The sequence below is a fragment of the Humulus lupulus genome, chromosome 6 (genome assembly GCF_963169125.1).
Source record: "Humulus lupulus chromosome 6, drHumLupu1.1, whole genome shotgun sequence".
Lineage (NCBI taxonomy): Eukaryota > Viridiplantae > Streptophyta > Magnoliopsida > Rosales > Cannabaceae > Humulus > Humulus lupulus.
Genome location: NC_084798.1, coordinates 5482886 through 5554974, shown reverse-complemented (window position 1 = coordinate 5554974; position 72089 = coordinate 5482886). Strand labels below are relative to the sequence as shown.

Genomic DNA, 72089 nt, shown 5'->3' with positions numbered 1-72089 from the left:
GTATTATCTTTACGTATGTATTGTTTCCTTTTTTTTAGCGTAGAACTCTTTCATAAATTTTTGAAAGAGCTCCACGCTTAAAAAAGAAACAGAACATATGTATAGCGGGGATGTTAATAAGAATCATAATTTTCCGAGCCAATCCTAATAGGGACTCGAAGCGGGGTTGTTACTCGTTATAATATAGGTTTTTGTATGAGTAAATCAAATTTTTGTCATTTTTCTAAAAGCATATTAAAATGAGTCTTTTTCAAATATGGGCCGAAAAAGTGCTTACAAACCTATTCCCAAATCACCATCTATGGAATATATTGCCAAGAAATAGAATCCAAATTGGATTGGTTTTTAAGGGCAAAATAGATACAAAGATGACGTGTGATGACATGGACAGCATCACGTGCACAAGTCTCTATCACGTGTCAAACAAATAAATTAATTAAATAAGAAATATTTAAAAAAAATTAAAATAATAATAAAAATCCCAAACCCCAACACAACACCCACCCAAGGCTTCCAAACCCAAGCAGTAGTCCTAGTCCAACCAAAGAGCACCAAAGTCATTCAGTTGGAGGGAAACTCCATCTGACCGTCTATTTTTGATCCAACGGTGGAGATTGTCCCAACAACGAATGAGAAATCCAAAGGTGAAAAGGAGAGAGAGAGAGAGAGAGAGAGATGTATATATACAAAATACTGAAAAACAGAGTCTTCTGGTGAAGATAACAGAGAAAGAAAGAACCCTCTCAGACACAACCACTCTCTCTCTCTCACAACCTCTTTTCCACGAAATTGCTCATCTGGGTTTCCTTCATTTTCCCGGAAAACTCATCTGAACTTTCTCATCTTTGGAGGGAAAGTTTGCTCTTTTTATCTCAGAAGAGTTTGTTTGAGGTTGTGGTGGTGGTGGCTCTGCTACTGCCGCCATATAATGCAACTTTTTATCAACTTGTAAATCACCGCATCCTTGTTTTCTGGTTTTGTTCAACTTTTGGTGTTTGTTTCCCGGGAAAAAGATAAAAGAAAACGATAACTTGGATGATGTTTATGTGAAGAAGATCAAATAAAGAGAGGAGCTTTTGTATTATCTACTGATCTTGCTTTCTGGGTCATTACTAATTCATTCATATGCATCATAATCTGAGAGAAAATTGAATAGTTTTCACTCTTATATCTATAGATCTTAAAGGTCAGTTACTCTTTTTTCATTTCTGTGTGAAATAAATTTTCTGGCTTTTCTTTCTTCTCTGTTGTTTTCCCGGGAAAATCTCAAATGGGTTTTGTTGTTGTTGTTGTTGTTGATAGAGATGGAGAAGGAGGTGAAGAGCCAAAAAGGGTGTGCGGCGGCGACTGTCTCGGCAACGGCGACGGCGGCGGAGACTGACTTTGTGTTGCAGTGGGGTAATCGAAAGAGGCTTAGATGCGTGAAAGTGAAGAAAGACCAAAACTTGAATGGGAAATCATCTCCAGATTGTTTGGATAGAAAGAAAATCACTTCTCGTCTTATATCATCAGCTAAAGATTCTTCACCATTACAGCAACGTCTCAACAAGTAATTATAACCCTTTTTCTCTAACTCAAATAGATTAAATCTAAAGTTCGTTCTTTTTTTTTTTTTTTTTTTGATTTTCAGTGTTTTATTGTTTTGATGTACAAAGCTTAGGAGTCTAGAAGGAGATTGAAAAGAAAAGAAAACCAGGTCTGAATTATTTAGTTATTTTTTTCAAAATTTGCTATGAAGGAGAGAGAAACCCATGTTTGGTTGCTGAGAAAGTTTAAGAAAATGGAAAGCTTTGACTCCGATTTATGTGGAAATTCTTCTATTCTGGTGGTTATTGTTATTAGATAAGTTACTTGTTTATTTTTTTAAATTTTTTTTTCATTGTAGTTGAAAAGATAAACCCTTGATTGGTTACTAAGAAACTACAGGAAAGAAAGTATGAAAAAGCTTGATTTTTCTTAGCCCTTGTGTTGTTTGTAAGCAGAAGGCAAACTAAAGATTCAAACTTTTGATTGCAGTAGGAGCTTGAATTCTCCAATGAACAACCGAAAATCGGTGACATCGCCGGAGAAGGAAGATCGGTACTACACGACGAGGGGATCATTGGGATTAGATGAGAATGGAAAGATGTTGGGATTGGAACATCATCCTCATCATCTTCATCATTTTGGTCAGACAGGAGAGAACAAAGCTAAGATTGTTTGGCCGAAACTGTTTGTTTCGTTGTCAAGTAAAGAGAAAGAAGAGGATTTCATGGCTATGAAAGGGTGTAAGCTTCCTCAAAGGCCTAAGAAAAGAGCCAAGTTTCTTCAAAAAAGCTTACTTGTAAGGTTTTTTTTGTTTTTTTTGGTTTTTTGCTCAAATTTTGATCTTGTTTGATTGATTGATTACTCCAAATTTTGACATTTGAATTGTGTTTGTGTGTTTATAGTTAGTTATGCCAGGTACATGGCTAACAGATTTGTGTCAAGAAAGGTATGAAGTTAGGGAAAAGAAGGCTTCAAAGAAGGTACTTTTTTTTTTCTTCTATGCAAGTGGACTTGTTTGGTTTCTGAGAAAATGGTTGATGGAAAATGATTTTGATGGGTTTGGTTTGGTTTTGTCATTGTGATGATGCAGAGACCTAGAGGATTGAAGGCCATGGGGAGTATGGAAAGTGATTCAGAATGAGAAGTTGGGAGTTGAAGATGTCTAAAGCTTTGGTTTTTAATTTTTTTTTTATTAGAAGATATCAAAACATGAGAGGAAAAAAGAAAAAGAATGAAAAAAAGGATGGAAGATAGAAAGAGATTATAAATGTAGCCAAAATCTCTCCTCTACTTAGGAGCATTTTGAGGTTTGAGAAATAATATTTGGAAAAAGAAAAAAAAAATTGTAATTTTCTTCTCCTATTTTTGATGTGTAATATGATGATACACTCTTCTCTCTTTATTTTATTCTTTAATTTTCTGTTATAATGTTCAATCTTAGCTCTTCATTATGGTTTTCATTTCACTCAATTATCTAATCAAATATAAGTTTGAGGTGTATATATGCACACATATTCTTTATGTGGAAAATTTTAACCTTGTTGGAAATTTCAATTTTTTTTTTTCTTTCCTTTATTGGAGATCCCTGCATTTATTAAAAAAATAGGGATATAAAAACAAACTTTGGATATTGAAATAGTAATCGAATCATTATTTGTGTGATGAAAAAAATGCCCAAGTGATTTATATTAGCCGTTAATGCTATTGTGATATTTTTTAAGGAGTCAAGTATGAATAACAATTATTATGTATTTAAGGAAATTTAGATTGGCAGATACCAAAACAAACAAACAAAATATTAGAACCCCTAAACCTATAAATATATCAAGGGTTTATGTCTTAATTTTTTTTTGATTCATTACTTGTTTATAGATTTTGTATTTTGATAAATTATTTTTTAGACTCTATATTTTTTAAAATAGTTCAAATAAATCTTTAAACTTGATTTTGATCAATTTTTTAAACTAAAATCATATATAATTCATCAAACTAACAACTGTGTTGTTATATTCAATTTTTTGTTTATCGAAATCAAGTTTAGAGATTTATTGGAACCATTTTACAAAACAAAGGGTTAATAAAATAATTTGTCAAAATACAAAGTACAAACAAGTAATGAGACAAATCACAAGATCTAAAAATGTAAAAAACCATATATCAATAAACTTACCCTTGTGAAAATACTGAAAATCTCATTTCATATTTAAAGAACTGTCAACCACTAAATTCCCCCAAAAAAAAACATTAAATTGTTGAAAGTCAAGAGAATCACATAGCTAAAGAGTGAATTTTTCACTGATTATTCAATTCAGTCTTACTCATTTCAATTAATTTTATACTTCTAGGCAGTCTTGACCAAAAATTGAGAGAAAGAATAACAATAATCTAGATCACTGGGGATGAAAAATCAAGAGGAAAAACCAAAGATGAAAAGGGGGATAAGAATAGTTTTACATTGAAGAAAATATGAAACATTTCTATTTGTACAGATGGTTATAATGATTCCAGAAGCACCTCAAAACCGCAGCTGAACCAAGAAACCACTACAGCTGCACTATCCCTCTTTTTACCTAAGAATTACAAATTATTCTCTATAGCTTTTTTTTTTTTTTGGCTCTCATTTACACAGTTACACCTATATTCATACAAAACCAATCTATATACAGTTACAAAGCCGCCAAGAACCCGATCCTTAGTCCAGCGAAAGCAAAGGATGATGTCGACATGATTGAGCGAGCTAGAGATACAGAACCATGAAGCCTGTAGTTTTCACAATCTGGAATTTGATGAAATCAACTTTGCCTAAAATTTAAGGCATTTGTGCTCGTTCGGTTTGGTACCGTTGTAGTTTGCCTAGAGTTTCAGCAGCAGATGAGTGGCAAACTCACCGGTCATTGTTGCCAATCCTTGCAGCTCGAGAGAATCGTTGTGGTAGTATACAGCCTGAGGAGGGAAGCACTAATTAGTTTATTGAATGGCACAGATAACAATATACACATTTTTTTCTTCAGAAATCAGATACCCCAAAGACAGAATTTTGATTTCGAACATCTAAAGCAAATCTGGCAGATAAAGGGTAGGGAGAACAAATATGCGTTGATCATCGAAAATCAGCTTCCTATACACTAATTATAAGGCTAAATACATGTCTAACTCAACGAAAATCTAAACCAAATCTGGCAGATAAAGGGTACTAGAGGGAGAACAAATTTGCGTTGATCAACGAAAATCAGCTTCCTATACACTAATTATAAGGCTAAATACATGTCTAACTCAACGAAAATCTAAACCAAATCTGGCAGATAAAGGGTACTAGAGGGAGAACAAATTTGCGTTGATCAACAAAAATCAGCTTCCTACACACTAATTATAAGGCTAAATACAAGTCTAACTCCATGAAAATCTAACGCAAATCTGGCAGATAAAGGGTGAGTTGATCAACGAAAATCAGCTTCCTAGACACTAATTGTGTGATGCATGGTGGTTTGTGTGTGTCAGATAAGAGGCAGAAAGTTGGTAAGTATTTTCATTATGAAAATTGCAAGAAAAATTTATACAGCTTATACAAGAAAGAATACTATGTTCAGAGGAAAAAAGATTACCTGATCATTAGGTGTATAAAATTTGCTGACTTTTTCGAAAAGTCTAACCATTCATTCCCTAGTGTGGCCAATCCAATGTAACGGGTCCCCGAGCGTTTATGGTCCATGAACAGCCCAAGCAATTCAAAGTTCGAGAGTGTACTCTCAGCACAAAGAAGAAAAACTGAAGAGCAATCCGCTCTATAAACTACAAGGGTTCCAGAGTTACTGATGCTTTGGTGAAAACAGAGAGAACAAATGGTGCTTCTTCTCCAGGATGTATAGTAGTAGGGACTATCGTGTAACCTTTAGGATCAGGCTCTAATACCATTTCGCAAGATATTTCTCGAGAGTTAACATAATCTGTGCCACCAACTGATTCGTGTAAGTAGATATTATAAGCAGCCCGACGACCACGCGTTTTGAGTATCCTCATTCCAATGTAAAACATCATTGAATCGTGACTGGATTGATAGTTTCTGAAACCGGCCACTGTCCTCGAGAAACTCACGCCCTAAACATATTATATCAAAAAGTTAAAAAAAATGAGTAGACAAATAAGAAAGTTATAAAAACAAAGGTTACTGACGAAGAATACCTGAGTCAACGTAATGAAAACATGAATTGGAAATGAAGCATCTGCACCAGTAGCCCGTAAACGAAACTGTGGATTTTGATGCCATGTATCATAATCCTGGCAGCCACCTGCACTATAACCTCGCCATTGACCATGAACGGAGTACCGCATCTCTGGTGGGTACACTCGACAGACATATATTGATCTAAAGTGAATCTGAAAATCTTGCCAAGACATCCAGAATATGCCATCTTTTGACTGTTTTAACAAAGTATGAAGTCAGGAACAAGAAATCAAATCAAATCTCATTGAAATGTAATATCAAGGATAACTACAAGTAACATGAAAATGCATTTCTTTTCTGGGAAAAGGGTCTGAAAACAACCTGTGGAACATGCTTAAGCTTATGCTTCATCCTATCAGTCCATTCTGGTGATGAGTCAGACCAAGGGCCATTCCATTCAACTTCATTTGCCCATGGATTTCGTATCTGAATAAGCTTGTGGCCATCCACCTCTTTTACCTGTACAACAAAAATGAACCTTTGTTCATAAATTTACAAGTAATAATAATCTTTTTGAAAAAAAAAAGCATTCTAACTCCAACTCACCTGGAGGAGAGAGTATGCATGCCCTTGCACAATGCCACTGGATGAGATATGCACGTCCGAACCTGTTGGACTACCAGCACCAAGTAGAAATCCTTCTTGTTTGAAACGCAACAATTGAGACCACAGTCTACCACTGGCAAGATCAATTTGGGCCTGTGCACTCCTCATGTCAATCTCCTCACCAGCACCCCCAGTAAGATCCACAAGAGCATCCTGAACTAGCCCACCTTCTAGAGCTTCATAGGAGCCATGCAATTTCGCATACGCCTTCTCCAGTAAGGAGACCCATAGTTCGTTTCCCTTCCTGCTAGTGGCAAATGCTGGCTTACCCGGCGATTCACATGGAATCCAATCATCAACAACAACAGGAACCCACTCGCCCTGAATACAGAAACGAACAGTGTAGATCCCTTCATCGTTGTACTCTGGAGTAATAATTACTTCTGATATTCGTGAAACTTCTGTTAAAACAGCAACAGCACTCAGAAACCAGCAATCACCCAATCGACCCTGTTTCAAACACAAATAAACCTATTATAGAAGAAGTTAAGCAAAGAAAAACTTCAGTGTCAAGTTGTAAAACAATCTGGACCTGACAAACATCAGAAGGATTGGCAACCCCATTAAATAAGCATGGCCGAGCATCAAGCCGGCTCTCCTTTGCTATATCAGCAGGCCTCATCCAATCAGAAACAACCTAGATAGCAAGCAAATACAAAAATTAGAGATTAAGAAAATAGATTCAAAGTACCAAAAAAGAAAAAGGAATATTTTTCATAAACATACCTGTAACTTTTGAGGGGGGTTGTCTGGATCTACAAATAATGATTGATCACTTGGAGGGAACTCCTGATCAGTAAAGTGCCTTTCGCCTCTTGCAGTAAGGGCCTCTTTGACAGCCAATTCAACTGAAAGCATGCGCTGATTGATCTCTTCTTGTGTTTCCATTCTAGGCTTCCTAAACCTTCTCGCAAAGGAATCTGGATGGACCATGTCAATCATCACACACTCACGATCAGACCTCCGTTTCCTCCCACTTGAATATTGTCCATCCCAATCAACATCATCCCTGTCATATAGGTCTACATCGGCCGGATCACTATCCCAGTCATCAACCTACATAAAACAAATCAAAATGAAGTTCAGTTACCCCCAACATTTCCACATAATCATGTTTATAGTCACGAAGATGTACGGACATAACAGGAGGGGTCGTACCCGAACCGGAGAATCGGCCCACTGCCAATTATCTTCTGGATAATCAGCCATACTGTATTCATCTGAACCTATGGCACCATGAAGAGCAGCAATCTCGTCTTCTGTTAAACACCTTCCCCATAAGAACACATCCATTATATGCATCTTAGACTCGGCTCCTTCACTATCTGACCTACCAAATGCATCCATATCGATAGGTGGTCTGACACCAATCCAAACTTCTGTCCCTTGTTCCCAAATACTATCACCAACATGTAATGGTAAAGCAGTTTGGTAGCCATCGAAACCGCCATCTAAATAGCAAGTCGCCTCCCCTGAATCTGCATCAATTGTCATTGTTACCATATGCCACCTGCAATGTATATTAATATAGCCTGGTTAGTGAACAAGAACTAGTATAGAGTGTGAAAGCATTATAGGTAGATGATTTCTCCGCAATAATGGCGATCTAAAAAGTAGAGCACAAACACCAGGTAACGAAAGAAAGAATACTCATGAATAACTGGACAAATTGGTTAAAATGGTTCTTAAGAAAGAAAAATGTAAGAACCTTCCATCCGCAATACTTGTTGCACTAATGCTCCATTCCTTAGCAACTGTGGTTTGTCTATCACCTTTGGTGATCAATCGAAGCCCAACTTGTCCAGCTTCAATACCTTGCTCAGAACCAGCCACCAAGATTTCCCAACAAATTTTCTGCTGAAATTCAGTGCCTAGAAGGCAAACAGGTCCAGACTCGGGTTGAATCATCACAGCAATTGAAAAACTAACTTTTTTAGTTTGACATATGCTGGGATCAATCGGACCGTAATGTCTCCCACTTATAGTTGGTTCATCATCAAGAACACAAACAGCATCCGCAATACCCGTCTGTCAATAAATACAATAACTTTTAGTGATTACCATTAACGTGGCCGAAAAAATACATAAAAAAAAAGATATAAACAAATAGACAATAAAAAGAGTTGCACACTATTGAAGAAACAGCATCGGGTCCACTTATCTATTCTTATCCTAGATGGAGGCAACATAAATACCACATACAAAATGAAAGGTAAGAGTGGAGATTATCATGCTCTTAGGGCCAAAAAAAATTGTTGGAGCTTATTTGTTCAGGTCAGTATTGAGATGGCTAATTAAGATTCAAACCCCATTGGACAGTATGTGGATGCGAGAAAGAAATAATGAGCTTTAATGCAACCACACCTTGTTTGATTTAAAACATGAAAATTTAAGCAATAGCACGCTAGAGAGGCTGATGTATAACTTACTAATTACAGAGTCTCAAGTGTCTAACACAGCTTAAACACTTTTATATAGTGATAATAATAATAAGCAAACCTGAAGGGCTCGACGAGCTAACTGAGTTGAACGTATCCTGCGAGCAATGCTAGAAACTCTCTCTCGAGCAAAAGAATCATCAAGAACAGAATCACCTCCTACAGCACGAACAGCAGCTGCCATGGCTGCTGCTTCCCTGCTTCCAGCATTAGGAATAGAGGATATGAGAGAAGCTTCTATCTCCTTCCATTTACGTTCTTCCTTCTCCAAGAGAGCCTTTCGTCTTTCTTTACCTCTACCCTCCTCTTCACGTCTTTGCATTAATAGTTCCTCTTCCATCTCTTTCTCTCTTATGTAACTGCAAATTGGTACATACAAGAGTATTTAGAAACTTACACAAGACACTGCACGGTCTCATACATCGTAAAAGAACGAGAATGAAGCAGAATTCAACCTCTCTTGAATAATCTCAAACTGCCTACGGTCCTCAGGCATCCATTTTTTTATTTTCTTGGCACTTAGGTCAGAAGACCCAATGCTTTCAAGGAAAAGTCTTAAGCGGACCTCATCCTGTAACAGATAATCACATAACCTGTTAACAAGAACACAACACTCCGCAACTTGGAACACAAGTGACGATAATTGCTAGTTACCTGCACTCGCTCTGCCTTTGCAGTCAAACCAAGTAAAAGAAGCAAATAGCCACCAAACTTATCCCACATATACACCCATTCAGTATCAATTGCTTCTTCCAAAGCCAAAATTCGTGCATGAGCACACATTTGTCTTCTGTGATCCACATCACTTAAGGGCTCAAAACGGAACCTCCTCCCAGATCTCATTTTGCAAAAGAATGACCCTGCAACTAATTCTTCGTTTCTCAACCGATCCCTCAATTTCATGACATCAGCTCTGGGAAGAACAAAATTCCCTGCCCTATCACGCGTAATAGTAGGGTCACCAACTAGGAGAGCAGCTGAGCTAGCCGACCTCTGGGGAGCTGAATATGTTCCGGATAAAGCATTTCTGGTCTGGATGGATAACAATGAAGTTTTCGTGTAAAATTCCAAACACAGCAAAACAGCACTATATCATACAAGCTACATTTTCCTTTTATGAGCATTTAAAGGTAAGTAAAAATATATACACATATTTACTTGCACATTAGAAAAGTTGAATGCTTGAATTCAAGTGTCAAAACTCAACATGTTCACATATATTCTGATGCATTCAGAATCAAGAAAATTTCTCCTGCCGTCGGGATATATGCTGTAATTCCATATCAAAATTCCATCTCACGCAAGTAAAAGGAAAAATACAAGAAAGATATGGATCTTGACAACGGTATTAGATACAATTCTTAACTGATGAAGACACTCTTATCCATCCTTTGGAAACATTAGCATCAAAATACCATAATTATAAAATTAAGGACCTTGAACTAAAGTTATGTGCACCACAACAAAATGCAAAGTAAGCGTGCACACACACAAGCACGAGAGAATAGTTTCTTCAACATGCAAGCTGGAGTATCTCACAACAGTATTCGTACCTTCGTGGCAGATCTAGCAATAGCTTGAATAACAGTTTCCTTGCTGAGAAAGTGAACGGCATCTTCCATCATCTAAAAATATAAAATAAAATGACATTTATTTTAACAAAGTTATTGAATTGTATAATATTTTTTTTACTAATAAAGGTGAACAACTGGTAATACATCCCACTTGATGAAATATTGAGCTTTGCAGATTGAGAATGATGTGAACAAACCTTGAGAGTCAAGCAGGGACGGGAAACAGCAAAACCAAAGGAAACAACAAGGGTAACTGCTGATACCGCAGCACCAGCAAATGGAGGATAAATTTTCAAACTGGCAACAACACCCCAGCCTTCGGTTGCCAATGCAATCCCATAGAGCATCAGAAATGCAACACTAAAAAGGAATTCAAGTGAGAACACATCAATAACTAATAATGTCACAGCATGTGTTGTCTATGGTGATATGATCAATCAGTAAGACAGCAATTACACTGGCTATCATCAAGACTAACCTGACATTCTTTCCGCAATCTGCATGAGAATCATAAACATATACAGGGAGAACTCGGGGAGAGTAAACTACAATAGGTGGTGAAAGAAGAACCTGCAAAGAAACAAAGAAAAGGGAGCAAAAAGAAATAAGAAATGAACCCAAAGTAATGACATTTAAAACATTATATAAAAATACAAAAGCAGCTTACAGTCAATGCTCTCCCAGCAAGAAGAAACAAGAAAGAAAAGTAACCAACAGACGCTCCCACAAATGGTCTCTCTGAAACGACAGCGATATCAGCATGTTTAGCAAAAACAAGCAAAATGTAATTTATGCAATATCCTTGCAAAACCCAGCAAACAAAAATAGATGACAAAACTAGTTTTTACCTCCAAACCATCCGACAATGAGTGCTGCCAGAGCCAAAAGGAAAGCAAGGAAACAAACAAAGAATGTCTGAGTCCTTGTCAAATAGAAATTGTTTGATGCCCAATGGTGGATAGCACTAATTGCTAGAACAATCATCAGAAGAACCAAAAGAAATGCCACACCAATCTGTTGCAAAATCAAAAAGGACGTCTTTAAAAAGGTAAACACCAGAAACCAAGGAAAATAAGGAGGGTCTGTAAGTTATTTCTCACCGTCCAAGGTTTAACTACTACTGTAACAGCCGATATTGCACCAAGTAGAAGAAGAAGACCAAGAGTAACAAATATATATACCACTCGAGAGAGTCTCCAATTATCATCTTTCCTAAAAGCAGATTAAAACAGTTTCCATGGAAAAATAATTATTTTCATAATGTCAAATGTCTAAAAGCAGCAAAATTTAACTGAAAACTACAGATACAAAAGGCAGAACAAGTTTGCTAACCATTTGTAAAATCCACAAGAAAGAGACAGTAGAGCTGGAATGCAGATCAAAGGAAGCAAAGCAGCAAGGAAATCAACCTTTGTTGGAACTTCATCATATCTAGACTTTATAACCTCCAAATAGGATACACCAGAAAATGCCACAAGTACAACTACAACGAAACCGGAAGTTAATAGCATACTTCAAAAATGCAATTAAAAATAAATATATATAAAAACCTCAAGAACTTGGCTTATAGCACATTTTATTTTAAAGGAAATGAATCGATATGATATCAAATTATATATTTACCTGTGAATATTCCAACACACACTGCAGAAGACAAGGAAAATCTGTATGTTGCAAACCACGAAACAATTGGCAGTACACCGGTAACCACCAAAGCAACTGCGGAAGCCATAGCCCAGCCAATATAAATAGATGATGCATACGGAGAGCTAAAGCCTTTCTGCTCACCAGTCAATCCCTTGTATGACAAATCATCTAAAGGCTTTGCTGAGACAATTCCACCAAGAGCAAATACAGATCCAGTGAACAGCACCATACACACAAAAAGAACAATACCCTGACAGAGACAAAAATGCATTTACCATTACAAGAAAAGTTGGATACCAAACACAAAGTTGATTGAAAAACAAAAGAAAAGAGGACACTTTATGAAGAAGTAAACACTCTTTTCGGCTTTGCATATACACATGCTTAAAACTCAATTGAAACATGGAAGTGGGAATACGAAATACTCACCTCTTTTGTTCCAGGGGATTGAGGGTTTCCTTCAGGATTGGCCCATCGTAATCGGGGAAACCAGAGCTGGTAGCCATTATGGATCCATATAGGAAAAGCAACAGAAAGGCATGCCACCATGAGAGGAACAGTCAAAGATAATCCAAGAAGAACTGATGATTTGCTGCCAAACAAGGACAAAGGTGTTTGTTCAATACCAGGTAAGTAAGCCACTATCATTGTGATGTCACACACTAAAATGGACCAAATATTTTTTTTACAAAATACATTTACAAGGACTTGAACTACACACCCAACAGCTTGAGCTAGCCTCAAAAGGCAAAAAAAAAACTGAGACGTTCAACTACATATTGGAAAATCACAGTGAAAATCCTTGTACAATGTCAAAAACTACACTTACACTCAATATTCCTCTCCACTTTCGACACCAGTTCATGAGAGAGTAAATAAAAACAATGATGACAGGAACAGGAAAAAAAGGCGCAATATAAAATTTAATTTTAGAATTTCAACATTCATGTCTATGAGTTATATTAGTTAATGAATACTGAAACACAGCTTAACAAACCTTTCTCTTTTAAGTAACCAGTTTATCCATAAAAATTAAAATATACAGCAACGAAACTAGTAAACAAGATGTGTCCACAGGCAGTGTAAACGAAGCACAACAATAACGAAATCTCCCCGCTATCCCTAAAGACTATACAAACAGAGATCTGAAGCATCATCCATGCAGCTTGGGTCAGGTGCACCCAACTAGATTATCTAACTCTATCCCTAAGTAAGACTCTTCTTCACAAGGATCTACGAAAATTCTCTTGTTTCTTTCTAGCCAAATCACCTCAACTATAACTGAACCCTGCATTCCACATAATCCTACTTTCCCACTTAAAAAAATATCGAATCCACTGTACAATGCAAAAATAGATGAGCAGAATTTCTCTGCTGTTTAGGAATTTTGAAAGGTAAATTTTACTTATTAAATGAAAATGAAAAAATCAGAAATAAATATTCTACTGGTTTAAATAGGAGAATAGTCAGCCTAATTTACCCATTTAAGTGACCTCAATACGTTAAGCAACAAAAAAAAGTGACCTCGGTATAAAGTACAATTTAATGATAAGTGAAGGGTACATACCTCAAAAACGAAAGCAGCAATCCAACACAGGTGCTAAGCAGCCAAGCAAGAAAGCCATACTGCAGAAACACAGAATTTTTGGAGTGCATGACAAAAAGCACAGTCAACTAAACGATTATGGAAGTCAATATTTCTACACAGAAAATTGAAAGAATAGAAAATTTTGAGTGCATAAATAGAATAAACAATAAGAAGATACAACCACCCCAGGTGTTGTAGCCAAACAATTTGAAATGAATGGCAAATTTATATACAATACGGAAGAACGATTTGAACGTTCTAGCCGAAGAACCAGTACACAAAGAGAAGAAAAAAGAAATGGTAGAAATGAATGGCAAGTTAGTCTAAAAATTCAGAAAAATATAGTTGTTTTCATGTTATTCTTTCACTTTTATTTTCCATATGAATATTTTTTTGAAAAAGAGAGGAAGACCACATGTACATGAGTGGTCTACTCACAATTTATTAATAACCTCACTTGTGGCAGAGGAATACCATGATTACAAAAACCAAAACATCACAAAACCGAAATAAAAAGAAAGTCCAAATACAATATGAATAACTCTTCAGAAACCTACTGAAGTTGGGGAATCCATTCATGATTGTCCCCCAGCGAAGATTGTGGAAAACTTAAGCTCCACCAAAAGTAAGTTTGTTTGATTGTTATCATTGGGGTGTCTAAACATTCATGATTTGCTTTAAAGGAGAAAACCCAAGCTGATCGGGTGGTGAGTAGTAATGGATAATATGAAGTTTTTCTCTTAATTTATGGAACAGAGTTTTGAGAGAATTTGAACTAGTGTGAGCTCTGCAAGAATGTTGCACCAAGCTCATGGGAATGGGACTAGAGTTTCCTTTCAATAAGAAGAGTCAAACTCTGGAACATAGCTAAGAGGGCATTATGCTGGTCTATATGGTTAATGACCAGAAAGAAATAAGAGAAAATTTAAAGATGTTGAAGACAATGTGGACTGTTTATGCCAAAATAAATTTAGACTGGCTCTTTGGCTAAGTGATGTAAAAGATTCTGTGAAGGATAGGAGCTTTTTTTTTTTTTTTTGTAACTTTATTTTTATTTTCTTATAGTCAGATTTCCTTTTCCACAATTGTTTATTTGTATTATTATCACTACTCATTAATACTATTTTCATTTTTATTAAAAACTAATGATTATATATTAAAATAATTATACATACAGGAACCTACTAAAAATAAGTGCCCAACTCTTTTAAAAAAAAAAGGAAGTGTCCAACAAAATATTCTAGACATTTTCTTTGGCTGTGTATTAAATTTTATTTAATCAAACTTATTTCATCCACTTCTGATTGATTTATTTAATTGTTCATTGTGTAGTTATTTTCAACTCAGAACCAACTTTTGAAATATTAGGGGTTTTTATTTTGTTAGCTTATTGGAGTAACTTTGTGTTGTCTGCATGCATAGTTATGTTTGTTGCAAATTAAATGCCCAAAACGGATATTCATTTAGCAAATTCAAGCCTAGAAGAGAAGCATACCTTGCGGGATTTCGAGGTCATAGCCATTTCTTCAGCTTGAAGTGAACGTAGAAAAGCCATTATTGAACAAACAACGAGAGACAGCAGTAGCACTGCAATCCCAAATTCAAACTACATACAACAAATTATGTAGATGAGCACACATGACAGACTGAGATCATATTTAAATCTGCTTATCCTATATGACTGAAGTACGCATAAAATCCACCAATGTCATTGCCACCTCATAAACAGTCATTAACAGAAATATAAATTACTTACCTGTTGGTGGGTGGCACTTATTATTTGGATCATCTTTGGGCGGAAAATTGCCACAAATACCGTTTCTAGGACAAACACAAAACTAAACAGAACCCATGCTCGCTCTGGAGTTCCTGCTACATGGTGCAAAACAAGCCTGGATAACTGAAGCCATTTTTCAAGCCCATGAAGCCTCAGCTCTTCTGACAGAGAAATTTGATTTGGTAATGCATTCTCAACACTATTGGAGTCAACGATTGTAATGTCAGTATTGTCACGATGATCTCTATCAGCGTCCAAACTACTCCTCTGAAGTAAAGCAAGAATAGTTGGATCCAAGCTCTTCTCCTTCAACATCATAACAAAGTTAGGATCCAAACCCTTATCCTGCAGTAGGTTAGCCAGTTCACGATCACCTTGTCTTGCTCTTCGCTTCAACATAGATGTGATCCTAGGGTCATTCAACCTTTCTTGCAAAGCCATAGCTAAATTTAAATCTAATGTTTGTTGGTTTGCGGAATTAGAAGTGCTAGATTCACAGCCTTGGCTTTCAAGACCACTGCTGGAACAAACCACCAAGGAATTATTGTGATCAAAGTTTTTTTCAGCAGAATATGTTCCTACTTCTGCTTCTTGAATTACCGAACGGCAAGAACTGCTACGCAATGCTAAACTTGGCCTTCCACTATCTATGCTCTTATCGCTATTAATGCCTTCACGGGAACTTGCAGTTCGACATAGAACATTCCAGTTGTTAGCATCTTGTGTTGTAGTCCTGTTGCTAGCTTCAATAACATTACCAAGAGGACCAGCTTCGACACTACTACTGCGTTTCATGCTAGAGCCACAACCTTCAGATGAGCTTGATGAACTGTTCTGTTCCTTCCTACGAAACCCCTCTCGAAGGCGAATAACAGTGCTCTGTAAGGCATCTCTCCTTGCAGCTAATGGGTTTGAAACTGAAAAATGACGAGAAACAGCAGCCCCCAATAGCACAGAAGCTACAACTGCGTAGCTAATGCAATGCCCCAAGTACCTAGCAAGAAAGAAAATCGGAAACAGCTTACAAAAAGTAAACCAAAACCAAGAGAGCATTTATTTGGAAAAATCTAACAGGCAATTACAAACCAGTAATGGACTCCAAAGCAAATGAGAAAAACACGTGAAGTGCCAGCAACAAATAGCGCCACAACACGACTTTGAAGAAGCTGGAAACCATACAAGCATGCTCCCATGTTCCAATCTGTAAAATTAACCTTATACGTAAGAATTTGGGTATGACTCTATGAACATCCTCACTTTTTTCTAACTCTTAATATTAGTGTTATGAAAAGTAAAAACAACTAGATAAAAAGTGAAAGCAATCCAACAAACCAAGAATAATAACAGCAGCTGATGTGGTAGCACCAAGCCAACGTGCTTCCTTCGCAGTCAGACCATATAAGATGGAATATACCAGAAGTACTACAAGTGAGCCAAGGTATAGCAGCCCAAGATGTGAAGCCCTAAACATCCATCACAAATTTAGGGAAGAAGATAAGAAACAAAGTTCCAAGAAAATCTTAGCCCAATAACAAAATGAATATCCAACTGTTTTTATAAGATACATTTACGAGGACTTGAACCCTGCATTGCTCACACTTACCCACCCAACCACTTGGACTAATCACACACACACACAGCAATTAGATCTTGAGCCACACAGACCCTACCTCTAATTTGGAGATAACATTAACTTAAACAAAAGTACAAAGATTTATACACAAATAAATAAATGCAATCAAAACTTATCAACTATGTCTTAAAATTAATAGGACCCATTGTCTTATCTGAACATGCAATATAAAAGCAACACAAGACTCATAATGAAGTAAGCTGTTACAGAGACAGACATACTTTTTCGACGATAAGTAAGAATTAAAAATGGTAGAGACCTTACTAAATAAATCTAGATCAACAAAAACACAATCGATCAGCAAAAATGATTATTGATATAAATAGTTATACTATGACTTGCCTGCTAGATTGTCGAGTATAAAGCTCATTAGGGTCTGGTGGTTCTGGTAAACAAGCCACAGGACCCACTTCTATACAATCGGAATAGGCAAATTTGTATGCCTTCCGTACATACTCATCCACATCTAAGCCGTTTCCTGTGCATACGGATAAAGACTTAAAAAAGGGGAAAAAAAACAAACAACTCTGAAAATAAAAAATGATAGCACATGATATGAACTAATAAACAGTAAGATTCAATTGCTACTGCTAAAGCAAAAAACATAGAAACAAATGACGAAAACTCCAGACAAGAGAACTGCATGTACCATTAAACACCATTCTACATATAAAGAGCATGTTAATTGCTAAGGCAATTGCTGATACACCAAAGAAGAAACCAGAAGGCGAATACTGCTGAGATGCCTTTGAACCAGCTGTAACATACACAGCACAAAGTTCGTACGCACAAAGAAGAGCAACAGCTAGAAGTAAAAGAACAGCAACAGCTCCTGTAGAAGTAAAATTCAGTGAAATGTGAGTGAAACTTTCTGAAGTCAGGTGGCCAGACATAAAATTAATATAATTTATCAAAAGCTTCATCACAATAATGTAACAGAGCTTTAACAGGGCCAATTAACCATTTAATATAATTTCCACCTGAATGGACCAGACACTGTTAACACATCACATTGATCAACCTTCATAGAGCATATCTCATTATTTAGCAATAATACCTCATATTATAACATTTCTCTACACTTTTCCTCCAGAAGACCAACAGAGAACATTTTCTTCAGCCCCAATAGCAGGGGCAACTAGTGAGCTAAGAATCCATAATTAACCTTCTTTTTATTTTCACTAGTAAGAAGATATTTGTATTAATCAAGAAAGAGAATACACAGCTACAGTACAGCTGTGCTCAACCTTAAATCCAATCTAAACAAAAATTTACCCAATGAAATAATTATAAATGCACTACAGACTCCCCACTCTCTCTTCTATTCCTCTTACACTTAAGACTTGCCATTTGAAAAACTATTGAAGTTTCTGAAAGGGTCTATTTTAAAAAAAAATAAGTTTCTGAAAGGGTCTAATTAAGGATAAGCTCTTTTATGCCCGTCTACTAAACCATACAAGACTGAAAAGGAACAAGAATAGAAGAAACTGGAGTATAAATGAATTCAAAAATGTCATTTCAAGAATTAGAGCAGAATAATATAATATTTAGCCTACTCGGAGTAACTGGTTTCATCTTTTGTCAACCTAAGCTTGTAGCATGTTTCAGTAACTGTTGAAAAATCATAACCTTGAATTTCCAGACAGTGCATAAAATGACAAAAGGAAAAAAAAAAGAAGTGAAAATAGTCCTATTAGCTAGAAAGCTAAAACTACCAACTGATTTCTTTTGAATCTAACTAGCCCTCTAGCATCCAGGAGATAACAAATATAGTACTAAGCTCCCAAAGCTCAAACAAGGCTACACCATAAATATGATGTCAATTTTCTTTTTTGTTGCATGATGATGAATCAAAGCCTAGTATTGACTAGAAGTGAGGACAAGCACACTCCACCAACGCAATAAAGATATCCATTCTCTTAACAAATCAGAGAAGGAAACCAGTCAAAGGGCTACCCAATGAAACTTGTAGGAAAATGATTTGCACACAAATTGAAAGGTTAAATCAAATTCAGCATCTACTCTCTCAGTTCACACAATTAGAGGAGAGGATGATCGAAAACATATTAAGTTCAGTCTATTTAAGCTGACTACAAAATTACACTACTCGACAAAACATACTTGTTATCAGGTTCAGATATCAGATAAAAAAAAATGTATTCTCTGCTTTTCCATGCTAAGGATAACTGCAACCCCTCACATCTGAAAACTTCTTATATTTCTTTACACCCCTCAAAGTTACATGAACACATTGACATTCATGCTTGCACAATTGGGATTCTTATAGTCATAACAAACCAAAATTTCAAGAAAGCATTGTTAATAGCAAGCAAAATGTTTCGTAGAAGAACTAAATATAAATGCCTACAAACTATAATTATGAAGTCAAATGATTAAGACCAACTTATTTCTAGGCACCAGATACTTTTTTTAAAAAACAAAATCTTAGCCTTTATTAATGATGTTGAAATAGTAATGTTGTCACATAGAGAAATATAAATAAATTTCAATGAAATACGTACTTGAGCTTTGCCATTGTGTTCTCCACCAAAGCATAATTGAATAAAAAGCCAACAATAGAGCAGTTCCAGCCATTATTACAGCCAGACCGATTATATCTCGACCCAATATTATAATCAGCCAGCTTCCCCATATGATAAGAACCACAATCGGAGAAATAACAACTGTCCATGCGGAGAGAGACAGGAAACCGCATAATATATTTAACTGTGGTCCTTGCAAGATGTTCGGCCATTTTCTGGCAAAGATCCAACTGAAAGAAAAGAAGACAAACACAGTATCGTAACACAACTCTTAAAGAACACAAAGAAGGTTTTCCAAGTCTTATTCTTTTCATCTACATAAATAGAAAGTACATAACCAGCATATATCATATCATCATATCTAACCATATTACTTAGTTAAGAAAAGAAAAAACAACTTTCTTCAATTAAGGTGTCTGTCAATTTAGTATATATCCTTGTTAACACTTGACCAGGAAGAAACTTGAGCCAAAGAACCTTTCCAATTTAATGCATTTAAGCTAAACAGAGTTTTCATGGTATTACTGCCCATCAACTAAAGGGAATAGATTTAATGCATCTCTAGACAAGACAGGTTCTGTTATCTGAGCTTCTAAACATCATCATGGAAAATCAAAAGGTTTCAATTACATAATTCAAAAGAAGAATCTTTAAGATGCAAAAAGAGTAAAGATGGTGATAGAGGGTCATCAAGTTGCTTGCTAGTTCTGAATCAAAAACACTAATGCAAAATAAATCATAATGCCAATGTCCGCCAACTCCAACCTTACACTGACATAATCAAATCAAATCCAATCCAATGAACTCTTTGGCCTAAGAAAATAAAGTAAGAGTAACTACAAAAGAAGAAGCTTTAAGAAGCAAAGAGAATAAATATGGTTATACAGGGTCATCAACTTGCTTGTTTGCTAGTTCTGAATTAAAAACACTAATGCAAAATAAATCATAATCAAATCCAATCCAATCAACACTTTGGCTTGCAACACTAAAAAAACAAAGTGAATTCAGCTACCTGTAAATCCTCCATGGTCTCCAATTCACTGCCCATAATATAGAAAACGAAGCCGAACCCAAAAAAGAGAAAATGGTCCCCGAAATCACACACGCCAAAAGCAGGCGATGCTCATCACCTTCCATAGCCCAGCTCTCTCCCCTGCTCCACCACATGCATCAAAATCAATAACCAAAAAAAAACAAAATTTGGGGCAAAATCACAAAATAAAAAGAGGGGTTACTTTTTTTTCCTCACCTCCTATAGCTCAAAATCCAGATATCGCAACAGCATGATGCGCAATTCAGCAGAAATGGGCCATTTTGAAATGGGATTTTTTTTTCTCCCAGTGAGTCTAGACCACTAGGGTTTTCAGCTGAATTTTGAGCTGATGAGCATGGAAATGAAGTGTGAAAACGATAATAAAATTAATAAATTGGCAAAAAGTGAAATTGGACAAAAGAAAAAAAGCTAAGTTCTTGGAGTCAAAAAAGAGAAGATGCTGAAGAAGATGAGAGAAATTAGGGTTTGTTTGGCTATGGTGAAAAACTTTATCTTTCTCTGAGCTTCTTCTCTCACAGATTTTGTTTCACAGAGAAACAAAAGTGAAAAATGGGTAAAGATTAAAACCCTACTACTACTACTACAGTACTACTGCTCTCTCTTTTGTCTGTGAACTGTTAAAAAAAAAAAATTCAATTTTTATTTTGTTTGATAATAAAAAAAATAAAAAAGAACACTTTTTTTCAGAGAAAGAGGGCTTTTTTTATTTAAATTCAGTTAAAAATAATATTTTTATTTTTGGGGACAAAAATTCAGGGAGTGGGTATAAAATAACAGCTAAATCTCCGTGGATTTGTCTTTGTAGCGGCGCGTGTGTGGAACGCGCTAGGTTGTGTGAGAAGAAGGGTATTTTTGTAATTTCAGGTATGGTAGGTGAGATCAACTGGTTTATAAAAGAGAGTGGGACTGAAAAAAAATAGATTTTGTTTTTTATATTTTTTTTAAAAAAGGAAGTATTTTTTAAGGTTTTTTTATTTTGAAATTGTTATTTTAATTTTGTTGTATATCTAAATATAATATATATATATATGTGTGTGTGTATAAGAGTCAAAGTGGTTGTAAAAAAGAAGTGATATATTGAATTAGTAGGTGAGGAATTATGTCTCATTGTCTGTCCATACCAAATTATTTGTTTAATTAGGTTAAAAATTAAATAATTATAAAGATTGGGATGTGATGAGTTTTTTAGTCTATTGGGAATTGACTTTATTAGTAAACCCAAAAAAAAAAAAAAAATTAAAATTAAAAAAAATATTAAGACAAAGGGCAATGATATAATGGAATTGTTTTAGCCATTTTTTTTCAACCAAACCTTTGCTTAATATCAAAACACCAATTGATATGATTTTGATAGATGAATGTGACTATAGTGTTGAAAAAAATCAAAATTAAAAAAAAACATTTATAATTTTGAGAATATATGTGTTTTAATGTGATAATCACACTAATAATAGTGAAGTATTATAAAATTTATCACTTGTTAATTTAATGAGACATACTCATTTATTAATGGTGAGACATTATTTAATTTGTCACTTGAAAAGTCCTTGAAATAAATATTAAAAAACACTACTATTTATGTAAAATATTTATATTAAAGTACTTTTAACTTTTTATCCCAAAATATTAAATTCAAAAGGAATCTCATTGGCAAAAGGAAAAGGAAATATATTGTGATTATTACCATTAGGGGAAAGATTTAGAACAAATGAAGTAATCATTTATGTCTCAAATTCTCTTTGAGTCTCATATGGATTATAATTATTATTATTATTATTAATTTAATCCAAAAAAGTTCAATTATGGAAAGTAAAATTGATTTATATTTAATGATTACAAAAAAATACATACAGTTTTGATAATGTAATACTTTTAAACATTTTCTAATGAATAAAATAAAACAAGGTGATAGGAAAGCTCAATAAAAATAGTGAAAAAAATTAATATTATTGTATAATATATATTGTCACATCTAGATATTACTAGTTTTTAAATTTTATAATCATATAATAAAGCTTTTATCATTATATATATTTTTTAGCCAAATTTTCTTGTAAACTAAAAAAAAAATACCATTCCTGTTGAATACATATTTATTGATAACCATTAATAATTAATATTTAAAGTGCTATTTCAAATGAAAAAAAAAATGACAAGTATTTGTTGATATTACATAGTAAATATATAGTATTTTTGTTGTCACATATTATTATTATTGATATGTTTTCTATTTTCTTGGTATTTTAATCTTAATTTTTTGAAGTAAAAAGTTTTCATTAAAATATCTAACCTTTTCAATTATATATATATATATATTTTGTGTAAAAAAATGTAAAGATGATGATAACAAATTATATTATAGGAAAATTGGTTAAGAAAAAATATATGATAACACAATAGAGTTATAGAAGTTTTTTACATTAATCCCTTAATCACTTAATGTAACGGTTCTATTGTATTAAAAATTAATTAGTTGTGTAATTTATTAATTAGTAATAAGAAACTCGTGATATTGAACGATAAATTAATTAATACAAACGTGATATATATAAATTAGATTTTTTTAATGTGTGCTAAAAAATACAATTTTATTATTTCTTTATATTTAATGAGAACATTTATGCTAATTTATCAAAATAATATATTTTGTAATAACTAATTAAAAAAGAGTGAGAAGAGAAAATAGAGAAGTGCCAATAATCATTCTCTAAAAATAATTTTCAAGTGTTTAGCAAGAATTTTCTTCTTTTCTAAATTCCTTAATTATTGTATTGTATTTATTTAGAACTGTTATTAAGTGGTTAGTATTTAATATTGTGTTTATTTATTAGCATAATTATATGATCGAGTTTGCTATTATAGTCTCACTATATATGTGTATACATCGGAATGAAACAAACTTGGAACTAATGATTATTTATTAATTCATGGAATGACAACACTTTATAACTTATATTAATATATTTAGTCCAAATAAATAAAGTGACAACATTATCTATGTAATTTGTTAAGGAAAAAAATGTTAGTTACTTAAAAGTAAATTAATTTATTTTTTGAAAAATATCAGTTTGATCCATGTGTTTTTCTCAAATACGCGATCGGTCCTTGTGTTTTATTAAATGACAATTTAGACTGTGTTTACAAAAATGATCAAAATAGTATCATAAACTCGATTTTGGTAAAAATATTTTCAAATACCATTTTGACCGCTATATTTTTTCTAATTACTCAATCGGCCTCTGTGTTTTATTGAATGACAATTTGAATCATGTGTTTTATAAAATAGGACAAAATAGTACTCTAGATCCGATTTTTGTTAAAATATTTTCAATTATAAGATTGATTCTTTAGTCATTGGAGATGCGATGTGTTCACAATAGCAGAGAAGGTGATCAATGAGCTGAGAATGAAATATTATATTTGAAAATATTTTGACCAAAGTCGAGTTTATGGTACTATTTTGATTCGTTTTGCAAAACACAGGTTTAAATTGTCATTTAACAAAACACAAGAATCAATCGAGTATTTGGGCAAAACAGCTGGGCCAAACTGATATTTTCTCTAAATTTATAGATATATATTTATATAGTTCAACACCGTGTAAATGTAAATTTATGAGAAATTAGTAATAACAAAACTAAATCATGCTTTAAATTTGTTACACCTAAATTTCGAAGATAAAATAAATAGTCTCGAAATGTTGGCTCGTAAAGAGTAAGCTCAAGATTAATAAGTGTTAACAGTATACTTATACAAATTGTCACGTGGCTCTATATCTCCCATCAGTGTTCGAGCATGAGTTGCAAGCTCAGAGGTATTAATATTTTCTGAGGGATGAGCTCGACAGACTTAGCGAGTGAGGAAGAGGCGACAACTGGAATGCGAGCTCGAAGACATGAGTGATCTCCAAAGCGCGTTGAAGTAATGTTCAAGCTCAATGATGCGTTTACCACACAGAAAAGCGGTTAGGAAATCCCTATTCATTTTGGATTAATATAGATCATGTGTCAAATTCCTAATTTTATGGGATCTTTATTTAAAAGGTTGTATTATTATTATTGTTCAAATATTTATTTGAATTTGAATATATGTTGTAACTTTCCTAAATTAAGGAAATATATTATTGTAACCAGGTCTATAAATAGCATGGATTTGGTCATTTGTACTCATGCACAATTTTGGTACTGGGAAAGACTGCAAAATTGCTTTCACTTGAAGCTTTCGCACAGAGTTCATAATAACAGTGTCTGTGGACGTAGGCAGATTACAAACTACTGAATCACGTTAAAAATCTTTATATTTTCTTTTATTCCTAATCAATTGTTTATTTCTCTACATAATTAAGTTGACGAAAAATGGCGTCAACAAAATTGATACATAGAAGTGTTCTTTTTTTATTACTAGGTGGGGCATGTGGGTGAAAAAATTAGGTTTTTTCATAATTAATATCTAAACTTTAATTTTAGTTAGATAATTTTTTATTAAATTAATTAAAATATCATTTGATTGTAATAAAAAATAGTTGCATTTTTTATACATATAAAATTAAAGAAAACTTAAATAACTAAAAAAATACATTATTTTCTAAAAAAATCATATAATAAGGTTGAGAAAATAATTAAATTAAATAAGTATCTATCAATATTAAAAGTAAAATTAAAACTTTTCAAAAATATTTATAGCTTAGATCTAGAATATAAAATATTAAATTAGGTGAAAATATTACATTTTAGCACAATATAATATTGATGGAAAAAGGAATAGAATACTTAAAATTGATTAAAATCAAATCATTCTAATAACTTCAACAAAAAAGTTTTAACTTTTAAATTTGAAACAAAATAAAAAATATACAATTCATTTATAAAAAAAACTATAAATCTCTTTAAATAAATATGGAGCGTCTCATAATTTTACTTGGTTAGATATTGTTATCTTACGCTGTAGTATTTTAGTTTTCGCGGATATTAGTTCAAAGCCGGGAATTAGTTAGAAACTTATAGAACTAGTTATGGATTTTATAAGTTTAGCCTATAGTTTAGAAATATTAATTTTATCATAAGATTTGATTAATGTAGATGGTCCTATAAATGTTATTTATTATAACTTAATGTTTAGATAGAATCATTAAGAATGTGACATTTGTCACATGTATGTTTATTAATGATTTGAGGATTTTAGATGAATAAAATAATCAAGGATAAGCCTAGGAAGTCTAGAACCTTCCCTCAGATGCTAGGATCTCGTATTACTCAGTCAAAGTGGTTTAAACAGCTTTTAAGTGTGCTTAAAATGTGCAAAAACATGGTTTAGTGCATCAGTGTAAGCCAATATATCGCAGCTATAGGGGGTGATATATCACCTATGTTATTACGGAAAAACTCGTCGACTTTGCATGAACGAAACCACGGATCCTCGGGAATACAGTGCAGGTGATATATTGCCTATAGGGGTGATATATCACCTTCAGTAGCTATTTTTGAAAATCTGTGGAATCCAAAGCTAGAAACAATCCTCAACAGCTTGGACTTGTTCTAGAACGATTTTGACCGAGTTCTGGGAATTTTTTGAGCAGAAAATGTAATTTTTATTCATTTAATTATTCATTTTAATTTGAGTTAGTTTCACTCCTTGAACTCTATAAATAGGACCATTCACTCAGCCATTTTCATCATATTTCAAACACTTTTCAAAGCCTTCAAGCTGCTATTTTCGTTCAAGAGATAAATACTAAGGTTTTGGGGTTTAAGCTTTCAAATCTAAGCTTTTATAAACACTTGTAAAGTAAGCTATGGTGTGATTTCGGTGTTTGAGGTATAGATCAAAACTCTAATCTATCTAAGGTACTCTTAAATCTCCAAGTCTAGTCCATTTCTATTCTTCTTATTCTTTTCTTTTAGTTCAGTCCTAATTCGTTATAATGACTTTTGATTAGGTGTCCGATCTCTTTGAAACTTAAGGTTTTTGGTAAGTTTTTATTATGATGGTTTAGATCTTCTCTTCATCTTCTTTTCTCTAGGGAACTTATGGTTTTTTTTAATGTTTGGTTTTAGGAATTTTCGATCCCGCACTTGTCTCAAATATCTCGATTTTGGTAAGGAAAATTAGGTAGTTTAGTTTATGACATAGTTTATGACATAGTTTATGTTTTGTTTGACCTAATATTTCAAGTACAGTAAAGGGATAAGTGTGGTTGGACCTAAGGTGTCCAATGATTTATGACGGACTAAGGTCTGGTACCAAATTTGTATGATAGACCTAAGTTGATGTCCGGTAGACTCAATTGCCAAACTTGTATGACAGACTTATGTTTAGGGCTTAATTGTCACCCATGTGTAAGCACTTATCTTTTTATTATGTCTGTCTTGTTATTATGACCTATGACTATGACCTATAATTATGACATCTTATGACCTTTAGTTAAGATCTAGATTATGTGTATGTTTTAGGGTATTATGAACTTCTGTATGATTCATGATATGTCTGTTATGATTACTTGTAATATGACTTTTGGTTGTATTTTCCTTACTGGGCTTAGAAGCTCACTCCTTATGATGTTTATGGCAGATAATTGAGGTTAGAATGGGCGATGGCGAGTGAGACCTATGAGTTTAGTGATGTATTCGTGGGAACCATATAATCAAAGAATGATCAACGGGCCTATGATTTTAGTTTCAAAGCATTTCTTTTTGTATCTTTATTTTTAAACGTTTGAATGTTGCTCTTTAATTTTGTTACAAACCTTATTTTATTTTTGTAAAGACATGAGATCCATTTTCTTATTATGATTTTCTTAAATAAATGAGCAATATTTATGTTTATGATCCAACACTGTATTCTCGATAATATTATGAGAAATTAAGGTGTTACAAGTAGTACCAGAGCCCCGATTATATTGGTCTTGAACGTTCTCTCGGAATACACACGACAACTTTAAAGGACAAACTCGCTACCAAGTAAGTATACTCATTTTTCGAAATATGTTTGTAATGTTTCTCTTGTGTTATTTTCAGAATTTAGCTCAATGGACCCAAGTGTTGTTAGAAAAGTTAAGGCAATAAGAAGAATACCCGACCCTGATTGTGATAATGAGTTCAAAAAGGTGTTTCTTAGAGTTAACCGAATTCACAAGGAAATATAAAAGATTATTGGTAGTCAAACAACCCTGTTAAAATCACATGAGAAGTTCATAGTTCTCATGCATTAAGCCAAATCACATGAAGATAAATACGACATATTTATGAATAAGTTAGCATGAAATTTTAGAATATTCAAAGATGTCATATTACCAAATGGAGAAATAGAATAAAAGGTAAGACATAATATTTATTGGGTTATTTCTAGAATGATAAGATGTTAGAATATATAAAAGTATAAAAATAATTAAAATAAATAGTTAATAGATGTGGGACAAATGATACTTTTATATTAAGGCATAATTTAAGGAGAAATGATATAATTAAATTAATTCATATATAATTCTATATATAACTATTAAAAGAGTGAGTGAATTTATAAATTTTTGGTTAAGTTATTTTGTCTTGTAGTGTGGTCAATAGATAGAATTAATTTAATTATTATAATAGTTATTTTTGGTTAACTATTATAACTTGACCACATTACAAGACAAAATAACTTAACAAAAAAAATTTAAATTTAGTTTAAATAAAATACAGAAAAAAAAATTTGACCATTTCAGTTTAAATAAAATATAACAAAAATTATACTTAGAGTCGAGCTTTGCATGAGGACTTGTTGTGGCCACAACCACCGCATCTACTGCACTTACGCATTTTCACATATTTTTCCCCGCGGGATGGCCAACGGTTTGTCCTTGGTCTTCCTAACTTTGGCTTCTTTGAACACCAACTTGTTGTTTCTCTACGGGTACACCAACTACCATATTCTTAATGTAATCTGGAACTATCCAATCATCTTCGTTCAAAGTTGGGTAAATGATTTCTTTGTACGAATTTCTCCATGACTCAATGGTGTACAACGATGAACACAAAATGTAAAGGTTCACCCCACGCTCTATAGCTACTGCAGCTGCATGAGGACAAGGTATGCCTATGAGCTGGAATACCCCACATGAGCATGATTTCATCATCAAATTAACCTCAACATCACTGTCTGCACCAGTTACATGAAACTCGAATTGGCCAAGGGCATAGAATTCATGAACCTTCGTTTGTCAGCATTGTTTGATACATCTGCCTCCATCAGGGTGGATAATTTGGTGGTAGTCTTCTCTGTCACACTACGTCGTTCAGAAAACCAAGATTGTAGTGTGAATCGAATGAATTCCAAAAAATTGTAGTTGGAAAGGTTCTTGCATCCTTGGACTTGTTGTTGAAGCTTTCAACGTAGTTGCTTGTCATTATATTGTATCGTTCCCTAGGAAAGAAAGGACGAGACCATTTATCGAAATCAATTACCTCCAAATAGGCAGCTATGGGAGGATCCATTCACTTAATATTTTCAAAATGCTGTAGACATTCAGTCTTTTTCCATGCATAGGCTGTAACGCCCCAACTCCAGGGACCGTTACGGTGTGCCTTGTAATCAGTGCTAAACTCGCTAATCGAGTCATTTGGCCAAAATCTTGTAACTAAGTGTGATTAGTGGTTTAGGGATTAAATTTTTTTGGATAAGATGTAACATTTCATTAGAATGTTCAATATATATGTTGGGATCCCAAAAACTATAATTTCAGAGTCTACTACAAGAAAATATTTACAACAGGCCGTTCTATGCGGCAAAACAGGGTTTAATCCTAGTTCTTCTTTAAACCTCGGTCGTGGCGGACGAGCAGCTGCATATGTACATGTCATCACCTAAGCTCTCAAACTCAAGGATGGTCAAACTTTCTTTTGCCTTTACCTGCACCACATAGCACCCGTGAGCCGAAGCCCAGCAAGAAAACACAATATAACATGATATAATATCAACAGTGATTGTATTAATTACTCAGGACCAACAGTCCAAACAAATAGGTGACTATCATAAAAGAATCACAAATATGGGGACAACACCCTTTAGCCATGTGATGATAGGATCACCAGGGCTTAACAGATATCAAAAGTCACCAATATGGGATCAATACCCTTTAGCCATGTGACAATAGGATCACCAGGGCTTAGTCAATAAGTGAGCATCTCACTAGCTTTACAGGATAGGTGCATGGTGATTAGTCACCAACATAACCTTCCTCCTGACTCTAGAGTCATAACTGTGGAACAACGTTCCCTAGCCATGTGACAAACAGTCACCGGGGCCATATGCCCTGGCTTTGAACAACTAGTCTCAGACTAGCCAAGCGCTTATAATTTCGTCGACTTTAGGGTCGGTCCAGCATTAATACCCCATATGAGTCATTCTTGCTGATATCGATTAGATCTAATCTTCATTTAGCTCGGTGTTCATGATGCTATGCCATCTCTGACTCTTAGGTCAGTAAAACACAACCAGTGTTCAACTCATTGTGAGCTTGACTAATAAATCACAGCCTCACAGATGGATCTAACACCGTTGCCGATTCTAACTAATAAGTCAGTGCCATTGTGACGCCCCACATCACTATGGCTGCTTTCTGGAATGACGACTGGCCCTACAAACCAAGACAAGTCTTTCCAGCGTGCTTTGTCCTCACTCGCACACTTCCTGGGAAAACTTCCCACGAGGTCACCCATCCCTAGATTACTCCAGGCCAAGCATGCTTAACCATGGAGTTCTCAAGTGATGTGCTACCGAAAAGAAGATGCACCTTCCTGATATAGGTAGTACCCATCAATCCATTTAAGCCCTCTTCAACTGTGTAGTCCCATACCTACATAGTCTTAGAATCATTACACTTGACCTTCCCCAGGCGGTGTGGGATTGCACAGCTTACCCGGTCTTTCCCCTTACGGATCACGGGATTTTGACTGTCACAATCACCCCCCCTTACGGGCCCGACGTCCCCGTCGGCCACACTTCCGGCTGGGTCAAGGCTCTGATACCATTATGTGACGCCCCACATCACTATGGCTGCTTTCTGGAATGACGACTGGCCCTACAAACCAAGACAAGTCTTTCCAGCGTGCTTTTTCCTCACTCGCACATTTCCTGGGAAAACTTCCCACGAGGTCACCCATCCCTAGATTACTCCAGGCCAAGCACGCTTAACCATGGAGTTCTCAAGTGATGTGCTACCGAAAAGAAGATGCACCTTCCTGATATAGGTAGTACCCATCAATCCATTTAAGCCCTCTTCAACTGTGTAGTCTCATACCTACATAGTCTTAGAATCATTACACTTGACCTTCCCCAGGCGGTGTGGGATTGCACAGCTTACCCGGTCTTTCCCCTTACGGATCACGGGATTCTGTAGTTGTAACGCCCCAACTCCTGGGACAGTTACGGTGTGCCTTGTAAACAGTGCTAAACTCGCTAATCGAGTCATTTGGCCAAAATCGTGAACTAAGTATGATTAGCGGTTTAGGGATTAAAAACTTTGGTGAAGATGTAACGTTTCACTAGAACGTTTAACATATACATTGGGATCCCGAAAATATAATTTCAGAGTCTATTACAGAAAATATTTACAACAGGCCGTTCTAAGCGGCAAAACAGGGTTCAACCGTAGTTCCACTTTAAACCTCGGCCGTGGCGGACGAGCAGCTGCATATGTACACATCATCACCTAAGCTCTCCAACTCAAGGATGGTCCAGCTTCCTCTTGCTTTTACCTGCACCACGTAGCACCCGTGAGCCGAAGCCCAGCAAGAAAACACAATAAAGCATGATATAATATCAACAACGATCATAATAACCATTCAGGACTATCAGTCCAAGCAAATAGGTGACAATAGCCAAAAGTCACAATAATGAGCATCGCTCCTTCAAGCCATGTGACGATAGGGTCATTAGGGCTTAACTGATACATGATCCTTTCATAAGTTTGATTAGGACAGGTGCAAGGTGATTAGTCACCAACATAACCTTCCTCACGACTCTAGAGTCGAAGCTATGGACAACGTCCCTTAGCCATGTGACAAACGGTCACCGGGGTCAATACCTTGGCTATAGTCATCTGGTCGTAGACCAGGCAAGCGCTTATAAGTTCTTCGACCCTTTGGGTCGGTCTAGCATTAATACCCCATATGAGTCATTCAATGCGTAATTCTCGACTTAAGCTTGTTTAGGACAGGTGCAAGGTGATTAGTCACCAACATAACCTTCCTCACGACTCTAGAGTCGAAACTATGGACAACGTCCCTTAGCCATGTGACAAACGGTCACCGGGGTCAATACCTTGGCTATAGTCATCTGGTCGTAGACCAGGCAAGCGCTTATAAGTTCTCATTGACCTTCCGGTCGGTCCAGCACTAATACCCCATATGAGTCATTCAATGCCGACCTCGATTAGATCTAATCTTTATTTGGCCCGGCGTTCACAACGCACTGCCACCTCTGACCCTTAGGCCGATAAAACACGACCAGTGCTCAGCCAGTGGTGAACTTAACTAATAAGTCACAGCTTCACAGACGGATCTGACACCATTGTCAATTCTGACTAATAAGTCAGCGCCATACACAGGTAAGCCATGCCACCAAACATATATCACATGTCCAATATCCATAAACAAGGTATTCAGCATGCTTACTTAACAGATATTAGTACAATTAGGACTATGCATTAACACAGAGGCTCAAGCTCTGAACGATATCACACCCAATATACAAGCATGTCCTAATCACATGTTTCTTATGCATCATATGCAATATATTCAACAATCCAACATGCACCAATAACAGCCATGCATGTCACGTTTAATAGCCAGCCTACATGCATCAAGAATAACCACGCATGTCATACCCAGTAATCAACCAACATGCATCATAATAGCCATGCATGTCACATATACACAGGGTGCAGTTTTCTTACCTCAAATCCGAGCTAGAACCAATATAAGAACGACCCTTGAGAACGATCAACCTTTAAGCCCTTAGCGGTCACCTAATCATAACCAAACATGGAACACCATCAATAACATGATAACCCAAAGGTTTCCAAACCAATATCTAGCCTCCAAGAGATCAATCCAAACTAATCCAAGTAGTAGGGACACTCCCGAGGCTCATAGCTAAGTTCCCGAGGTCAAAACAAGCAAACGGGGTGAAAACAGGGCAAGGGCTGCGGCCCTAGCACCTTGGGTCGCGGCCCCCATAATTTCCAGAGGCAAGCGCCGCGGCGCCCCACACAAGGGTCGCGGCGCCCAGCGAAACAGAAGGCCACCTGCTAACTCGAGCTAGGGCCGCGGCGCCCAACCCAGAACCATTCTCCAACGTGTTTTCAACACTTCAAAGTCCTCAAAAAACACACCTAAACATTCCCCAATCATCAAAACAATGTTCCCAAGCTTCCAATACCTCAAAACCCAAGGTTCAAACAAACCGAAAAGTCAACGATTCACAAAATCAATTCAAAGCTTAGAAACTCGAAATAACTCAAAACTTAAACTTCAATTACCTTTGATTGGGTTGTTTTCCGTCAAATCCTTCGGCTAAGAAGCTTCTATTCTTTCCTAGGATCGCTATGCCTCGACCCTCGCTTGATTCCGACTCCTAGAACTCAAGATATCTTCGAAAACGCTCAAACGGTAAAACGGACCGTCCCATGTCGAATAGCTCGAATATATCTCCATAATAATTAAATCTCATTCACAAATTACGATATGCACCCAATTTACAAATATGCCCTCAATAGGCCAAATTACCAAAATGCCCTTATCATTATAAATACACCCATATGCATGCATTTACCATCATATAATAATATAATTCACGTAAACATGCATATAATCATTAAATACAATAATAAATCAATTATGGCCCTCCCGGCCTCCTAATCAAGGTCCTAAACCTTATTAGGAAATTTGGGGCATTACAGCCATACACAAGTAAGCCATGCCACCAAACATATATCACATGTCCAATATCCATAAACATGGTATTCAGCATGCTTACTTAACTAGTACAGGTACAGTCAGGACCATGCACGAACACAGAGGCTCAAGCTCTGAACGATATCATTCTCAGTATATAAAGCATGTCCTAATCACATGTTTCCCGTGCATCATATGCATTATATTTAGCAATCCAACATGCACCAATAATAGCCATGCATGTCATATTTAATAATCAACCAACATGCATCAAGAATAGCCATGCATGTCACATATACACAGGGTGCAGTTTTCTTACCTCAGATTCGAGCTAGAACGAATAAAAGAGCGACCCTTGAGAACGATCAACTTTTAGTCCTTTAGCGGTCACCTAGTCATAACCAAATATAGGATACCATCAATAAAAATGATCAACATAGGTTCCCAAACCAATATCTAGCCTCCGGGACATCAATCCACACTTAACCGGGTAGTAGGATCGACTCCGAGGCCTAAAGCTAGCATCCCCAAGTCAAAAACCCATTTCTGGCCAAAACTGCCTCTATGGGTCGCGGCCCTCCCTAGCCATGCCGCGGCTCACCTTCAGACAGAGGCAAAAACCTCCCCAGAAACACACACAGGTCGCGGCTCACCATAGCCATGCCGCGGCACATTAAGCAAAACAGCAAAAACCAGAATTTCTTCCCCTACGTTCTCCTTGAAACCAACCCTTCAAACCAATCCCAAACCTCATCCAAACACTCAATCCTACCCCTAAACATCATATATATCAAACCCTCATCAAAATCCAAGTTAAACATCAATCAAACTTCCATTAATCCAAACTTTCCACAAATAATTCACAAGCTGAAAACTAAAGCCCAAAACAGAGTATACCATGAAATTAATGGCTGAAACTTACCTCAAGCTTGCTTTAGGTGCTCCTCACTAACTGAACCAAGGTCCTAAATCCTCAAGTCTTGCCCTCCTAGCTTGTTGCCTCGGTTTGGGTTCTCAAAATTCAAAGGAAAATGAAAGGAAGAACATGTACGGGAGAGAAAGAAGGAGATGAGGATGATGCTCTGTTTTTGTTATGATTTTCTACAACCTTGAAAGTCAATATAAATCCAAACCAAATGACCTAAATGCCCCTAGGTCATTAAAAGTTTCTAAAGCCTTCCCAAGGGTAAAATTGTCATTTCCAACCTATCTCGTTAATTATAATTAATACCCTCAAATTCCTGTTATTTTCAATAATCTCAAATGCCAATAAATCATATCCCATTACCCTTTAATTCCCGATAATGTTCTAATCATCGAAATGACCTCAAGACTCATCCCGAGCCCCGAACTTAAACCCGTTATGACTAGACCAAACACTTACATTTCATGATCGTCTCATGCCGAATAGCTCGAACCAATCCACCTTACAATTTGGCTATATTAATTAATCACAACCATGCACCCATAATACACAATTACGCCCACAGCGGCCAAATTACCAAAATACCCCTATATTCATAAATACCCCCATATGCATGCATTTACCATCATATAATAATATAATTCACACAAACATGCATATGATCATTAAATAGTATCATAATTCAATTATGGCCCTCCCGGCCTCCTAATCATGGTCCTAACCCTTATTAGGAAATTCGGGGCATTACATAGGCTGTTGCCTACATCTCATTGTGACAGTGATCAATCTTTAACTTAGCTTTCACATTCATATTGATGTGATGGTAGCATGCGTCGTGGTAGGCATTAGGAAAGATAGCCTTTAGAGCATAAATAATGTTAGCGTGCCTATCTGACACGAAAGCCAGGTCATTAACGTCCCCAATGGCTTCCTTCAACTTCGTCATGAAATATTTCCACAAGTTGTGGTTCTCACTATCCACCAACCCGAACGCAATTGGATATAATTGACTATTCGCATCAACACAATGACACATAGCATATGGCCATCATACTTGTTCTTCAAGAACGTGCCATCCACACATATCACAGGATGACAAAATCTAAATCCCCTCCTACAAACTCCAAGGGAAAAGAAGCAATATAGGAAACGACCATCTTCAGTGACAAAATCAGAATTTGTACCTAGATTATTTTGCTGCAACATGTGCAAGTAGGATGGTAACTTACAATACGAATATCCATATATCCCCCTAACATACGTAAGTGCCTTCTCTCTACATCTCTATGCCTTTTCATAACTCATATCAATACCAAAATAATTCTCCATATCCTCATTTATGTTGTTTTCCATCTAGATGGTCTCATCATCTGCGTATTTGTTCTTTATGAGGTGCCCAACGATCCACGGTGCAACTTGACGATGACCTTTTTGTCGCACTTCTAGTGAGCATGTGAGCACGAGCATGTGAGCACGCTCTTGTACACCGTGATCTTAAACATGGGAACATTGGTAATTTTTTCCTTCTCAGTCTCCAACAACAGTCAAGATCTTTGCATGTGATATACCACACGTCAGTACCAGACTTTTTAATCACATACTCAAAGTTATTGCAAATAGAGCAGCTTTAGTTTTTAAATCAATCTTCTCCTCAAAAGTCTTCCCAACATATATTTCTCCTATTGGTGCACTAGATGATGAGGTATAAGTTTTAGTAGATGCCTCAATATCTTCTTTTGTAAACATTGGGGCACTCCACCTGGTGTGATCCTCTCTTGATACAATTGTCTCCATCCACCCATTGTTTTCTTCTGTCCTAGCAGGACGATTACTGCTTATGGCAGGTGTTCAGCGTCTTTGAGTTGGGAGGTGTGCCCGTGTAAGAGGCATTCCTGACTATTCTTCTACTTGTTGAGCTTGAGAAATTTCTAACTCCTCATTTGAAACATCTACACTATAATATGATTCATCATCAGAACCATCATCATTATCTTCAAAGCATTTACCAAATGGATCATCATTCACATAGGGATCGTACTCATATGCCTCAAGCACACCTGTGAGACCTCCATGTGGTATATCAAGCTGAACACAGTAGCCATCAGATCAGTAACTAGAACAAAAGTGTCTGTAATATCCAACATTTTCATAATACATTTATTTATTATAAATCAGAGTTTTAATACATAAAATGTACAAGTTTACAAATTTAAGAAATAGTAATGGAAAAATAGTGTTTAAAATATGATTTTATGTTTTTGATGAGATTAAAGAGAAAGAAACTTGAGTAGTCAAGTATTGCACCAAAATGTCATATAATTTTAATTGGGGATTTTTATAAAATTAAGAAAGTTTTGCTAAATGGCTTATTTGAAAAGAATTTTAGTATTTTGGGTCCAAGTGTAATTTTAAAAATAAATTTAAAAAAAAAAGAAAAGAAAAGGCTTCAGCCTTTCTTTTTTTACCCGAGCCCCTCTCTCTCTCTCCTCAGAAAATCTCTCTCTCTCTCTCTCTCTCTCTCTCTCTCTCTCGCGTGCGTGCGTCTGCCCGACCACCGAACGTCCACCGGCGATCACCGTTTATAGCCACGCGCCAGACCGTTGGATTTAGAGGCCTCCGAACTATCGACCCACGCGGGAATCTAGAGCTCACTCGCCGATTAAACACCTCAACTGGTCGATTTAAGTTCGGCCACCTCGCGACTTAAAAGTTGCGATTCGGTCACCTCGGGCATCCGTTTGCTGATCCGTCACCACCATCGTGTTCCTCGTATTGTGGGCTTCAAAACCCAATAACTTGTTCATACATCTACCATAGTTGGGTGGTGGACCCACCTCGAGCCACCGCAATCCACCGTAGACCGACGGTCAAAACTTAGTGTTCGAGGTTCTGAAGTACGTTTTGAGTCTCAGAAAAGCATCGTTTGACTTGTTGTGGAACCCGATCATTGTGGTATAATTTCTTTGACCAATATATTGTGATTTAATTGTGATTGATTAGATTAATTATTATTATGTGTATTTATAGTATATAATTATATATTCTTGATATATGGAATATTTTTCTGTAATTATACTGGCTGTCTGGGATTATATGTATTTTTTATACAGGTTTTGATTTTGGAATTGTCCACTTTATAGCCGTTGTGCTGTCCAATTTTCTAGAAAATATTAGATATTAAATAAAGTATAAAAAATACATATTTAATTGATTTTATATTAATATGGAAATTATTATGATTAATTAATTTTAATTATTATTGTTATTGTTTTGTTAAGTAAATCAAGAATACAAATTCATATATATATATATATATGAAAAGTGTGATTTATAGTAAACCTATTATTTAACCATTATTATTGTATATTAATATTTGAATATTAAAGTAATATCAAATATTAGTTTCTTACAGTTATTGATATTTGTAAGACCAGTGAATTTTGGAGAAAATATATTTATTATATCACTGGAATTGATATTATGACTAATTAATAATAATATAAATATTTATATTTATATTATTATCATTATATTGATTATTACAACTTTATGTTAAAAATATGATTTCTTTTATAAAATGACTATTTGAATATATACATTCATATACGTATTGCTATTGAAGTATTTTGTTATTAACATCGAAATAAGTTTATTTATAGACGATAATTATTATTGTTGTTGGGATTATTATTATTATTATCATAAGAGTACATTATCTTATGAGCAATGTTTAAAACATGGTTTTATATGAATAGTTATTTGGATTACATTGATAATAATAATTATTATCATTTATATAGTTTCTGGTATTGTTAATATACACTATCAATAGTGTATATTTACGATTTTGATAGAATTTAATAAATGATGTGCCTTGAATAGGATTTGTATGGATTTGATTGATTGACTCTTGGTGAGCAATTTTAAAATAAGCTAAGGACCTAAGGTAAGTAAATCTCACCTTTTGTGCTTAAGTGTAAGATGCATGACTACATTGATTGTGTACATCTGATGAGTTAAGTATGGTATGATGATGATGCATATGATAAGTATGTGAAGAATGGTTATATGAACACCATAAGGGTGTTGTGTGATATGTAATTGATGAATTCTGTGATATGTGAAAGATGTCTTACTTGGTTAAGAATGATATGAATTATGTGCAAGTATGTGTTCTTATGTTGATAGATATGTGGATTACTTTATGTTCATGATTTGTTATATGTTATGATATATGAAGCTTTTAAGTTTTTAGGCTGGAAACCTTAGACCTGAGCCATAGCTCTACGTTAAGGTATAACAACGCCACCAACCCAAAGCTTCATGTATTATGACTAAAGATGTTTTGAGTTATATGAGATGTGATACAATGCCTTGATTGAATACCATCAAGCATGAATCATGAACATGAACATTGACATTTCAGCATCAACATGTATGCATGGCATGTACAGTTATGTAATATATTATTATGTGATATAAGACCATGCATATAAATATGAGGAAAATTGTGAAATGCCTTGAAAAGTCTTATGTAAAGTTAAACATTTTAATGACACAAGTCTCAAGCAAAGTGATAATAAGATGTTAAAAAGGGTGCCACTGTTTCGATGAAGCAATTAAGTAAGTGCAATGAAGAAGACGGAGGTCTATAAGACTTATAGTGGCTGCCCACTAGTGTGGGCTAGGTCAGAGTTGACCATTCAGATATGTTTGCCATGTTTCCGTCTTTCTCCTCCATATGTGTAATAAGTATGGCAGCTATGGCAACGATGAAATGAGTGTTATGATGAGCCTAGCTGAGATGATGGCTAGCCGGAGGAGAACCCATGGGATTCTATATGATATGTGTAACAAGCCCTGCAGACATTGGCTGAATCAAACAGTGTGCACAAGTGATATTGGGCCCATAAAAATGTGAAACTAAAAGAAAGAGCATAAAAGTAAGGTTTGAAAGTGCATGAACAATAAATGAAATGCATAAGTATATAAGTCAGTATATTAGTATATGTGCACTACAAACTCACGACATTCATGTGTATGTGTATGCATGAGATTTGCTTACTGAGCGTTAGCTCATTATGTTATTTTCCAACATTTTTCCAGGTGTGGCTTTAGCTGTTGAGCAACTTGTGGAGCACGGACTCAGTAGCAATGCAATAATGGTTTTGAGTTTTTATATGGCTGCCTTAAATTTAAAGTATTCATATGTGTAATAATTTCTACTAATAAGTTTATATAAAAGTTTTAAAATTTTTATGTATTTCTTCGTATCATTTTATTTAATTCTTTTGGTCAAGTGCCTAACATACTCGTAAACTCTAGAATTACGAGTATGTGGCGAACGTACCCTACCTTAGGGACGTTACAGTGCCCACCTCGCTAAGATGCTTGTAACTGCTACCTGTAGGAGATGGATCAACACTGGTCGTGTCTTTTTTGTTCACACTAGGAGAAGGATCTGATATGACATTCTTCTTAACTGGAGTCACATATAAGGATATCCGTTCTTTCAAGCTTATTCCTAAGAATACACGAACTTGACGATCATTTCTCAATTGAACCAGTGCAAATGGTTGGTCACCGCATACGTACGACACCTCGAGTTTTAATTCATACGCCTCTCTATCCACCTGAAATGTCTCGTGCAGTTTGTCAAGTAGTTTCAAGTAAGTGACATCATTCTCTATTGGTATCACTTCACCTTCAGCATCCTTAAAATACAATTTCCTTCCATTTGTTTCCCAAACACCATTGTAATAAACAAATTCGTAAATAGTAGAACCTGAAATATATAAAAAAAAACACAAATACTATAAAAAAATCAACATGCATGTGTTGAGGATGCATTGAGTATGCCTCGACGTCCATCGAGCAAGAAACACCCATCAAGCATACCACAAACAGAATGAAAATGCACACCATCGAGCCTGCATCGAGTAACCATCGAGCTTGCATCGAGTAATCATGTAGCCATAAAAATTACTGTGCCATCAAGCCTGCATCGAGTGACCATTGAGCACATCTCGAACCCAGAAAATTGCATAAAAAGCAGATTGACAAAAACAAAACTAAAAACTAAAAATATGTGCAAATATTGCTCAGAGCTGTTCGAAATGCCCAAAAAGTTTAAAGGAAACATCACTAATCAAAGTATTTGAGAAAAATTACTTATCCATAAGTTTTTACTCCAAGATTCCTCCAAATTTACTTTGGTCTTGATCTCTACAAATGACTTCCTCTTAGGGAGGAGCTCGGCTGTTGGTAGTGCGTTGACCGTGGTGCTCTTAGTGGTGTCGTGAGGTGAGGTGAGGTGAGTGAGAGAGAGTGATCCAAGAGAGAGGGAGGGAGGAAACGAGAAGAGGGTAGGAGAATTGTGAGATGGACATTTTGGGTACTGTCAAAAGTTTTGACATTTTTTTGAAATAATTAAAGAACCTATTATATTTTTTACTCAAGACCCCTTATTACGCATAAAAGTTGAAATTTACTTCTCTATTCCCAAAAGGTCTTATTTGAAAAATAGTACACCCCAACTTTCTTAAAGATGATTAAAAATTCTCATATGTTCTCCTCTTCCATCTCCACCTCTTAAGAGGTTTTGTTATTTTTAATATATGTCAAGACAAAGGAAGATTTTCAAGTGATTTGATTATCGAGATCTCAAAATGCAAGGTTGGATACAATTGCTCATCTATCATCATACTTTGAACATGGCGAAAAATTAAGAGCTTGCTTCATTTAGCAAAGGGATCAAAGATTGGAGAATATTTCTAAAAAAAAATATGAAAGAAAACAAAAACAATTACGTGATCTACTCTTTCCCCCTCTCTAAATATATTTACATATAGCTTGGGGTTTCCTCAAGTAATATTTGGCCAGATTGTAGAAATTGTAAATAATCTAAGTTTTGGTCACTCTACCGATTGATGAAATTCCAATATTAATCATAGGGTTTAAAGATTTCAATTTGAAAAAGAAAAAATTAATTCATAACTATATTACAGTTTAAGTAATTGGGGTGTAGTTATAAATAGAAATAAGATTATGAATATGCATTTTAGTTCGTTTACTTAGGAATAAATATATAATTTTTTTAAAAATGGGATGCCAGTGTAAATATAGCAAATTTTGACTATTAAATTTTAAAATTTAAATTATAAAAATAAAAATGTTTAAGTTATGTAGTTTTAAATTGAAGTTATTTATAAAACAATTAAATCATTCAAAAATTTACAATCACACTAATGTGGTACTTCACAATAAGAATGAAAAAAATAATTAAAAAAAAAAGTGGAAATAACCAACAAACTAATTGTTTGGCTAAAGGACATACAAAATTAAAATAAGAGTTGCAAAAAATAATTAATAATAAAATAAAATATAAAAAAGAAGAAGAAAAAATAAAAAGAAAATTGTTTGGCAAAGCCCCTATCCATAATATTGTTTTTTTTTCTTATTAAAACAAGGAATTGTAATGTATAAATTTGAATTTATATAATAACTCATACAGTTAAAAATTATAGACACAATTGCACATTGAGGGGGTATCTAACCCATGCTTGGTAAATTTATTTTTAATGGTTTGGGGGTTTGTGTTTCTAAGTAGGTCCTATTTTTTAGCTTGATTTGAGAATAATCTTAACCCCTTTAAACACTTGAGTTTCATATTTCCTTAATCTAAACCCCCTCTAACTTTACTCTCCCAAACTCAAACCTCATATCAAACACCCCATGAGAATTTTTAGATGACGGATAAGAATGTAATTTGTTCTTAAATTTAGCTTGTTTTCCATTTTTTATTTTTTGTCAAACAAAAAAAAAAGTTCATATTATACTTTTAGTTCACTTAAAATTGTTTGGTTTTCTAAAAAAAATTAGTTTTTTCTTCTTCTTTTTATTTTTCAAATGAAATTAAAACGTTTTGCTAACAACATGATAAACACATCTTATGCCTTTATACATATTGGAATTTTTTCAAATAACTTTATTCCATTTTTTTAACAATACAAGAAAATATCAAAGTAATTAATATGCAACTAGATTAAACAACTAAGTTTAGATTATAAATTCTTAAAACGGTAAAATTATTATAAAAAAGCTCTACTTTCTCTACTGGAAACTCTAAGTCCAACATGTACTTTTCTTTCTCTCGGCTAGGGATTGTCGTTCGCCTTGGTCGTGCAACTAGCCAATCCCTAGCTGAGATGATGTGGCTCTTGTTTTTCAACAAGGTGTGATTCAAGGGTGGCGATAATGGTGCTTTTCTTACGACTTTGAGTCCTTAGGGCTGAGGAATCTTCTGGCGGCTTTTGCTGATTTAGCTTTCTTCTCCAATGCCAATTGGGGGTTTTGGTGGGGCTTGCAGCAATCTTTAAGATGGATTGTGAGCGTTCATGACCTCTATGTTGGGTGTGGGGATGCATATATTTGAGTTGGGATGAGATTTGTTGCTGCACTTTTTGAGTTCAGCATGACTTGTAGGACATTTGTTCCTTTTTAACTAATTAATGAGAATTCATCACCCTTTCCAACAAAAAAAGGAAAAAATTGTTTTACTAATATGCTAAATTTTTACTATAAATTTTATTTGTTGTTTACATATAGAAGAAAATATGCTTTTGGATGAAGTATTAATTTTTTTATTCCAATTTCTCAACATTAATTATTCTTATAATGCTATAATCTCGTGTAAAAGACAAATCATATAAAAAAAAAATCCACAACTACTTCTAAAGTAAAATGTAAATATAAATTTTCTAAATGCAAACATCAAACTACAAACTAAAATATTAAAAATAATCAAACAAATGTGCTTCCTTCTTTTTCTTAAGATCATCTTTGGTCAATATAATACTTCTTCCAATATCCAATGCTTTTTCCTTACTCTCTTTATCATTTCATGGAACTAAAAATTTCTTTGGTTTCTGCCATTAATAAAATAGCAAACAAAAACATGATGTAACATGTATTTTGAACCTCCATTGAAAATATTTCACTAGGAATTAACCTCCAATGAACCCCACAACTATTCAAATCTATATACCAAAATACATATCAACAACAATGCTATCATGTTAATTCTTGTAAATTGTGCATCAAAATGAAAATAAATATATTAATGACTATTTAGAAAAGGTGTTAAAGAATGATATAAATTGTTTAACAAAATTGGTCAAAACCACTTCAATTTACTATTGATTTAAATTAATATAAAAATTGTAGTTATTTTTATAAAGGTTTGCTGGCTAGATGTTTACAATCGAATCAATGTGGTAATCTTTTACCAAACAAGCAAAACATGTTATACTTACAATAGTCAAACATTTTCAAATAACTTTATATATACAAATATATATAAAAGGTTGGTATTTTCCTAATTAAAAAATACTTTAACATGAAGTATTCCTATCGTAAAAATATAGAGTTTAATTTATAAGCATAGACTTAGAATGTAACGACCCAACTTTTCCTAATTAGGCCCACATAAACACAACTATGACTATTCGGGGTCAATTGGACTCTTACGGTCAACTTTGGTAAAAATCGGACGTTAAAAACTAAATAAACTTTTAAAGTAAACTTTAGAAAATTCTACATTGGAGTACTTTTGAAATAAAATAGTATTTAGATGGGATTCCATAGTTTCAAAGTAAAATGTAGTTAAACGTAACTTAAGAAATAGTCTGTGGCCATAGGGCCTTCTTTAAATAAAACTGGTAAACATGAAATTGATAAAATTGTTACTGGACTCAGCGGAAGACTTAAGAGAACCCTGACAACCCTACAAATTAGTTATTTCACAGTATGCATACTTCAGAACAGACTCCCCTCCAGCTTATTGCACTGCTCCTTAAGCTTTGCCCTTACCTACACACACAGAGTAACTGATGAGCTATAACGCTCAGTAAGGAAGCTAGCTACAACTTATAATTCTACTATCCAAAACAAACTTTGCATAACAGCAATGCACAACTGGAAACTGTAAACTGAGCAACATGTCTAGCATATTCACATAAGTCATAGTATTGCGTAACATACTGAAAACATATAACTGAGCCATCGTGTTATCTGTGGGGTCTTAATCCCCGTGTGGCTTCCACGGCCCAGAGAATACTCACCTCCCGTACCAAAGAGGTATACTCCGCTAAAACACGATGACTTTACTGACTTGGCGGCTAACCCCACTGTACGGCTATATGGGATCCACCCTCACAAGGTTTCCCTTGTAACTGAGCCATCGAGTTATCTGTGGGGTCATGATCCCCGTGTGGCCTCCGCGGCCTAGAGAATACTCACCTCCCGTGCCAAAGGGGTACACTCCGCTAAAACCCGATGACCTTACTGACTTGGCGGTTAACCCCACTACACGGCTACATGGGATCTACCCTCACAAGGTTTCCCTTGACAGTCACAAATATTGCACATTTGCATTCATGATAACTTTACTGCAGTAAGCACATTCAAACCCGACAATGGGTACTATTATGCACATCCAGCCATATAATCACACATATATAGCAACTAGAATTTAACTTCGAGCATACAAACATGCAAACTATTCACTAAGATCACAACAAGCTAAGTTACACTTGGTGTATACTTCCTTACCTCTTGTCCTTAGCTTTTGTGAATTATGTCATTGTGAGTATTTCCGATCGCATTTAGACCCTATAATCATATTGGGATAATTATAACTTAGTTTATGATTACTAAGATTTTAAAATGTATATAAGGGAATTTAAAAACAAGAACTGAAATTCCCGACCCTGGCCCAAACCCGAGCCCTTGGGGTAAAATGACCTTAATACCCCTCTCAATATCCCAAACTCAACTTAGAAAATTATTATTTCCAATAATAAATTTATCCTAAACTGTGTCCAAAATTTCAAGTCAAAACTCCAATTATTTCTTAAGATTCCATTTTTTGATGCTTGAGTCCAAATCACGAGCCCCGGGCCCACTTCTTGATCTTGAGACTTAAAATTGGTAATATTGTACTTTTTAAAATATTTTCTAAGTCCTTGAAAATATTTTGTAGGTTCCAAGTCATCAAATCTAAACATTGAAACTAATTCCCGAACCTAGAACTTTTCATGAAGCTTAAATAATAATTCTCGAGCTTAGCTCATAAATTATTAATCTTAGATATTACTTAGATACATTTTCTAAACCCGATCCTCAAATATCAGTTTGTAGACTTTGGGGTACATAATCCCGAGCTTCGCGACAAAATTCTAAAGTTTTGGGACCAATTACCATTTTTGGTCCCTTTGGTTACTAATCAGTAACTATTAGTAACTAGTTGCTAAATGGATGAACATGCATGTGAACACCCCCATTGTCTTCTTCCTTGTACACATTTAGCCATTTCTCTCCCAAGCCATACCCGTCTCCATCTTTCCTCACCTAGGCAGTCACGATTTCACTCATAACCACCATGACCACCATTCGACCACCACAACCACCACCCTTATCACCATCGGCCTCCATCCGTGACCACTCAAAGTGGCACTTCCATGCATAGCCAGCCACCATCTTCAATCTTAAACCACCCCAAACCCTCTCAAATCTTAAGACCACATATATTAAACTATCCCCAAGATCTTAATGAGTGTTTCTAATCCCAAAACACTGATTAAAACCATACATAACAGTCCAAAAAGTCATCACCATCCTAAGAAACAAAAATGAAAAATTGGTAACGTAAAACTACGAAGGAAATCTATGAATATATACCTCTTCTTGTGGCCAGTTCTTGGCGGTTTCTTCTTCTCCTCAACTTAGTACACAACAAAACCATTTGACATGAATTTGGTACTCAGAATCTAAGAGAAAAATCAACGCAAAGGTAAGTTCAGACTTACATTTTTCTTCTGACTATTCTACCGAACTCCCTTCTTTCTCTTGCTTTCTTCTACAATCAAAACAGAGGCTCTAAGGACGTGTCTAAAGTCTGTAACCCAAAGAAAAACTCACCTTGACTTCTCCTTCTTGGACCTGAAGTGGTCGTATTCTACAAGAACACAAAATGTTCTTCCTCTCTAACCTCTCCCAGTTTCTCTCAAGTTTGAAACGACGGCTAAAACCAATGAGGAAGGAAAGTGGTTCCAAATCCCTCCCTAGTAACCTCTAAAAACTGCCTTGAATATTTTTAAAAATCCCACTAATATGTGTGTGCAGCCTCACCCATGCATTTGTTCAGAAAATACATTAAACTATAACTAAAAATAATTGAATAAAAACTATAGTCTAAATACCAAAATGTCTCACTTTAGCTTAAATTTATGTTTATGATTTTATGTCAATCCTTTCAACATAAAATCACCACTTTAATCCCATAAAATTCTTCTTGTGTTAATCATAGACTCTTAGGGAAAAAGTCACAAATTCATAGTCTAAAATGATTCTATTATTTTATGGGGATCCCAACACATAAAATCATATATTAAAATTCTTTGAAAAACTTTATATTTAATTTACACCTAAATCCCAAATTATGGTCTAAAGCGATTAACTCACATTTATTTTAATTAAAATAATATTCACTAATTATTATTCAAACTCTTAATAAAAATTAATTCACCAAATTTGTTTTACGTAAAATAAAATAAAAAAAATTCCGAGTTATTACATAGAATTTGTACAAAATAATTTAAAATATATTTATAGTCATGATATGGTGATTTTGTTATAGTTACAATGGAGAACAATGACACATAAATAAAAATGAGAGAAGCAAAAGTTTTGAAAAAATACAAAAAAAGTTTACGAATTGGTTGATAAGTTTATGATAATGATTAGAGCTGTAAATATGGACTAAGCTTTTTGGCACAGTACGAAATTGACATGAACATGCCATAAGAAAATATGGGTATGTGTCAGGTACTACATGATATTGCGAATTGACCTGACATGACATTACAATATAAAAAATATGTGCTTGACCATGACACGACACATAAGTATAATAAATATTTATTTGTTAAAATACTGACTAACCTGAAAGTACGATAGGTTAAAATACTCGATGATTTGATATTAATATTTATAATAAATATTTATTTGTCAATTATATATAAATTAAAATGATAAAAAAGATAAAAAAAAAAGTCTACAATACTTTTGAGTATATATGATCCTATAATTAAAATAATTATAAAATACAAAATAATTAATTTGTTTTTAGAGTTGTTAGTTAAAAATTTGAAAATTTATTAGTAAGTATTTAAATTCTAATAATTATAATTGTTTATTCGGTTTTCTGTCAACTAAGAATTAGAAAGAATGTGTGAGCTTAAGATTATGAAATAACACATTTTTATGTGGCTTAAGTTATTAATTAACCATAGTTTATGAGTCAATTGTATTGAGGATGAATGACTTGCAAAAATCAAGCTCTCTTGAAGATTTGGCAGCATCTTACCATGTACCAAAATTTAGATCTGTTATAAATGAGTCTCCTGCCCTATTTATAAGCGACTTGGGGGTTTAGAGCTAATCCGCGAGTAACCCTGCAATTTACAAGGGATTTTACAAGGTGCTTTAGTAGACAAGCTTCATGTGCTTGGCCCATGTGCTTTACGTGGAATGTGAGGCACATGGTAGAGGCATTTGTCCTTTTCGAGCAAAAACTCTCGGTGAGCTGGCGTTGCATAGGGAATATGCAAAAATGTATCATATGGTGGGTGCACATTCTTCGAGGAAGATCCCACCTTTTCCTACTGATTTATGTTGTCGGGTGCATAGACGGGAAAACATGTTCTCCAAAGCCGCCACTAATGTCAGAGGCAGATGGGTATGCGCGTCAATGATCCTTAGAGATCTTTGTGATGACACATGGAGGAAATTTCCAACAGAGAGTTAAGTTGGTAGATTCCTAATGGGAGGTAGGTGTGCTACTCGGGGGGTTAACCTTTGAGCTACCCTCTGAGCGGGTTATTTTAATGATTTGGTCTCAGATGATCGCTTGATTCACAAGGTTATCAACTAACAAGTATAGTTGGGAGATGCACGTGCTGGCTAGAATAAGCGCGTGTTCAGTCACTCGGAAAGTGCAAGTAACAATAATTATCTTTAATATAATTATGTGTAAAGTATTGTTGAATAATATATACAAATAAATGTATTTAGCTTAGTAGTTAGCTCATTGATTATTGAAGTGCATGTGGGGGTACAAATCCCCATCTCACCTCTATTTTAATAATAATAAAATGGGTACAAATATAGGCTTAAAAGTGAGTACGAATGAGTAAAGCGATAGCTCGAATTTAGGCACGCCACAGCGCGGGGCACAAAAATATGGGTCGAGCCGACCCATTTATACCCTTATGATAATGATTGATTATCTTCCAATATTTAAAGAAAAAAATATTATAAAAGAAAAAATTGTTATTTTTAAAGAAATCTATGTTAAGAATAAAAAATGGGAAAAATAGAGGCACACATAAAAATATTGATTAATTACTCATTTTTGAAAGAGAATTTTCATTAAATACGAGAGTTTAAAATTTTTATTGAAAAATATTGTATTTTTTCTTATTTTGAAAATTTTGTTAGTTAGAAATTTGGTTTCACTTACAAATACAATTTATTTTACTGAGAATATTCTTACCATATTTTTCAAAAGCAAGTTCTGTGCTTTCTCCTCCTCCTAAGTCCTCATCTTCATCTTCCTCCGCCGCCCGCCGCCTCCGCCGCTCTGCAATCACGATTCGCTGGTTGCTCATCTTCCCTGGTGAGTGTTCATCATCCTCTCGTCACTTATAGATTTCATATACATTGCTGATTTGTTGTTTTATTAAAATTTACTTGTTCTTTGATTTGATCGACTTAAAAGGAAGAAAAAGGAAAACCTAGATAGATAGGTCATGTTTCAGGAGAGTGAAAATGTATGGGATTTTTAATTCAATTCAATAGTTTAAATAGATAGATGGGAAATTAGAGAATATTTATATGGTTGATGATAATGATGATGAGTTAAGAATAGCAAGTTTTGGATTTTATTCATTCTGATCATTGTTTTACAAATTTCTGCCAATTTTTCGAAACTTCACGCACATTTTTCAAAAACACTTACTCAATCGTCAAGTTTGGATTTTTTTTTATTCAAATTCACCCTTTTAGGAAAGGAAACTAGTTTTTCAACCAAAACCAAATCCAATTTAATGAATTTGAAAATAAAAAATATGTTGAATGATTCAGAAACTGTTTTCAAATTTGAACTCACCTGTCTATTGTGTTATGTTGCTTTTATTGTTCTGCCTTCTCTTCTTCTTATTATTATTTGTAAATCTTCTCTTCTTCACAGCTTCATCAATGGTGGCTCTTAGTTGCAGAAGGATTGCAGCACCAAATGAATGAGTAAGAGAAACTTGTCTTTCAATTCCTCACTCTTACTCCTTGTTCGTCCTAACCCTCAGTAAATGGGTAACCTTATATTATTTATTTTTGGGTGCTTGTTTGAGTAACTGCACCATGTACACTAATTCTACTAGATTGTTAAGAGAAAGTGTGTGATTTATTGGGCTTTATTTCAGATAAGGATGTGATCTTTTCTTTACAATGTTAAAAAGTGTGTAGGTTTAAAAGTGTACCAAAAAATAGAAAGTGAGTTTCTAACTGGGAAATGCAAATTTACTTATGGTTGAGTTTTTTATTTTTTCTATTTTGAGTTTATGATTTATTATATATACAGATTTTTATGGGTGTTCTATTGTGATAAGGTGTACCTTAAGTGTGGAAGGTTTTTTTTTTTTTGACATAATTTGTGTGCATACAAAGTGTTTGATATAATTCCTCAATGACTTCTAAAGTTTTATTAATTTAGGAGCTAACTAAAGTGTGGTATAATACTTCCTTTTTTATAATGAGGTATATATGCTCAATTGCCAAGCTTTTCAACCAAAACCAATCAAGAAAATTGTCGATAACTCAAGATCTCCCTCTCCTCTCCTCTCGTTCTTGCCATCATCAGCCATACGGTATTGATAAACTTTGGTTTCACTCTGAATGTTTTATAGACACACACATATATATATATATATATTTATATATTTAAATGTTTGTGCGTGACTGTTAGGAGGCCGGACTTCTGAATTTCTGGGGTTTGTTTTTCTTTCCAGGAGTTTGATTTGGTCTTTAATCTGCATATAATTATATATATATATATGCATTGTTTATTGTTTTTGATGGATTCCTCACCGCCCCTAAGCTTTTTTGTTTATTTTTTTTTATGGGTTTCTCTTTTGCTTAGGTATATTCCAAGAGGAAACTACAAGCATTAGTATTGGGTCTCTTCATGCATTATTGTTTTTAATGTGAACTATCCGTTTTAAGTTGTTTTGTTCTTTCTTGAAGACTCGTCTGTAACAGATGTAGAGTGTGATAAATCTTTTTTTCATATTGATTCATATTACTGTGTTAGAACAAGATCATGCTTAATCTCCACGAGAAGTTTGTAATATCGGTTTGGATTGCTGGAGTGATTCTTTACCTTCTGTTAAGTGGAGTGCATTGTTTTATGAATTTCGAACTAACAAAATGCAAGAACAGAAGCATCAATAGGCCAACATTTGCATGCTCTGTCTGCTGATAATGGTGATGGTGTCCTTCTAAACAATTATTTTGTTTTCTTTTTCTGTCAACGCTAGTGTGATTTGTGATAAGGATACAAGTTATCCCCGTATTTCGCCACACACGTGGGTTCGGTCCTCCAAGGTCTCATGGCTGGATCGATCGGATTTGTTTGGAAACTAACTTCTGATGGCTGCATCTTTACACTTTAGGATATGGCCTCTTAAACAATGCTACTTGGACCATACTTCTGCGGGGGATATGAAGTTTCATCAATATGCAGTTTTTGAGTGGCAAGCAATTTGGGCATGTGAGTAAAATTTTCTTATGAAATGTGTATTCACTTGCATGGATTTTTATTTTCTTTTAACTAGCATATTTCAGAGCCTGAATGAGCATAAGATAAAAGCGTTAATTGCTTTGTCCTTCAAACCGTTATTGGTTAGCTTTTATAATGTATTTGTGTTTGCTTTATTGAATGCTACTCATAGAAAAAGACTCAATCGAAATCATATACGTCTCTCTCTTTCTTTCTTTCAATTTTGCCAATAATGAGCTGTGTTTTACTATTCTCTTTCAATCCTTCTTTTGCAGAAAACTTCATTGCTAATGTCAAGCATTTCAGGTTTGAACCAAACTTGTTAATTGCTGCATCTTACAAAGAGGAAATAATGGTGCTTGCTTTAGATCTTTACTGAGACGAAAACTGAATAAATAGGTTACGTCAAAGCGCTGCTGCCTTTTGGACAATTCGATTCTCTTCTACTCGTATCGTCATCAAAAATGGCACAAGTTTTCACTCCAACAGCTATTACACAGTTGTTTCAGATGTTTTTAGCAGCAGTAGTATTTTTTCATACTTCTGAGTACCTATTAGCAGTTGCCTTTCACGGCAGACCAAATGTTACACTCGGATCTCTTCTCATAAGCAAAGGCTATATTTTCGCGATGCTCTTCTCAATGTTGGAGTATATTGTTGAAATCCTCTTAGTCCCCGGGCTGAAGGAGCATTGGTGGATTTGCTACACAGGGCTCGCCATGGTAGTTATAGGAGAAATCATACGTAAGATGGCGATCATAACGGCTGGTAATGCCTTCACACATCTTATCAGGACTAATCGTGACGAGCGTCACGAACTAGTTACACATGGAGTCTACAGATTTGTTCGTCATCCAGGATACACCGGTTTCCTCATCTGGTCAGTTGGTACACAGATAATGCTTTGTAATCCATTGTCGACAATTGGATTCGCAGTTGTTGTTTGGCGATTCTTTTATAGACGGATTCCATACGAAGAGTATTTCTTGAGAAGGTTCTTTGGTTCGCAGTATGATGATTATGCTCGACGAGTTTGTTCAGGGGTGCCATTTGTAAAGTAATTTTCAATGGGATTTATGCAGAGAGCTCAAAAGTGCTAAATGTCTTATTTTGGTTAGAAATGGTAAACTGAATGAAGTTTATTACATCATAAGTTGGTAGAAATTGGCTCCAAATGCTTCAAAATAAAGTTTCTCCATTGGAGCAAAAATATAGTATCAGTTTGATTTTACCATATTTGTAGACCCAATACCCCATAAAAAATTAAATATTGTGTCCTTTCAATTCAAAAAACTAATTAACTAATTAACTAAATATTTCCTTTTTAGCAAAATAATATATCAAAATCATATTAAAATTATAATTCTTTTTATAAACTTAAATAAAATTATTTTATTTTATGTTATTATAAAATTATAATTGTTTTTGTTTGATTGTTTTTATAAGGGTTACAAAAAATTTACAATATGACCAGTGTGGTAGTCTCCACCAAACCAAGTTTGATTAGTTTTAAGTATAGTATATTATAAAGTTACCTTATATACCTATAAATATATATTTTGGTTTTTTCTTTTTTAAATTACTTTAAATTGTGATAATTTGGATAAATTTTAATTTTCAGATCTGTATTATAGAATAAATTAGCTTCCATGGACTGCTTTTAATAATTTGGGAAACAACTAAAGAAATTGAATAATAAAATGATCAATAAAAAATAAAATTCCTGAAAAAAAGAAGAAATTATGAATAATCTATGTGACTATAAATTTAATGGTTATTTGGGTTGAAAATTATAGAAAAAGTTTATTGAAATATTGACGGCAAAACTTCTTAATTTTACAAATTACATAAAAAAAAATTATTCATGATTTGTTGTTTTGAAATTGTAACAACGAATAATTATGGCACATGATATAAAAAATGAGAGAAAGAAAGTTCTAATATGTACATGAATTTGTTGATAAGTATTGATTTTTCTTCTACTATAAAGGTCACATATTTATTTTATGAATTATAATCCAATTAATAAAACAAGTGGTTTTTTTATTTTTTTTTCATTTTGTATACTCATATTTTATTCAATTTTTTAGATTTTGAATATGTAACCTAAGCTATGTTCTTTAAGCTAATGCATCTCCAATGGTGACAATCTATTTTGTTGCCAAAAATTTTAATATATTATTTTCTCTCATCCACGTAATTGGAAATACTTTTATAAAAAAAAATGGCAACATAGCCACTTTTCGACAACTTTCGTGAGCAACTTTATGACATGGAGACCCATATATTATTCATAGCAACTGCATTGCAGATACTCTAATCACTTTCTCTAATAAGGCAAAAACTAATTAAGTATTATATTTAGGCCAAATCCAACAAGATGTTAGGCCAACTCCAACCATCAAAGTCATTTTGATGTTAAATTAACACCAAAATAATAAAATTTTAGCACTATTATTTTTTTCTATTCCAATCACAACACTAAAATTTATACAAAAAAATATTTTATATTATTATATTAATTTATTTTATAAATAAAATAATATACACATAGATGTATTTATAAAATATTAATATAAAAAAATATGTAAAAAAAATGCCATGTTATGGTGGGACATTGTAGCATTTCGACAAAATGAGGTGATTTTTGGAGTTCGATTGGGTTTGGTATGTTGTTAAAACAACAACAAAATATAGGAATGCAGTCCTATTAGACTTTCTCTTAGGTCATCTCCAACCCATAACACCATATGCGGTGTTGCTCCAATACCAAAACTAAGGAATCTTAGTTTCATACTTTTTTTTCATTCCAACCATAACATCAAAAATTACACCAAACAGTACATTATTTATTATTGTATTATTTTATCTTATATATAAAATAATATACATATATATTTATTATTAAATACTAATATAAAAAACAAAATAGGAAATTTTTTTTTTTGCCGTTGCTACAGTACTCTACTATATTTAGCGGGGTACTGCAGCTTGACAATATAATGGTGGGATAAATGCAGTTGAGTTGAATTTAATTTTATGTCTTTTTAGCATTATATTTATTGTTTTGCAGTCCGGTTAGAACTGCCCTTATATTGCATATATAGTGTGATTTTAACACAAAAAATAATCCAACCGCATAATATATGTTGCACTATTTTTGTGCTGATCTAGAGTGTCGCAACATTATTGTTCTTTTTGAAATTTTATATTAATATCTTTAAATATATATTATTTGTGTTATAATTTTAGTATAACTTTGTGTTATGGATTAATAAAATAATTTAATAATTAAGAAAATATTTTTTTGTATAAATGTTGGTGTTATGATTGGAATGGAAAAAAATTATGATGCTAAAATTTCACTATTTTTGTGTAGAATAAACACCAAAATGCAATTTGTGGTTGGATTTCCCCTTAAGAAAAATATTAGATTTTTTATTTATTTTTTCTTTTGTCAGGTTTTCAGTAAGGATCTCAATTATTTTTAAAAGGTATTTCTTTAGTGTAAATATTTTTTTTTTCTTGCCTTTAAAAAATTGCTCTTTTATTTTCACTCACTTACATAGGGATATGGGATTCTGCCTTAGCATTAAAAAGTAGCCGTTGTGATTTCAAATTCCTAAGCAAAAGTAGGGCCTGCTAAGTTCTAAGTGTTCATAATCTTGGTTGAGTTGTTGAGTTGAGATATTTATTTATTTTTCAGAACACAATAATTATAATATTTTTAGAATTTTCAAATCTTAATTATTAAATACCCCATTTTAGGGAAAATAATGTACTTCAACATAAATTCTTTAAAATCTTTGTCATGTTATCTCAAATCTAAATATAGTTTATTATTATTGTCAACTATATTTCATCTAATAAAAGTCAACAATATGCTCAAATCTTGTGGTACCAAAATATTTTTCAAAGCATTGCTCTTTTTCATCACATTTTGAAAAGGAGAAAAGCCCATTAAATGGTTTACTAAATCTAACAATGGGCCTTCCAATTTCTTTTTTAAAAACATATAAAGGAGCCTTTTTTTTTCCCAAAAAAAAAGGACCTTTTCTTTTTTACTATTTTTTTTTTTAAAACAACTCTTATATATATATATATATAAAAGAGGAGAGGGACCGACTACAACGCATTTTTTTTTTGCAATACTGATGCATCATTTTTCTATTTCGGTACCTGAATAGTTATAATCCAATTTTTGTTTTATATTATATTGTACATAATATCCTACAGATTGTCAAGAAATTCTAAATAAATTATGGTACTGAAACAAAGTCTAATCTGTCTGTAGCACGTGTGCCTATTTTTTTGTGTACGAGTGTAAAATTTGACAGTTTGAACTCTGTTTTCGGCTTCGTAAACTATTCAGAATTTCTTGAAAATTTGCAGGATATTCTAAATACTTACAATGTATACCGTCATATAAAAAAATTGGGATTATATCTATCCAGGTGCCGAAAATAAAAAATGAATATACCAATATTGCAAAAAAAAAAAAGATGCGTTGTAGTTGTTCCCTGTATATATCATATTATTAATAAATAAAAGCATACACCCACACAAACAAATACAATCAAGTTTCAATAGAAAGGTTTGGAAAAAAGTCATAATTGATTGGCACTCTCCATAAAACCACTCTTTATAGTGTTACATGTTAGTTGGCAACAACATATTATTTTCTTTTTCCAATAGTAGTTAGTTGGTTGAAAATGACTTTGGAATTGCATATGCAATTTTTAATTTTTTTTCTTTCTATTTATACAAAGCAAAAGTCTTTCCAAGGAATGGATTTCACTTTAGAAAAACCCTTTTGATTTAGGCTCAAAGGAATCTATCTACTAAAGTTTGGAACTTGTCCCTAACAAACAATTGTAGGTATGAGCCTCTCTAATCTAATGGATCTCAAAAAGGTCATTAAGTGCTTGTATTGTGGGTGAGTGGGAACTTCATCAAAGTGCTTTGTTTCTTTTCAATTTTTATTATATAATTTTTGTTTTTCATATACTTTTTTTGGGGGCAAGTTGAAAAATTAGGGAAAAGGAATGAATGCATTGAGATTGTAAAGCTTTGTCAGCCACTTCCACTCATAAGCATCCATATCTAATCTCATCTACACAACTTTTTGAGCAGCATATTCTCTTTTGAAGGCTTATTTTTTATCAACATTTTATACACAAGTTTTAATTATAGAAATATATTTAATTATATGGAATTTTATTATACACATTTTCTCAAATTTTAATGTTTTCATTGTTTAACAATTAAGGTACTTGTTGGGAATAATAAAAATAACAAAAATTAATCAAATAAAATTTGTTATGTATTAGAATGGTTGTCATTCTACCAAAATAGTATATAATCCATTTCATTATAGTATAATGATACGTGCACAAAAAATATGTACTTAAACATTACACACAGTAACATGACAATTTATCCACCTAATCATTACATATAGTGACATATCAGTTTAGCACACTTACACATCATTGTAGTAATTAATGCTTGAATAACCTAACAAATAAATTGAATAAATCTTTCAACCAAACATGACCTAAATCTTTACCTTTCAATTTTACTTGAGTATACATTGAATATAAATTAACTAACTTTACCCAAAATCAAATCTAAAATTATGAGAAAATAAACTACAAACTCATTTATCTATGTTTTCAAAACTCAAAACTTGATTAAAAAAATTATTAAGAGACAAATATTGAAAAACTAGGGATGTTTATGTTAAAAACCCTAATTATATGACACTTACTAAGCAAATGTATTTTATTTTTTTGGAAAAGAAAACAAAAGAGTAACACACTTTGTTATTGTAAACTTGTTGCCATGGACCCAATTCATTCATTCATTAATTTCATTAATTAACAAAGCCACTCCAAGAGAGGAGTAAACAAACAAATAGAATACAAAGGAGAGACTAGAAAGACAGACTACTATTAAAAAGGCCTGTTTCTTTAAGCTTTTGAGAAACTTGGCCATATCCCTAGTCCCCACCCACTTACATGGAGAATCTTTTAGTAGTAAAAAAAAAAAAAGAGTCAAAACTTCCCACTACAGAAAGGGTCACATGTTGTTACTAATCCCAATCTAAAGAGTAAAATAAGAAGAAAAGGGTATACAAAGAGAGAAGGGCATTGCACTAGGTTGAATGATACATAGGGAAAAGAGGAAGAAGAGAAGAAGAAGATGAAAGGGTAAAATGGGTAATTATTTATTTTTTACTTTCAAGGGCAATTGGGATTTCTACCAGGTCCTCCATAGTAAAAGAAATGACCCCAATCACCATTACTTCCAGTTTGGACATCATAACAGTTGGATTTTTCAGTGAATGTACCAATGCTTTTAGGTGCCTTGAGATTGTTTGATTCATCTACAACTTGAATGTTTCTGAAGTAACTTGCTTTGCCAAAACCTTCCTCAGGGAAATGACCACTTCCCATTTGAGTAGAGGTGTGTTGACCATCTGGCTCTGAGTTCACAACCTCACCTCCCCACTCAATCATGGAAGCACTATCAGCCAAGTATGAGAACAGGAATGATGGCCAGTAACCCAACACATAGCCATTCCCAAATTGCATCCACCAATGCCCTTCTTTTGGATCCTATTATAAAATAAGATAAAGGTAACAATAAGTCAAAAAAAACTACACACATTTGGTTCATTTAAATAATCTGACTTGAGAGGAGAAAAGCTGTAAATCTAGACACTCCTACCTACTATCTTAAAAGGTGGACCCTCTATGTGCCTAGATTAAGGTGAAAAAACAAGATTATTGAGACATGATGTTATTTTCATTGATCAGCAAATCAAGTGATCCAAAAGATTCTCATCATGTGTGAAAAAATCACAATGATGTTTCTGAAGCCTCATCTGGGTTTTGTTCACAAGAGAAAGAAACCCACTTGATGTGGATTTTTGCCAACAATGGTTATCTACTTGTTTTTTATAATCTAGTGAGAAGAAACTCAGAAACTCACTTTGTGGATAGACAATTTTATTGATTCCCACCCACATGCCTCTATTCTTGGCAGTATCAACTTTTTGGACTCTGGTCACCACACTACTATTTTTTTAATGAATATATATATATATACAAAAGGTTTTGGATTTTACCTTCCAAACAAGGATACTGATATCATATTGTGAATTTCTAAAGCCAGACACAGGTGATATACTAGCACCCATTGCTATTTCACTATTTATTTGAATAAAGCCTGAGCACAAGAGATTGTAGCACCCTGTGGCTTGATATGCATCACTCTGAAAAAAAAATTAAGAAAGATGAAAACTTTGTGAGCTCATGGACAAGGGAATGAGAACAAAAAGACTAACAAAAGGGGTTAACAAACAATTATAGAAGAAGCTTACAGTCCAGTAGGTGAAAAGTCTTGTGTTGTTATCACCATATAGATCTGGGCTGACCTGTTGTCATCAAAATGAAAAAATAATAAATAAAAGACTTCTCTTTTTTCTTCAATTTGGTTACTTCAGAAGTAGAAATGGTAGTGAAAATAGTTATTAGTACCTGCCAACCAGCTTCAATGCTGTTAAGATCTTGACCAAAAGAGCCCCCAAGAATCCATAGCTGAGACAAGCTAAACTCATTTGGCTGTTGTATCTTAGGCTCCCAGACATTTATGGTTGCTTTTGCTCCAAAGTACTTGTCTCCTTCTACATAAGCTATAGCATGCTGATCAAACCAGAAAAGATAACATTAGAGAGCACAAAGAGATAAAGACAACAGTATCTTGAAATTTTGTTATTATTACCTGATGACCACTCTCATTGACTAGATCAGGATCTGCAGACCTTGGTTTGGGAATAGATCTGTGCTTCTTCCTTCCATACCTTTTGACTGAACTTGCTCTCAGAACATCATCTTTCTTAGTTCTTCTCACAGGTATGGTATCTTCAGGGCATTTACCATTCACATGCCACAACTGGGTTATTGGGTTTGACTTTTCTTTGGGATTCTCTGAGACCTTGTTGTCTTGGAACAGTCCTTCTGGATGGTAGCTTGGCCTAGTCTGAAAAATCAAGCACACCCCAGATGTAAACAAGTGAAGAAAATAAATGGAAAAGAGGATTGAATAGAGAGAGCTTCATGGTTGAGAAGAATGAACCTGAATCTTGTGGTCTTTGAGAAAAGGATGATCAAAAGCAGGCTGGTGAGAGATATGAACACAGTCTATTATGTCTCCATCTGGGCTCTGCTTACCATGAAAAAGTTAAACAAGTAACATTTTAGATCAGTTTGGTTCAAAAGACAGCCATTAAATTACTTGAGAGAAAATGGGTTATCAAGTACAGTGAAAAATAGGATTTTTCACAAGGGAAAAAAGCTTGACTCAAAAACTAGTAGCATTAAATTTTTACTTGAGAAACTCTCATTAAAGCTTCTGTACTCAACTTCAGTAACTCTCTCCAAAAGGAATTATTGAAGAGAGATGAGGAAGACAGATGATATAGCTCTTATAGCCATTATTGTACAGAGAAAAACATTTGTAATTGGCCATGAAAATGGTGGAAACATAGGATGGAATAAAAGCAAAAGGAGACCCATTTGAGCATACCCCATTTGGGTACTGAGAAAATCCAGCTTAGAGCATTCAAATCTATACAAGATTTTACCAAAAGAAGAAGAACCCACTGCTTACCCAAATGGGGTTATTATTTTTATTCCAACCTCGTTTCCCACCACTTTCCCAGAAACCAAACGGAAGGAGGGGAAAGTAGCATAGAGCATCACGAGAAAGTTAAATGAGTGAAGAAAGTAAAAGTGGAGAAAAGAGAGGTGGGAAGAGATAGAAAGAAAGAGAGAGAGAGAGAAGTAAAGGGGGGACCTCAATGCTTTTCACGGCGGGCTTGTTCAACCGGTCGAGGTGCTTCTGAACCTCAAGCTTTTGTCGAGAAGGATTTAACCGAGCAGCTGAAGAAGAAGAGAGAGAAACCAGACTCCATATACAGAGAACCACCACCATTAAAGCTCTCATTTTTCTACTCAAATCTCCCATCTCTGTAAAACCCACCAAGGAAAAAGACTCTCAAAGCCAAATGATTAGAGAACGAAGAAGAAGAAGAAGAAGCTTTAAGTAGCTCTCTCTCACGCTCTACCACACCACACTTCACACTGTTAAAACCCAAACCCAAGTTCTAATCAGAGCTAAAAAAGACTCACTACTCTCGAGCTCAAACCACATTCACCACCATTACCATCTCTCTACACCTCTCTCTCTCTCTCCCTCCCTCCCAAAGGGCTCAAAGTTATGAACTTTGGTGTGAAGGTGGAATTTTTGGCTCTGTTCCACAACATTCCAATAAAACTGCCTCAATGCCCACACACACCCCACTTTCTCACTCTAAAAAACTTGTCAAAATTTATATATATTTTCTCTCTCTCTCTCTCATTTCACATTAAATCCTGTCCTGTTTTCTCTCTCTACTTTTTCTCTCTCTTTCTTGTCATTTTCCATCTACTTTTGTTAAACACCCACCTCTCTTTCTCTCTCTATGCGATTTTTACGCACGAGGGGCAAAAAAGGAAAAAGAGAAAATAGAAATAAGAGAAAAAACATTTCCAATGTTCCACAACACCTTTTCTTGTCGTTTTCAAAGCATGTCGTTTCTCGATTTTTCCAATTTTACCCTTCCTTATAAATATGCGATTCTCTTCGTTTTACCATTTTACCCCTATTCTTCTGTAAGAATTTCAGATTTGCCCCCTTGCTAATTAATTATTTTTTTTAGTTTTAATTTTTATAAGAAAACTAACTATGAAATGTATGTAGATATATACATTAACACCCTCTCATTTGTTACATAACTTTTTTAATTACTTTAGCATGAGATAATAAAGTTCTTAATTAAAAGAGCACCCAATAATTAATAAACTAATTAGTTTTTTTTTTTTGAGAGGGATAATTACTTTTGTTACTTGGTACAAAATATAATTTTTGTGTTAATTATTGCTCAAGTTTATTATAATTTTCAAGCATATGATTTTCTTCATAATGGTAATGGAAAATATTGTACAATACTTATTTACTAATTAAAAATGGAAAATTCACATAAAATTTAGTAATATTCTAAAATTATTTTCCTAAAGTTGTTAAAATTTAGTAGTTTGGCCTAACCAATCATATTTATTAAAATTGAGACCTACTATTTTAAAAAGAAGTGACACGTCACTATGTGTAATATTTGGGTGCACATATCATTACTCTATATATATATAGATGAAATTTTTATGGTAGAGAGGCTTCAAAAAGAGCTTTATCGATGAGGTTCTTTTGTGTTCTCAACCCGTAAGCAGTTTTCGGCGCGATTTTTTTTATGACTGTGTATATTGTAATTATTTAGAGCATTCTACAAATTTTCAGAAAATTTCGAATAATTTACAGTGTCGAAAACTAATTTAAGAACAGGTTGTTGTACTCGAGACTAATTTTTTTAAACCTGTAGAAAATAGCATATTTGAACCTAATTTTCAGCACTGTAAACTATTCAGAATTTTCTGAAAATTTATAGGATGTTCAATCATAAAAAAAATCACACCAAAAATTATTTACGGGTCAAAAATATAAAAGAACCCTACCAATAGACTCTTTTTGAAGTCCTACCATAGAAACCTCCACATATATATATGTATGACATAAAGGTCATTATTATTGCTATGTATATTTATAGCATTAAAGGGTATGTAAAGTTGTAATGAAATTCTGTATTTATAATGAAAATAAATGTGTATATATAATTGTGTGGTCATGAAAGATTAGCATATACATATATATATATATATCATTGACTATTTGATATCATTACATATGGTCTTGGACTAGTGTTGATTAATATGAATAATTGGTTTCTTTTACCCTTTATTCCTCAATATAATTTTTATATTTTTTAACCATAATAATTAGTGTATAAATATGCATATAATATACAATGGAATCCAATGAATAAAAAAATTAAAAAAAAATTAATAACTCTGAAATACTGATTTTAAGTAGATAGAATCTACTGACAGCGTGGAGTCTCATCTACGATCATGTTTTTTTCTTTAATATTATTTTAAGACAAAGATTCTTATATTCCACTTCTCTATAATTCTAAATTAATTCTTATCTTTTTTATTAAAAAAACAATAATAATTTTGCATATAATTAATTACGATTTGATTTTATTTTAATACTGAAACTCATTCATGCATGGGTTATAATATTAAAAATTGAAAAGAATACGTAATTATATATAAAGACTCAAAACAATGGTCAAATCCTTACCTTTTTAATCTGAAAAAATAAAATAAAAAAGGCACAACTTTCCAAAACACATCAGAAAAATTATATGTTACTTTTGCAAAAATAAATAAAATAAATAATTATTTATTTGAATACAAGACAACTAGGGTTTGTGATTTATGATTGGAATAGTCCATACATATGCCCTAGTAGCTCCATTCAATTTTATACATGCAAAATATGTTTTTTTTTTATATTTACTAATTATGTTAAAATAATCATGAAAAATAAAACATAAAAGAAAATAATTAAATGAAGAATATTATTGTATAGCTTTATTCTTTGAATACTAATATGTTTAATAATAATAATAATAGATAGAGGAGAATATTGGATGAGGTGTAAAATACCACTTTGATTGGTTTTCATACTTCATTATCATCTACTTTGAATTATGCTAATTAGGGCAGAAAATAAATAAATAAACGAATATATTCAAATTCTTAAAGTCTTTTAACAATTGTTGTAGAATCTAAGTACACAAATTGTCTATATTTTTTTTTATAAAAAAAACCACTATTTTAAAAGAAAATAGTGATAATAATTTTTATGTTAATGGTTATGGTTTGACTCGGATTACATGAGAGTTTGCGAGAAGATCACATCGTTTGGAGAAGTAAAATTCACATAGTCGATCTCCAAAGTATAAAAAACGAGTTATATGATAGTGATTTTTATATAATTATGTTGGTTTAGGTTCATTTGATTTTTTAATTTTTAAGTGATTAGTAAAGAGATCAATGAAAGTGTCTTGGAAATATAGGTCAATTTTTCTGATTGAACCATGTAAACAAATTTTTATGTCTTTTTTATTTATTTATTTTTTGTATTTCAATCTCGTAGTTCTATTATTTTCAAGCACAAATTCGTCGTTTTCTCATAAAATTATCGTTGACCAAAATTTGAGTTAACATATATACCAATTTATTAGCCTAATTTTTTTTCTTATATATTATCTCTCACAAATAAAATTCTGTGGCAATGTTGAGATATTTTATTTGTGAGATAAAGAATAAAATAGAAAAATTGAGTTCAACAATAATCTATCACTTAGGTCAAATTTAGTTGGATGGAAAATAATGGAAAGGAATGGAACAAAATACAATTTCATTCTTTTATTTGTTCTTTTTTTTAATTAACCGTAATAATTTTTCTACTATTTTAGTAAAATAGCTACTCTTCTAAATAAATTAGAATTTATATCAATTTAATACACAATAATTGCATTTCCTTATATTATTTTTATTAATCTCATTCAAATAATACCTTACTTTACTTTTAATACATAGAGAGAAACATATTAAAAAATTATTAATTTTGTAGTTTGAGACCATTTTCTTTTTTGAGGGGAAGTTTGAGACAATCTTGGTAACTCAAGAGGGATCGATATGTGTCTCGGTCTTTGAGGTCAGGTCATACTGTGTCGGTCCATCTTTAATGGTATTAGAACTCTTGAGGTACAATTGTTGATGATCCAATTAAAGGAGGATGAGATATGAGTCTCTTATAACCGGCACGTTGACCAAATTAAAGCAGGATGAGATATGAGTTCCCTATAACTGGCACGTGATTCCCGGAATTGCTAATATAGCCAAAAGGATAGGGAAATGATTTGGACTATGAGAACTCTTTTTTCTTAGCAAAAAAAAAAATGTATCAAAGAAAAAACATAAAATTTAAATTTGTACCAAAACTAAGTTACTCTAATAGATATTATAACCAAACACAGGGGTAATTTAGTAATTTCAAAGTTAAACATAAGTTTCGTCTTCCCAATGTAAGACGCCCCTTGTCGTAGAGCTTCCTCGTAATTACAAAACCAGCATGGGCAATCTTCCTTAACGCCGTAACTTAACGCCGCCACTCACTCGACTCACACGCCGGTGACCCAAAGCTCCGTAACCGCACACGCCCATGACGCAACGAAGCGCATGATTAGCCCCGTGCGGATGCATCAGCAGCCGTACACGTGTACGATGGCCACGATCGGATGGGAGAGATTCGATCAACCAAATCGGTCAACAACGTCAACAGAATTCTGCCCCGTGAGCTCTTTTTTTTTTTTTTTTTTAATCGATACACGAATTACAATGAGTGAAATAAAATAAGATATAATATTTTTTTTTAATTTTAAAATGGAAAACTATAAATAAATAAATAAATAAATTGAGAAAAATGACTTCAACGGTAAAATAAAAATTGAAGTGAGTGAGGGAATCCAATGGGGTTGGCATTCATTCATTGATGGGAGTCAAAATAGTACCAATCACAGACCCACTTTCTCTCTCTAAAAAGTGTCCTTTTTTTATTTATTTTATTATTTACTATTTTTGTTGTATAAAAATCTGTGAAATTACTATTATTGTAATTATTATGATGTGTATGTGTATGGACATGCATGGTGGTGGTGGTTATTATTTGGGTAGAAAATAGAAGAAAAATAAAATAAAAGATAAGCTCATAAATGATACAAAATAAATAAATTTGAGTGTGACGTTTAAACTTGTGTAAAATTAATACGAATATTCATTTAAAAATAAATAAAATTGATTGGAATGATACACAAAATAAATGATTGTTCTCCCATAAATATTCATGTTCAAACAATATAATGTAGGGAAACTTTTTCGGTGTCATTTTTATGTGTTTCGGTACGTGAATAGTTATAATCTTAATTTTTTTAATATCACCAATTTATAAAAAAATTTGAATAATAAAAAATGTCAATAGTATGAATTGTAATAGAATATTTAAATAATGATTCTGGTACTATGATTTATTTGAAATTTCTTAAAAATTAGTGTGATATCAGTGCTGAAAATACGAACTAAGAACCGTCACAATTAAAATGGAATTTGTCTACTCTTGATGTAAATCTCAATTTATAAATAGGAGATTAATACCCCAAAAGAGGAATCAGTCATTTTGTAACCTAAAAATAATAAAAGTACAAATTAGTTTCTTCGTTAACCTTTTATTTTCACTCTTCTTTATCTTCAACCTCAAAAACCTAATCCTTTATTACTAGAAAAATATCATAATCTTCTAATTTTCCGAGTTTAATTAGCCATCAAATTTCATCTATTAAGAGTAAGCTATAAAATAAAGAAAAATAGTATGTAAATTGAGCTAGATGACAAATCCGACCTAACTATCACGCACTCATTAACTGTTCAAATAACATGTAATTATTATTTTTTCACATGCAATCGACTAAAAATATAGTAATTAATGGAAATAAATCTTTTTAGAGTCTACTTTACACTTTGGTTTTGTTTTGATCATTTTTTGTAAAATGATCTCGGTTTGAAATATAAACAAAGTGTCTGGAATTTTCGACCAGCTAACTGAAAACCCTGATAGATTGTCTGGAATCTCTATTAGAAATATCGGCGTGTCAAAAATCATTTTGCAAAATATTATCAAAATTAGGCTGAAAATAGCAAAATAACTTCTAAAAATGTATCATTTTGCCGAGGCTTCCAATAACCATGGGTTCCAATATACGAGATCTTGTAGTACTTACCAATGAGGCTGGATTGATTAGTATTACACAGAAAAAATTAATTATAGAAAAAAAAAACTATTTCTCAAAAATTATTCTCACATTTTTTTAATGTTATAAAAATTGATTTTTTTTAAAGAAAATACTAATAAATAAGTTGTAGAATAATGATTCATAGAGAAATGAATCCAAGACACAAGTGATTTAATTAATAGTGAGAAGCAATAATATGGTGTATGCAGATGCACACATGACACATGGGGTCATGGCCCATTGGGAGCCTTGTGAGAGTGATATGTGGCAGGGATGACAGAGTTGGGCCCATGGTTGGGCCCACTCTCACTCATGCTTTCACAGTACACGTGTCTGCCTATGCATGCGTTCTTTTCTAGATCCCACTTTTTTCTAGCCTCCTTTGACTATTATTTATTCATTTATTTACTTCATTTTTAATTATTTATTTATTTATTTTTACCAAAAGTAGTAGATTGTGTAATTTCTCTTACATTTCACCATGCACGTGTTTTTCTACAAAATTTACTTCACATTCTCAAGGAAAAAAATCGTACCTAGATTTGGGTGACATAAATTTTCTAGGGTTTTGGAGAAAAAAACAAAAATAATTAAAATCAAGATAAATACTTCCCCAATTTTTAGTTTTCAATCATTTTTTATTATTATAGAATTAGTATATTTTTGCCCCCAATTTTTTTGTTTGTCAAAAAATAATTCTACACTATAATATTTGTAGATTTTTTTTCATTCCATCCAAAATAATATCAGTTTACTAATGTAATAGTTAAAAATTATTAAATTTATTTTAAATTATAATTAAAAAAATTAAAATCAATATTTCTACATGTGTTTGATTATTTACGTTTATAATGTAGATTTGGTTAAGTTTAAAAATTTTAATTTTGTTTAGAAATATTAATTTTAGTTTAAAATTAATTAATTAATAATATTTTTTAATTTTCATGTTAACAAACTATTATTATTTTGGACGAAAAGGATAAAAATCTACAAATATTATACTTCGGACATTTTTTTGGTAAGAAATTTTTTTGAGAGGTAATAGTCTACAACTGCTATAATTTGAGAGGAAAATTAATATTTTGACCTTATTATTATTATTATTTAAAATTTTCTTCTCTCACGGTCAAAGTCCATTAAATTCTTATTATAACATAATAATTTGACATGTATATTCCTACACTAATTAATTTGACATCAAATAGTGATTATTTTATTTTAAAATACAAATAATGTGCCCATCGAGTGTATTTATTACTAAGATTCTTCTACTATAAAGACTGACTAATATACCATGATAATTTGATTTAGAATCTTAAATTTTAAGAATGTTTTTTATAACTTTTTTCACTTCTCATTCTATCATTATCGTTGAATAAAAGTCCCAATAAAATCCCTCCAAATTATATGTTAAAGAAAAAGTTATGATGTTACTTAAATAATAATAATAATAATTATTATTATTATTATTATGTGAAAGAGATGTGAAATAATAACTACAACTTTATTATTTACCTCTCATTCTCTAATAAGTCATGAAATTTAATCAAAGCAAAATAGATGCCAAAATCAATAGTATTACCCAAAAATTATATGCCAAAGACACTATTATTTGCTTTGTGATTGGAATGAAGTTGTAACTTTAATTAAACTTTGTAAAAGGGATCAAATTAAAAAAAATAGGATATGTAACTATATATGAATGATGATTTATCATACCACTAATTAATCCAAGTGACAAAGTTTATTTGCCATAATAATAAAAAAGAAAAAGGAACTTTCTTTTTTCTTTTAATTTTATTTTGGGCCAATATCATTTTCAATTAATATTTTATTTTAAAAGTTGAAACCCAGTCAGTGCTTCTTCATCTTCTTATTATTTTAATGGCCAACTTAAAAAAAGTGCCTTTTGATTTTCATTGCTTTCTATTTTTATTTTTTTTAAATAAAAGTAATTCTTTATACATATATATACAATTAATTTCCTCCTTAAAGAAACAACATAAAAAAAAGTGAGTATATATATATAAATATATAATGTTTTTCAACCAAAAAAAAGTCTTTTTTCTTTAATCAAATATATATTTATGTTTTTTTAAAAAAAAAAAACTTTGATGTGGGGGAAATCAATTAAAAAGAAAAGAAAAAAAAAATGATGGAAACTTTGGTCATGGGAGGGCTTTCTTGAAATAATTAAAGCTCAATAAACCATAAAAGGTTTCATCAAAAGCAACTTTTATGTTTCTTCATGTGTGTCTCTTATATTTATATATGTATATATAAAAGAAATAAAACCCTAGTAGCTTTTGACCAATAATATCTCTTTCATAGTAAATTGCGGCATATCTTTGTCAATTATCATCATCATAATCATAATGAATGATTTGGAACTTTCACAATTAATATATATAAATAAAATACAAATCATCTTCCAAATTATTATGATAATTATGTATACCTATAACCTATTATAAAAAGTTTTGAGTAGTATTCTTATGTTTAAGTGATTTTGCATTGGTATATTTTTTTTTATAGATTATTGTAAAATAATTTCGGTTTAAAATTTGATTAATTGTTTAAATTTTTTGATTAGTTGTTTAAAAATTTTGAACGATTGTTTGACTTTTTCGACTATCTATCTAAATTTTCAACTAGCTGTCTAAATTACGAGGGACTATTTTACAAAAAAATTATTAAAACTATATTAGAGTATAAAATAATTTTTAAAAATATGTCATTTTGTCAAAGTAGCCCAGATAATAATCTCTTCTATAATTTTATGAACATAAGCCCTAGCTATCTAGGGTTATTACTAAATCTTACTTTCCCCTCCAATACTTTCATTGGTCTATTTATATATATATATAGATAGATAAAATAAAATTCTCACATTTTTACTTAAATTATAGAAATTAGCTCTCTCTCTCTCTCTCTCTCTCTCTCTCTCTTCTCCACTTTAAAATAATAATTTTAAGTAAATGGTCAAACTTAATAAAACCAACACCCAATTTGATGGCCCCCCACTCTCATCTTGTATTTGAATTTGTATAATACAATGGGATATGAAGGCTTGCAATGAGTGGTTATTGAATTGCTTGTCAAAATTATATATATGAAAAATTAATTAGGTCAAACTCTTTATAAAAAAAGATTTTGGAGGGAAAATAGTGAACAAACAAATCCTCAAACTCTATTATATATGTATGTACGTATTTATTTAATTTTATATAACTTTTTAATTCTATATGAGTTATATAAAAATTGAGCAATCATTTTTTTTAAATATATATATATTTTCTCTCATTTATCTTCAATTAAAAAACCATGTGATGAGAATTTATTTTGTTTCTTTCATAAAAATCAAGTTTCAACAGTCAATTTAAATTTGACATTACAACTTGAAATGTATGTGTACATATTGTGTAAACTAATTGGTGGAAAAATACCACATTGGTATTGTTTAGTAAAATTTTGGGTAACTGACTCTTATATACATAACTTTAATTATTAAATTAATATCTTTTGAATGCATAATTATTTTTTATAAAAAATAATTATTTATAAATTATAATATACTTTTCATAATTAACACTATAAGTTTATAATTAATAGTATTAATTGTACATGAAATTTAATAACAATTAAGGCTGAGCATGGGTCGTTTTGGTTGATTTTTTACGATACTAAAATCTGAAATTCAGTTTTCGGTTCAGATTGATGCAATCTGAAAACCGACCAACCAGTAGCAATAACTAAAAAAATCTACCATTATAAATGTCGGTTTAATCAGTTTAAAACAAAGTACTACACTTAACACTAAATCCCTAATCCCCAAGACAACGAGAGAGTGAGTATGAGCGACGGAGAGGGATAGAGAAAGAGTAGAAGTGAGAGAGATGGTCTCGTTACCATAATCCCTAAATTCTATCTTTTTTTTAAATGATTTCTTTTTTTTAATATTTAACAATATTAATAAATAATTAAATAAACCTTATTATATACATAATATATAATCAAACTTAGAAATTGTCACTCGTTCGGTTCGGTGCATTCGGTCGTCGGTCGGTTCCGCCACTGAATTATAAACCGACTGAATTAAGGGTGGTTTAGGCGATTTTTGGTTCCATCAGTGTGGGTTTATTTGGTATTTAGTCATCGATTTATAAGCAATTTTTTCGAATTTCTTGATTTTTTGCACAGCCTTAATAACAGTAGTACAAAAATAAGTTAAATTTCCAATAAAATATGTAAGTCAAAAGGCATCACATGTTTCATGTAATGAACTTATATATATTTATATGTATACATTCGTAAAAGTCATTATTATACAACGGTGGAAAAAACATTATCATTACGTACGAAAACGGCATACATAGGAGGTTGTTTTTACTGGTGTAGTTATTTGTAATTAACATGAAAAAAGAGAACTTTCTCTTTGTATTTTTGTAATAATCTCATCATATACGTACTGTTCATATGTATTATTAAGAAGAGAAAAAAGATGTATTTTTTTTCTGGTCCTAAAGATCAGTGATCACATGTATCAGAAAAGAGAGAGCAAATCAGCTTTTTTTTTCTGATATATATGATCAGCATCTTAGCAATCTATATACACATATAATGTTGTTCACATAGATACAAAGGACTTCTGGGCTTCAAACGGCTATGTTATGTACCTTTCATGTATATAAGATATTTATATATATATATATATAAATCTGTAAATGAATATATATGTGTGACCAATGTAAATTGTGATATTCTGGATATGATATATATGATTTTTATGATGAGGACCCTTTTTTGATTTGGATCACCCATTGGTATGTGGGAATGAGTTCCTCACCTTAATTGATGCCCAACTTACCACACATATTTGTTGTTTAATTAATTTTTGGTGGATTTATTTTTATTGGGAGCGACTAGAACGTTTTTATTTTTTGGACAATGATGATGCATCATTTTTCTATTTTCGGTACCTAAATAGATATAATAAAAAAAAAATTATGTGACGGTATGCATTGTAGTTATCTAAAACATCTTACAAATTTTCAAGAAATTCCAAATAAATTATATGCTACCGAAAACAGGGTTCAAACAGCTTGTTGCACTCGTGTTTTTTTTTTTTTTTGTATATGCGTGTAAAAGTCAACTGTTTAAACATTGTTTTTGGCACTATAAATTATTCGGAATTTCTTGAAAATTTGCAGGGTATCTTAAATAAATACGATATACACTGACATACAAAATAAAAATTGGAAAAAAATTATCGAAGTGTAGAAAACACAAACTAACTGCACTGGTGTTGTAAAAAAATAGATGCGTTCTAGTCGCTTCCTATATTTATATATATGGAAATTTTAGATTATATCCCTCATTTTTTGGTGCACTCTGTTGGTGTTTTTAGTACTTATATGATATTTGACACAATTTTTTTTATGATTGTATATATTGTAGTCATTTAGATCATCCCACAATTTTTTTGGAAATTCCGGATGATTTACTGTACCAAAAATAAAGTTTAAACTGATTACTTTTCACGTACATAAAAAAAAATAGTTACATGTGCAACAAATTATCTAAACCTTATTTTCGACACAATAAATTATTTAAATTTTTTTTAAAAATTTATAAAATACATTAAAAAATTATAATATACACAATTATAAAATAAATTACATAAAAAATCATTCGGATACAGAAAACACGAGCAAATACACCTTTTTGGGGTGCATATAATTTCCTTATAAATAATTATTTGTCTTCAAACTGATTTAGATATGACATGAAAAATATTCTGAGTCAATCCCAACCGTCTATTATGGCTAACTTTTATTAGTAAATCTCAATTGTGATCACATATTTATTTCAAAAG

General features: G+C 32.9%; 4 protein-coding genes across 8 annotated transcripts; 2 read left to right on the top strand and 2 right to left on the bottom strand.

Moving 5' to 3' along the window:
- The first annotated feature begins 668 nt into the window (after window positions 1–668).
- On the top strand, window positions 669–2955 carry LOC133781504 (uncharacterized). Of its 2 annotated transcripts, none has more exons than XM_062220533.1 (5): window positions 669–1186; window positions 1303–1549; window positions 2020–2323; window positions 2430–2507; window positions 2618–2955. In XM_062220533.1, exons 2-5 carry the CDS (start codon window positions 1305–1307, stop codon window positions 2666–2668), a joined length of 678 nt encoding a protein of 225 aa, XP_062076517.1. In that variant the 5' UTR covers window positions 669–1186; window positions 1303–1304; the 3' UTR covers window positions 2669–2955. The 2 variants fall into 2 exon arrangements, with proteins under 2 accessions (XP_062076517.1, XP_062076516.1); XM_062220532.1 differs by having other exon boundaries at window positions 2017–2323.
- Window positions 2956–3954: 999 nt separating this feature from the next.
- LOC133781503 (calpain-type cysteine protease DEK1) lies at window positions 3955–21149 on the bottom strand. Its single transcript, XM_062220531.1, has 31 exons — window positions 20805–21149; window positions 20568–20708; window positions 19535–19785; window positions 17662–17844; window positions 17355–17490; window positions 16712–16842; window positions 16466–16580; window positions 15359–16373; window positions 15098–15208; window positions 13582–13640; window positions 12444–12606; window positions 11991–12264; window positions 11700–11850; window positions 11468–11579; window positions 11216–11381; window positions 11035–11105; window positions 10846–10937; window positions 10565–10727; window positions 10347–10418; window positions 9448–9825; window positions 9249–9364; window positions 8855–9152; window positions 8064–8383; window positions 7514–7865; window positions 7082–7411; window positions 6888–6992; window positions 6296–6805; window positions 6071–6208; window positions 5707–5943; window positions 5130–5622; window positions 3955–4470 (listed from the first exon to the last, which is right to left on the bottom strand). The coding sequence occupies exons 2-30, from the start codon at window positions 20690–20692 to the stop codon at window positions 5317–5319; spliced, it is 6480 nt and encodes a 2159-aa protein (XP_062076515.1). The 5' UTR covers window positions 20693–20708; window positions 20805–21149; the 3' UTR covers window positions 3955–4470; window positions 5130–5316.
- A 27895-nt stretch (window positions 21150–49044) lies between these two features.
- Window positions 49045–52603, top strand: LOC133781502 (protein-S-isoprenylcysteine O-methyltransferase B-like). 4 transcript variants are annotated; one of them, XM_062220527.1, is made up of 5 exons: window positions 49045–49200; window positions 49774–49826; window positions 51251–51348; window positions 51633–51663; window positions 51757–52603. In XM_062220527.1, exons 3-5 carry the CDS (start codon window positions 51316–51318, stop codon window positions 52416–52418), a joined length of 726 nt encoding a protein of 241 aa, XP_062076511.1. In that variant the 5' UTR covers window positions 49045–49200; window positions 49774–49826; window positions 51251–51315; the 3' UTR covers window positions 52419–52603. The 4 variants fall into 4 exon arrangements, with proteins under 4 accessions (XP_062076511.1, XP_062076512.1, XP_062076514.1 ...); XM_062220528.1 differs by having other exon boundaries at window positions 51116–51348; XM_062220530.1 differs by lacking the exon at window positions 51633–51663 and having other exon boundaries at window positions 51664–52603.
- Window positions 52604–57178: 4575 nt separating this feature from the next.
- Window positions 57179–60738, bottom strand: LOC133781501 (protein neprosin-like). The gene is made up of 7 exons (XM_062220526.1): window positions 60220–60738; window positions 59500–59586; window positions 59146–59403; window positions 58902–59066; window positions 58745–58798; window positions 58490–58636; window positions 57179–57977 (listed from the first exon to the last, which is right to left on the bottom strand). Exons 1-7 carry the CDS (start codon window positions 60388–60390, stop codon window positions 57600–57602), a joined length of 1260 nt encoding a protein of 419 aa, XP_062076510.1. The 5' UTR covers window positions 60391–60738; the 3' UTR covers window positions 57179–57599.
- Window positions 60739–72089: the final 11351 nt, after the last annotated feature.

Bases quoted from the DNA above. Each gene is read 5' to 3' on its own strand.
- LOC133781501 (XM_062220526.1), bottom strand. From the start codon at position 60,390: ATGGGAGATTTGAGTAGAAAAATGAGAGCTTTAATGGTGGTGGTTCTC. The intron at 59,404-59,499 runs GTTCATTCTTCT...TTGATTTTTCAG, and splicing joins TCAAAGACCACAAGATTCAG to ACTAGGCCAAGCTACCATCC. The intron at 58,799-58,901 runs GTACTAATAACT...TGATGACAACAG, and splicing joins GCATTGAAGCTGGTTGGCAG to GTCAGCCCAGATCTATATGG.
- LOC133781503 (XM_062220531.1), bottom strand. From the start codon at position 20,692: ATGGAAGGTGATGAGCATCGCCTGCTTTTGGCGTGTGTGATTTCGGGG. The intron at 16,581-16,711 runs GTTTGTTGGATT...TTAATTTTACAG, and splicing joins AGCTGCTGTTATTATTCTTG to ATTGGAACATGGGAGCATGC. The intron at 11,106-11,215 runs GTAAAAACTAGT...CTGTCGTTTCAG, and splicing joins CATTGTCGGATGGTTTGGAG to AGAGACCATTTGTGGGAGCG.
- LOC133781504 (XM_062220532.1), top strand. From the start codon at position 1,305: ATGGAGAAGGAGGTGAAGAGCCAAAAAGGGTGTGCGGCGGCGACTGTC. The intron at 1,550-2,016 runs GTAATTATAACC...TTTTGATTGCAG, and splicing joins TTACAGCAACGTCTCAACAA to TAGGAGCTTGAATTCTCCAA. The intron at 2,508-2,617 runs GTACTTTTTTTT...GTGATGATGCAG, and splicing joins AAAAGAAGGCTTCAAAGAAG to AGACCTAGAGGATTGAAGGC.
- LOC133781502 (XM_062220527.1), top strand. From the start codon at position 51,316: ATGCAGTTTTTGAGTGGCAAGCAATTTGGGCAT. The intron at 51,349-51,632 runs GTGAGTAAAATT...CTTCTTTTGCAG, and splicing joins GTGGCAAGCAATTTGGGCAT to AAAACTTCATTGCTAATGTC. The intron at 51,664-51,756 runs GTTTGAACCAAA...CTGAATAAATAG, and splicing joins GCTAATGTCAAGCATTTCAG to GTTACGTCAAAGCGCTGCTG.